Consider the following 72089-nt stretch of genomic DNA (forward strand, 5'->3'; position numbering starts at 1 on the left):
GCATCAGACCAGTATTTTTGCTGTGACTGACCTTATGATCTGGTAGAACATTTACACCGGCAAAGAGATGTACAACGGAGATTAGCCTTGCTACATTTGCACACTGTACAATCTCTTTTGCAGCCGCATTTGATAAATTCTCTGCAAGCACGAGAAGCTTCGGGAATTGTTGTCCAGACAGGTTCCCAAGATTCGGCGACTTCTTTCCAAGCATATCCAGCTGGACTTGGAAGTTTTTGTTGTGCTAACATGCTGGTAACCCAGATGCCAGCCTGGTACACTGCCCTCTTTGTGTGCTGCAGAAGTGCAGCACACAGTAGGTGGAATTTTGTCTACAGCTTGACTCTTCTGCGAGAAGAGCTCCATACGTGCACTGTTTACATTGGTCAAATTGCTTGTTTTGTCATACACTATGATAACGAGTCGCTCGATCTTCTTAAATGTTTCAGATTCCAAATCAACATGCTCAAATGGATGTGTGCCCAGGTGTACGAAAACATTTGTGATTGCATCATATACATGCCATGCTTGCCAGAATGATTTCTTTCCCTTCCCTCGAAATGCTGACGTGGTATCACATCCTGAGAAGGCGTGGAACATGGGTAGGGACCTTGATTTAGGTTCACCGAGGCATGCACAGATGGCATTGATACTGTAATGTGTGTAGTTCTTTCCCACACCGTAGGCTACCCATAGGTCTACATCTGAGTTAATAGGTGAAAGATCATGAAACATGCCAGTAAGAACAACAACAATGTCTGTGTCCACGGTGCGCACTTGGACAATTTTTGAACCATTCTCCAATGCATGCTTCACGTGAACCACGATCCTCGTGTCGGCCTCCTCCTGATTGCACATGGACATTTCGATCTCAGTTCCAATGCATATAACATTCTCTCCAGCTGTGATGTATACCGAACTGCCTGCGGGACAGTTGAACTCTGCTACCTTTGAGGAAAGAAATTCAAACAGTTCTTTCTTGTTGATAGGATCACGGAGGAAGTCATTCCAGTTTGTTGGCAGCTAGGTGTCACCAGATACCTTTCTGCGCGTTCCTTTCCCTCGTTTTTCCCTGGTTGACTCCTTCAAACTGTTTGGTATGTATGTATCCCACACAAGGTCCAGTCGTTTGGTGGTCTTTAGCTGTCGTTCCAGGTAGGGAATGAACACATTGTCTGCATATTCGTGGAATGTTCTGACATGTGTTACAGGCAAGCAGTGCACAATCACAGCACCGTCCAGGACTTTGCAGTCAAATGATGCAGGTGGCTCTGTCTGGTTCGGCTCCTCGATGCATTGCAACAATTGAGATTTTGTACCTGGCAGGTTCAGCTTGCCAAAGTCAGACAGGGAAGGAGGATATGACTGAACCTCATGTGCGAAGAAGTCATTGATATCACCATCCCTATTTTGCAAGGAGATGTATAACTGTCCGAAGAGTGCCATATTGTTCTCAAGCACTTTTACTTTCTTGCCGTCCTTGGATTTAGCTTTGACTTTTGTCGAGAATAAGGGTAGCGAATTCTTTGACATCGGATTGTGTATGGAGCGAGAGCGATCCACAAGGACTGTTGTCACATAGTCCTGATACTTTTTCGTACCAATGTCTTCCAGTGTACGGATTGTATTCACTACGGTCTTACTCGTGCAGTTACGACTGTCAAGAGTTACTAACTCGGGAAAATCATCCAGGAAAGGATTGCCCATCTTTTGTATGACTTTAGATAGGCTATCAACCTGTTGCTGGAACGCTTTCTGTGCGGCGAGTCCCTGTTCATGGTGCTCGAAATTCGTAGGGTTTTCCGGGTCATCATCAAGAATATATTCATTCTCGAACTGCTTCATGAGTCTGGCGAGTTCTGGTCCAGAGGTCATCCAACGTTTGAAGGCGACTGGATTTTCAGTTAGTCCTACTGCACCACCGGAACCCTTCACAACTTTGTTTTCCTGCTCGTGCGCTTCATCAACGGGTATAGCAGAATATCTGTGGGTTGACTTCGAGATTACCCAGTGATGGCGAGTCTCAAATTCATCTCTGATTGGTTTCGGCAGATATTTCATGTCTCTGATATGGACGGACAGCCACCTAGCATAGTTCACATGATCTAATGCAAAAAACAAAGGTACGAGCTCCTCCAGAACGCTAATGTACAGTGTGAAGTTCTTCTCCCGGTGGGCTCTTACAAATATGAGAATGAGGATCTCATATTGCGTAATCAAATCCCAGAACTTGAACGTGGGACAGTTTTTACACATTCTCTCATGCCAGTTATTAAAACTGTCGTTATCATTCGCACCGCTGGGATCCTTGTTGAATGCCTCAATGATAAGCTTCTTAAGGGTCAAAAGTGTAACTTGGTGAGCGTGTCTAGTTCTGGTCAGGTGAGCTGTTTTCAGGAATGAATCAGCAATTCCAGATGAGGCTACCTCAGCTTCAGTAAGGGCTGCTGTCCACCCGGAGCCTTGTAACAAATCTCAAACAGTGTTCCATAAAGCCATCTCAATGTGCAATCCTCCCATCATAACCACATGCACTTTCTCTCCATACGTATCTGGCCATTTCCATTGTACGTACTTGGCGAGCGTAAACAACGGTTGATCAAATGTTGTGACTGGGATTTGTCCTGGGTTAAGGTACTCTGTTGCTTGCCTTTGGACATCCATGCCATGTTTAATCATTGCAGGTGTGGCTGACTTTTCATAAAACAGAGGAAGTAGTGCACATACAGCTGACGGCTCTACTGTCACCTCTTGCTTAGAGGCATGATAGGCAGACCATGTAAGCGAATTATCCTTGCTCAGTTCCGTATCATTGACAAGTTGAAGACCATGTTCTATCCAGCCATATTCGTCACGTCTTGCATCTGGTAAAACAGATTTGAAGGGTTGAACATTATTCTGTGGAGCAGCAACATCGGTGGTCTTCAGCAAAACAGCAGGAACAGAGGCATAACTGTCTGGAAGCGAATGAGCCTGTGACCCAGAGGGTGGTATAGCAACAGGCTGTCTAGTCACACCAGGTTCCCTCTCACTTGGGAATTGGAAAAGACTTATTCCCGTGCCGTGGAAAGATGTCTTTGACGTGGTTGAGCTCGGATTATGGTCGAGATTGTCAAGAGCTCCTACAGTGAAGAGACCTTTCCGAAGAATAGTCAGAGCTACTGCACCATCATCTTCAAACCTCTCGCATACAGCTGTGGCGAGCCAGTCTTCAAGCTGCATCACCCTGTCGTAGGAAACACTGATACCCATTGTATGTAACTGTGGGATGATTTTCTTGCTCCTAGTCAGCGCATGTATATAGAGGCCAATATAAATTGTTAGCGGAGGTTCTCGGTCAAGAGTGTGCCGGACTTTCACAGGCGAATTAGGTTTCCTTTTCTTGGCGTTGTAGATGATGTTTTGCCCAATAGTTAGGCACACTTGTGACTCATTACTCTCTTGGTCTTTCAGATTAGGACCATTGAGAATCATGGAGACGAGAAATTTCAGACTAGAGGGTAATGAGTTCTCCTGACAACCTGGTGGAAACTGGCCAGTGAATTTGAATCCTTCATGATGGAAGATATCTTTTCTAACGATGTTTGCCGTGCGTGCCAGAATCAGGGCATCTTCTGAAAAGTCACGCTTTTTCATAGCATCTATTATCATGTCTTTCATTCCCTCTTTGAATATTAGAACGATGCCCTGCCCATCATGTTGCACTTGTGCATCAGAAAATCGTTCAAGTAACTGTTCCTTCAATCTGGTTTTGTTGATAGTCTTTTTGATGCCCAACGCCTCAAGCCGATTCACGTACAGTGAGTGTAACTCGGATAATTTGAAGATGAAAGTCCCGGCATTAACAGACATTTCAATGTAACTGGTGAGTTCAACAAATGCTCTAGACTCATTCATTACGTCATCAATGTTTACTGTTGCATGGTGTAACTGTCTCATGTGACTGCGATACCGATTTCTAAGGTTAGTCAAACATTTTAGATGATACTTCGCATCCATAGCTATGAGATCTCCACCAACAATCCTCGCAAGTAGTTGGGTATCTTGCAGTTCGTTGATCATAGCTCTTAGACTGGCATCCATATCATATGTTGAAAACAGATGGAGGTCACCTTCATCTGCGCCTTTCTCGCAAAACAAACATTGTCTAATCATGGTTATTGTCCGGCGCTTAATTTGTTGTCTACCATCGGGATTGGATTTCTTTTGCTTTCTTGCTCTTGCCAGTTTCTCATTGTTGAATTTTAAATGACACGATTTAAGCCACAATGCAGAATTGTTCACAAGTTCGTCAACACTTTGATCACTCCCAAACTTCAGTTCAGTTGGGAGCTGATCAATCTCACGGAAATGTTCGACATTACTCAAGAATGACTGGTAGGCAGATGTCTTATTATCAGCGTTTGGTCCTGGACTGAGAAGTGGACATTTTAACTGTTCATCTGTTTCTTGTTGGCAGATAATGCAGCGACTAAAGTCTACAGGTAGCTCCATGTTGATTTATCTGAAAAGACACAAATAGATAATTTCTGTTAATACTCTCATATCATCATTTTAACTAGCAATAGTACCCGTCTACGACGGATAGTACCCGTCATGCGTCATCAAAGCATGGTGTTTGTAAATAAACCATATGACCTGAGGGTGTGACGCGTATCCGGGTCACCGAACCCCCGCAAAGTAACGTTACTTTCCCCGTACCCCCCGAATTAGGATAGAAATCGAAAAAAACGGCCCACATTGACACGGTCAAAAACGATATCTATAGGTGTGCAAAGTGTCAAGTTAATCCATCCTTCGATGCCTGAGCCTTAGGCGAACAAACTTTTGAAGTCCTTGCATTATAGTATGATTTTCCTTGGCGGCCATATTGGATTTTGGACGCCAGCTTGAAAATAAGTGACATATGCAATGTACCTTTCCCTGAATCAGTTTCACTGACCTCAAAAACCCCTGATTTGATACCTCATTTGTCTATCTGTGACTTCTACAGCCAGAGATATATGATATTGTAGCGTGGTGCTACGCAAGCAACTTGTTTGCCAAAGAAGGTAAGCCACAACGCATAGGGTCAAAAGAGTCTTTATTGTAAAGCTCAAACTGTAGCACTGACTTGCTCGGGGCTGCGAGCCCCGTGTATATCCCGAGGCCACGCCTACCCCTCGGGCGTGGTTGACACCCTCTTGGTGCGTGGAATGATGTCACCGCGCCAGCGAGCCATCGTGTCCGCCACACGCGCTCCCCCAGAATTCCCGCGCACCTGAAGGGTCAGTTTGCGGGGCAAACGGATGACCCGGCCGAAGCGCCCTCTGGCGGCTGGCGGCATCTGGGATGCCGGGATGCCGTCTGGGATGCCGCTGGCGGCATCTGGGATGGGTGCAGGACAGGGTGGTGGCGTGCCGGCGGGGCTGGGTGGTGCCGGGGGTCCGCCCGCCGGGGGGCGGCCCCGACGCAGGGGCCGAGCCACTGGCGGGGGTGGTCCACGTCGAGGTGGGCCGGCTTGAGGCGGTCCACGGAAACGCGGTCAGGAGTACCGCCGATGTCCAGAGTGAAGTGTTTCGCCCCGGTCTCCAGCACGCGGAAGGACCCGTCGTACGGGGGCCGCAGCGGTGTCCAGTGGGCATCATGGCGGATGAACACGTACTCCGCCATGCGAAGCTCCGGGGTGACGTGCGTTGGCGGGCACCCGTGGTGCGCCGTCGGCACCGGGGCGAACCTCTAGGCGGTCTCCTGCAGTGCGGAGCGCTGCTGCGCCGCGGACCATTGGTGCCGTGGAGTCGGGGAGGAACTCGCCCGGCACCCGCAGCGGTTGTCCGAAGACCAACTCTGCCGCGGATGTGCGCAGGTCGTCCTGGGGCGCCGTCCTGAGGCCCAGCAGGACCCAGGGGAGCCTGTCGACCCAGCCGCCGTTGCGGAGGGTGGCCCGGAGCATGGCCTTTAAGGAGCGATGGAAGCGCTCGCACAGGCTGTTGGCCTGGGGGTGGTAGGCCGTGGTGCGGTGCAGCTCGACGCCGAGCCCCCGTGCGACCGCTCCCCAGAGCTCCGAGGTGTACTGGGGGCCACGGTCAGACGAGATGTCCGAGGGGGCGCCGAACCGGGCAACCCAGGTGGCGATGAACGCCTGCGCTACGTCCGCCGCCGTCCGATGCCGTCGTCGCCGCCAATGGCACGGCCTCCGGCCACCGGGTGGTGCGGTCCACCATGGTGAGGACGTGGGTGAAACCCAGCGAGGGGGGCAGAGGTCCCACCAAGTCTACGTGAACGTGGTCGAACCGACGTTCGGGCACAGTAAACGGGGCCAACGGGGCTTGGGTGTGGCGGTGCACCTTCGCGCGCTGGCACGCGAGGCACGTCCTGGTCCAATCGCGGACGGTCTTCCGGAGGCCATGCCAGACGAACTTGTTCGGCGCCCAGCCTCTGGGAGGCCTTCGTGCCCGGGTGGGACAGGCCGTGGATGGCGTCAAAAACCCGGCGCTGCCAGCCCGCGGGCACGATGGGGTGAGGCCGGCCGAGGGAGACGTCGCACAAGAGGGCCGTGCCCGCGCCGTCGAACGGCACCTCGGTGACGCGGAGGCCCGTGTTGGCGGTCCGCAAGGCCTGGACGTCGGGGTCGGCGGTCTGGTCCACCGCCATGCGGGCATAGTCGATCCCGAGGTGGACCGTGTGGGCGACGGACCGGGAAAGGCAATCCGCCACCGGGTTGTCCTTCCCCGCGACGTGCCGGATGTCCGTCGTGTACTCGGACACGGCCGAGAGGTGACGCTGCTGCCAGGCCGACCATGGCTCGGCGACCTTGGCCATCGCGAAGACCAGGGGCTTGTGGTCGACGAAGGCTGTGAACGAACGGCCATCGAGCAGATGGCGGAAATGCTGGACCGCCAGGTGAAGCCTGAGGAGCTCGCGGTCGAAGGTACTGTACCGCCGTTCGTGCGGGCGGAGCTGCCGGCTGAAAAACGCCAGCGGCTGCCAAGCTCCCTTCACCCATTGCTCGTGCACCGCGCCCACCGCGTAGTCCGACGCGTCGGTGGTGAGGGCGATCGGTGCATCGGGCGCCGGGTGCGCGAGCATGGTGGCGTTAGCCAAGGCGAGCTTCGCGCCCGCGAATGCCGCGTCCATCGGCTCGTTCCAAGCAACGTCACCTTTGTCCGGCTTCCCCCGGAGGGCCTCGTGCAGGGGGTGCAGGAGCTGGGCGATGCGGGGCAGGAACCGGTCATAAAAGTTCACCATGCCCAGGAACTCCTCGAGCCCCTTGATCGTGCAGGGGCACGGAAACCCCCTGACTGCCTCCACCTTGGCCGGTAAGGGAATGGCCCCGTGCCTGGTGACGCAGTGCCCCAAAAAGTCGATTTCGGCGACGCCGAACCGGCACTTGGCGGGGTTGATGATCAGGCCATGCTGGCCCAGGCGTTCGAAGAGCGTGCGGAGGTGGCGTAGGTGCTCTTCGCGGGACGCGCTGGCGACGAGGATATCGTCCAGGTAGACGTAGACAAAATCCAGGTCGCGCAGGACGCTGTCCATCAGTCGCTGGAACGCCTGAGCCGCATTCTTCAGACCGAAGGGCATCCGCAGGAACTCGAAGAGTCTGAATGGTGTGATGACCGCCGTCTTCAGGACGTCCTCTGGCCTGACGGGGACCTGATGGTAGCCGCGTATGAGGTCCACCTTCGAGAAGAAGGACATGCCCGCCAAACGGGCAGAAAAGTCCTGAATGTGGGGGACGGGGTAGCGGTCGGGAGTGGTGGCGTCATTGAGACGGCAATAGTCCCCGCACGGTCGCCATCCCCCGCCGGGCTTCGGCACGATGTGCAGCGGCAACGCCCAAGCACTCTCCGAGCGCCGAACGATGCCGAGTCGCTCCAGGGTAGCGAACGCCGCTTTTGCCACCGCCAGCTTCGTCGGCTCGAGGCGGCGTGCCCGGGCGTAGACCGGTGGCCCGACGGTGGGGATGTGATGGGTCACCCCGTGCTTGACGGCCCCCGCCGAGAAGGTGGGCCGCGTGAGGGCCGGGAAGCCGACGAGGAGGCGGGTGAATTCGTCCGCTGCCGGAAGCGTACAGATCAACGTGGCCGGAACCGAACCGTTCGGCAAGCCGCTTGGCAAGCCGCTCGGCGAGCTGCTCGTTGAGCTGCTCGACGAGCTGGGCAGCGCACAAGCGAGCGAGCTGAACGTCTCGGCCTGGACAAGACGTCTGCACTTTACGTCGACCAGGAGCCCATTAGCGCACAGGAAGTCCGTGCCAAGCAGTGCCATGGGCACGTCGGCGGTGACGAACGTCCATCGGAAAACCTGCCCTCCGAACCGCAGAGAGAGGCAGCGATTTCCGTACGTACGGATGGGCGTCCCGTTCGCGGCAAGCAGCGCGGTGCCCCGGCCCGCGGCAGGCTTGTCTGACGTACCGGCGGGAACGACACTCACCTGCGCTCCCGTGTCGCACAGGTAACGGCGCCCGGATAAGGTGTCCATTATGAACAGCAGGCTGCTCGAACGGCCGGCGCTCATCGCCACTATTGAGCGCCGGCCCGGTCGTTTCCCGACCTGTTGAAGGAGCATGGCGGATGACACTGCCGAGCCTCGTGGCCGAACTTGGCGTGGAACCAGCACCAGGTGGTGGAGCTGGAGGAGTGCGGCTGGCTCCGCCAGGCCGGTGGAGTTGGCGGTGTTCCCCGCGGTGGCGGTTTTCGCCGCGGCGGTGGGCGGGGCGTGGCGGCGGTCACGAGGTGCGTATCAGCATGCTGCGTATGCTGTGTAAGCTGATGCTGTGGATCAGCATCATCAGCAGAATCAGCCTCGAGGTCCGTGACGGCCGCACCGACTCTCGCCCGCATGTCCGCAGCCGCAAAGTACCTGTCCGCCTCGGCTGCCAATGCTCGGGGTTCCGTTAGCACGGTCCCGGCCAACGCTAGGCGAACCTGCGCTGGAAGTTGGCGACGGAAAAGCACCCGGAATAGAGAACCGGGGGCTTCGTCGCCCAACAGTGACAGCATTTGGTCCATTCGGACCGACGGGCGCGTGTCGCCGAGCTCGGGGAGATCCAGGAGGCGGTCGGCCCGTGCGTCGTCCGTGAGGCCGAACGTGGTTAGGAGCAGCCGCTTGAGTGCCTCGTACTTGTGGCCGTCCGGTGGGTGGCGAAGGACGGACACAACTCGAGCGGCCGTGCCGGGCCCGAGGGAGGCGACGACGTGGCAGTAGCGCGTGTCGTCGCCAGTGAGGCGCCGAAGCTGAAATTGGGCTTCGGCTTGGACAAACCAGACTTCGGCCTGGGCCTCCCAAAATTCGGGAAGTTTGATGAAGTTGGCCATGGCAATGGCGTCGTGTGTGGAAGGATCGCTCCGGCAGATCTAACGTCGAGGGTCACCAGTAAAGCGCGGCGTTACGCGCGCTGCTTGCGAGCAAGGAGGAAGCGGACAAGCGGTGACTTATAAGCGTCTTTATTTCAGGAGCTCACTGTAACACTAGCGCGCTCCGGGCTGCGCGCCCCGTGTATATCCTCAGGCCACGCCTACCCCTCGGGCGTGGCCGCCGCCCACTTGGTGCGCGGAATGATGTCACCACGCCAGTGGGCTTTCGTGTCCGCCACAATATGATATTTCAGTTTTGCTGGCGGCATTTTGAATGTTGGCCGCCATCTTGGAAAATCTTAAACGGTCACGATGGCTCCTAGGCTAAAATCAATTGATAGGTCCAAACGAAGCTCCATACCAAATTTGGGACTTTTGTCCGGCTTGTAACATTACGCCTAAAAATTGTTGCTCAGCCACCTGACTATAACAAACTCGACCATGACGCTGACAGAAGTTGTGCGATTAAACGATTGCGGAGCGCCCCCATTTGTTCCCTTCTCGCTTCTCGTAGTGCTTTGAGCCACGTCACGACAGACATACGTCATTGCAATGGCGGCCGTCTTCACCGGTTCGCATCTGATTGGTTAGCATCTGCTGCTTCCCGGTGGCGCGTCTGGTTGAGTCTCTTCTCATGTCTCTTCTGGTGTCCAATGCAAGCTCTGGCCCTGGGCATGTCAGTGGATGAACGCCTTCAACTGAGGTGTGAAATCTCGCTGTGTGTGTGTGTGGTGGTGGTGGTGGTGATTGTGTGTGTGTGTGTGTGTGTGGGGGGGAGGGGGGGGTTGTGTGTGTGTGTGGGGGGGAGGGGGGGGGTTGTGTGTGTGTGTGTGTGTGTGTGTGTGGGGGGGGGGGGGAGGGTTGTGTGTGTGGTGTGGTGGTTGTGTGTGTGGTGTGGTGGTTGTGTGTGTGTGTGGTGGTTGTGTGGTGGGGTGGTGGTTGTGTGGTGGGGTGGTGGTTGTGTGGTGGTTGTGTGTGGGTGTGTGGTGGGGGTGGTGGTTGTGTGTGTGTGGTGGGGTGGTGGTTGTGTGTGGGTGTGTGGTGGGGTGGTGGTTGTGTGTGTGTGTGTGTGTGTGGTGGGGTGGTGGTTGTGTGTGGATGTGTGGTGGTTGTGTGTGGGTGTGTGGTGGGGTGGTGGTTGTGTGTGGGTGTGTGGTGGTTGTGTGTGGGTGTGTGGTGTGGTGGTTGTGTGTGGTGGGGTGGTGCTTTGTGTGTGGTGGGGTGGTGGTTTGTGTTTGGTGGGGTGGTGGTTGTGTGGTGGGGTGGTGTGTGTGGGTGTGTGGTGTGGTGGGGTGGTGGTTGTGTGTGTGTGTTGGGGTGGTGGTTGTGTGTGTGTGTGTTGGGGTGGTGGTTGTGTGTGTGTGTGTGTGTGTGTGTGTGTGTGTGTGTGTGTGTGTGTGTGTGTGTGTGTGTCACTGTATATGCTTGGACACAGGTGTGCATGCGTCGGCACAGAGGGTCAAAACACCAAAACGTCGGCAGATTGTCCCAACTCCTCTGAAGAATGGACCCGAGCTGATGATCCAAGCTGTCAGAAAATTGGTCACTTGCTTATCCTTTTACAAAGTGCTTCGTTTTGCCATATAACTGTCTTAGCCGATTAAATTATCCCTAATGTTGTGAGAAGCGGCTTCATGGGAAAATAACAATGTGTGCGTGCGTGAGAATACTTCAGAGTGATTGCATTGGTGTGTGTGCAAGGATTTGTGTTCCTGCGCTGATTTGATTATTTGCCATGATATCATATTTGTTGCATGTTTACCAACATTACAGTACATGCATTCCAACATGCACCCTGCTTTTTGTGAAAAGGTGCACGTGTGGCTCATATGGCAAGTCCTCAGTTGTTTGTGCTATTTTGTAGACTTCAATCTGGACGCACACCGAGTACATTAGGAAAAGCAAATCCTTTATTAATATCCATGGGTGTGAATCACAAGCATTTCCCAAAAAAACCTTCATTAATATTCTGAGAATCACAAACTGTGTACTGACTGTGGATATTCTGAGAAACATATACTGTGTGCTGACTGGATATTCTGAGAATCACACACTGTGTGCTGACTGTGGATATTCTGAGAATCATATACTGTGTGCTGACTGTGGATATTATGAGAATCACATACTGTGTACTGACTGTGGATATTCTGAGAATCACACACTGTGTACTGACTGTGGATATTCTGAGAAACACACACTGTGTACTGACTGTGGATATCCTGAGAATCACACACTGTGTACTGACTGTGGATATTCTGAGAATCACACACTGTGTACTGACTGTGGATATCCTGAGAATCACACACTGTGTACTGACTGTGGATATTCTGAGAATCACATACTGTGTACTGACTGTGGATATTCTGAGAATCACATACTGTGTACTGACTGTGGATATCCTGAGAATCACACACTGTGTACTGACTGTGGATATTCTGAGAATCACATACTGTGTACTGACTGTGGATATTCTGAGAATCACATACTGTGTACTGACTGTGGATATCCTGAGAATCACACACTGTGTACTGACTGTGGATATTCTGAGAATCACATACTGTGTACTGACTGTGGATATTCTGAGAATCACACACTGTGTACTGACTGTGGATATTCTGAGAAACACATACTGTGTACTGACTGTGGATATCCTGAGAATCACACACTGTGTACTGACTGTGGATATTCTAAGAATCACATACTGTGTACTGACTGTGGATATTCTGAGAAACACATACTGTGTACTGACTGTGGATATCCTGAGAATCACACACTGTGTACTGACTGTGGATATTCTGAGAATCACACACTGTGTACTGACTGTGGATATCCTGAGAATCACACACTGTGTACTGACTGTGGATATTCTGAGAATCATATACTGTGTACTGACTGTGGATATTCAGAGAAACACATACTGTGTACTGACTGTGGATATCCTGAGAATCACACACTGTGTACTGACTGTGGATATCCTGAGAATCACACACTGTGTGCTGACTGTGGATATTCTGAGAATCACATACTGTGTACTGACTGTGGATATTCTGAGAATCACACACTGTGTACTGACTGTGGATATTCTGAGAAACACATACTGTGTACTGACTGTGGATATCCTGAGAATCACACACTGTGTACTGACTGTGGATATTCTGAGAATCACATACTGTGTACTGACTGTGGATATTCTGAGAAACACATACTGTGTACTGACTGTGGATATCCTGAGAATCACACACTGTGTACTGACTGTGGATATTCTGAGAATCACACACTGTGTACTGACTGTGGATATCCTGAGAATCACACACTGTGTACTGACTGTGGATATTCTGAGAATCATATACTGTGTACTGACTGTGGATATTCTGAGAAACACATACTGTGTACTGACTGTGGATATCCTGAGAATCACACACTGTGTACTGACTGTGGATATCCTGAGAATCGCACACTGTGTACTGACTGTGGATATTCTGAGAATCACATACTGTGTACTGACTGTGGATATTCTGAGAAACACATACTGTGTACTGACTGTGGATATTCTGAGAATCACATACTGTGTACTGACTGTGGATATTCTGAGAATCACACACTGTGTACTGACTGTGGATATTCTGAGAATCACACACTGTGTACTGACTGTGGATATTCTGAGAAACACATACTGTGTACTGACTGTGGATATCCTGAGAATCACACACTGTGTACTGACTGCGGATATTCTGAGAATCACATACTGTGTACTGACTGTGGATATCCTGAGAATCACACACTGTGTACTGACTGTGGATATTCTGAGAATAACGTATACTGTGTACTGACTGTGGATATCCTGAGAATCACATACTGTGTACTGACTGTGGATATTCTGAGAATCACACACTGTGTACTGACTGTGGATATTCTGAGAATCACATACTGTGTACTGACTGTGGATATTCTGAGAAACACATACTGTGTACTGACTGTGGATATCCTGAGAATCACACACTGTGTACTGACTGTGGATATTCTGAGAATCACATACTGTGTACTGACTGTGGATATTCTGAGAATCACATACTGTGTACTGACTGTGGATATCCTGAGTCACTTGGTGATGTTAAATTGGGGTTGATTTTGCTGGTGAGTCCATGTTCTGTACATGGTGAGTCCATGTTCTCATCATTATTGTGTAACGTTTGGGCAAAACGCATTCACAGTTGAATCCATGTGTGACGTGCTCGCTCTTCTCGGCTGGGAGGGTCAAATCTTCGTTGAAGCTCCAATGACTTGCTGCCCTGTGTTCTCGCAACCACTGAAATTGGTTTAAAATACCTTTAGTCAGTGTAGTATACTGTTTATTCCACCAGGTGAGCACCAGGGCTGTTGCCCCGATGTTGTTTATATTATAGCCTGTAGTTTTATAGAAATTGGTTGTCATATAGCTGGCGTGTGTGTGTGTGTGTGTGTGTGTGTGTGTGTGTGTGTGTGTGTGTGTGTGTGTGTGTGTGTGTGTGTGTGTTAGTTACTGAAACTGAACGTAACTGAACGAAACTGTCAGCTGAACTAGCAAAATAATGTCATTGTCTTCCACGAATGGTTTAGTAAATTGCAGAAGCATAGCGTGGTACTTGGTAAGCAGTTTATGAGTGTAAACACTTCCATGGGATCGGGTGTCACTCCACTGCATCAGAGTCCACTGTACCACCTTTAGAGGCCATTTTTTTTTCCCGCAAGCGGGGGTTGGCCTTTTTCGGGAACTGTGGTTGTTGTTGTTTTTCGGTCCCCTTTTTGAAGCAATGTTTTACGGCCGGATGCCCTTCCTGACGCCAACCCTTTTTGCCGCCTTTAACGACAAGCAGGGAATTACCAGTGAACTGGTACTCAATTTGCCAACCTCGGAAGGATGACAGGCTGAGTCAACCCCCCTGGCGTTAATTCAGCGATTGACCGGGATTCAGAACCCAGGATCCTAGGATCCTAAGCCGGCACCCTAGCCGCTAGCCCAACACCAGGGATCTATTTACCTGCGATCTATTTTAAAATTCGCTCTAGATCAGCGGTCGGGAACCTATGGCTCGCGAGCCATATATGGCTCTTCCGGTGACGGCATATGGCTCCCAGACAATTTTGAGTTGAAAAAAAAAAAAAAAATCAGTTTGGAACTGATTTTAAAATACTTGTGATATTTCTTAATAATACTGTGTCATTTTAAAGTAAACAGAAATTAGTTTTGAAGATAAATTTCACGGGTCACCGGTCACCCGTGGGTCGGGTCGGGAACCAATGGCTCGCGAGCATGTCCGCGTCATTGTAAAGGTGAAGAAATCAATTTTATCAGATAGCCAACTAGTTTATCCGCTTCAACCCTTGTAACGGAAAAGATGGCGAAAAGAAAAAAAAGACGATGATTACCGTGCATTCCAGGCTGCGTGGACAGAGGAATTTGCATTTGGTGAGAGAGCAGGATCTGCGGTATGTCTAATATGCAATGATAAAATTGCATCGATGAAACGGTCAAATATAAAGCGGCACTTCGATATGCACCATGCTTCATTTGCATCGAAATATCCAGCGGGGGACAGCAGGAAAAGGGCATGCGAGGAGCTACAGCGGAGAGTGCAGACGAGTCAGCAGCAACTACGTGTGTGGACCAAGCAAGGTGACGGGAATTCCGCTAGCTTTGCGGGTGCTTTGGCAATAGTAAGGAATGGAAAGCCATTCACAGATGGCGAGTATGCCAAAACATTCATGCTTGATGTGGCCAATGAACTGTTTGATGACTTCCCAAATAAAGACAAGATAATCAAACGAATAAAAGACATGCCCCTGTCAGCAAGAACTGTGCACGATCGTAGCATCATGATGGCAAATCAAGTCGAGGAAACACAAATTAAGGACATAAACGCCGGGACATACTTTTCTCTCGCGTTAGATGAGTCAACAGACGTTAGCCATCTATCTCAGTGCAGTATAATTGCCAGGTATGCTGCAGGTGACACACTGCGTGAGGAAAGCTTGGCTGTTTTGCCAATGAAAGGGACAACAAGAGGAGAGGATTTATTCACGTCTTTCATGGAGTTTGCTAAAGAAAAAAAACTACCGATGGATAAACTTATTTCTGTCTGTACTGATGGTGCACCCTGTATGTTGGGGAAGAACAAAGGATTTGTAGCGCTTCTCCGTGAACATGAAAAGAGAGCCATCCTAAGTTTTCATTGCATCCTGCACCAGGAGGCGCTTTGCGCTCAGACGTGTGGCCAGGAGCTTGGTGATGTGATGTCGCTGGTCATTCGAGTGGTCAACTTTATTGTTGCCCGAGCTTTAAATGATCGCCAGTTTAAAGCTCTGTTAGAAGAAGTTGGGAATCATTATCCCGGTCTGCTTTTACACAGCAACGTGCGTTGGTTGTCAAGGGGGAAGGTGCTCAGCCGTTTTGCAGCTTGCCTGAGTGAAATCCGGACTTTTCTTGAAATGAAAGGCGTCAAGCATCCTGAGCTAGACAACACTGACTGGCTCCTGCAGTTTCACTATCTCGTGGACATAACTGGCCATCTGAACCAGCTCAATGTGAAAATGCAAGGTATTGGAAATACAATCTCATCCCTTCAACAAGCAGTGTTTGCATTTGAAAGCAAGCTGGAAGTCTTTCTCAGGGACATTGAAACAGGTCGTCTTCTGCACTTTGAAAGACTGCAACAATTTAGAGATGCATGCTTAGCAAGTGACTCCACTCAACATCTGGATCTCCAGCAGCTAGCTGGCTTTACGTCCAATCTCCTGCAGTCATTCAAAGCACGTTTTGGAGAATTTCGTGCGCGCACTGGTCTTTTCAAGTTCATCACTCATCCACATGAGTGTGCAGTGGACAAAATCGACCTGACATGCATCCCCGGGGTCTCTATCGGAGACTTTGAGCTGGAAGTTGCTGACCTGAAGGCATCAGACATGTGGATGAGTAAGTTCAAGTCACTTAATGGAGAGTTGGAAAGTCTTGCGCGACAGCGAGCAGAGCTGGCGAGGGAACACAAGTGGACAGAAATGAAAAATCTTCAACCTGAAGACCAGCTGATTCTTAAAACTTGGAACGAGCTTCCTGTGACATACCACACAATGCAGCGTGTGAGTATTGCCGTATTGACCATGTTTGGCTCTACATATGCATGTGAGCAGTCATTCTCGCATATGAGGAACATTAAGACCAACCTACGCTCACGTTTAACTGATGGAAGCCTCAACGCCTGCATGAAGCTCAACCTCACCACGTATGAACCAGACTACAAGGCCATCAGCAAAACCATGCAGCACCAGAAGTCGCATTAAAAGTAAGACATATTTAATTTATTATACGTTAAAAATACTATATGGCTCTCAATGAAATATATTTAGAAATATTTGGCTTTTATGGCTCTCCCAGTCAAAAAGGTTCCTGACCCCTGCTCTAGATGATGGACCCAGATTGCATATATCATATTCCCGTCAGGAAGAGATTCATTGTCACCCGGCAACGCCGGTACTTTTGCCAGTTACGAAGAAATAATATCACAAATATTACAAATACATTTGCACAAAATAAATATTTATATTATGATTGGTGTAAATCATGACAACACAGCAACTCAAGTTCAGTCAGCTCATTATCCTTGGTGAAAACAAGGTGGGCCTTACGCGAGCCGATTCACGCTCGTACAACTTATGATACGAGCCGGGACCCAGGGAACATCCGCACAATATACAATGTGACGAAGTCTTTAACCCCTCAGGAAAAATTTGAGGATTGACTAAAGTATTTCCCCAACTTTCCTCTGAAGGACACCCTTAATTTGACGATAAAACAGCTGATCACCACCATCTCTTATCTTCCCCCATCCAAAACCTTGATCTTTTATACCACGTTAATACACCCCAAATCCACCTCCTTCAAATTCCGTTTTCTTTCCTGAAAGTCCTAGTATTGTCCATCTTGTTTATCCCGTGTACCCCGCCTCAGCCCTCTCCCTTCCACAGATCTCCCCATGTCTATGTTCTTTACTATTGTGGTGCTTCCCTCTCCCGCTCCCTTTATTATATGTTGTATGTGTGCGATCTTTCACGAGCCATGCTTTAGTATACCAAAAAAAAATGGAATGTTAAACACAGACAGACGGATTGACGGATAAACAAGCGTATTATAATATAGGTACAGTCACGTGAAAAAGTAAGTACACCCCATGTAAAGTTTTGACTTTTTCAACATATTTCAACATACAGCTATTTGATCTTCATTTCAACAATATTGATAGATGAAGGTGATATAATATAACAAATATCATGAAACATTTACATTTTGTAGTCCATTGTATAATTAAAACAAGTACAAAAAGTTTTAATTAAAACAAAAGCCACGTCGATGTTACACAACGCCTAGATGAAGCTGTGCCTATAACGTCGATGTTATAGGCACAGGACATTCCTATTGATTCGATTACTTGATGTTATTTTTGTGCAAAGTGAAAATATATCTCGGCAATTTCCCATGTGTGGCGACGAATTTTTAATATATCTCGGCATTTTCCCGTCTGTTATTTCAGGCGGTGTATGACTGACCATGCCGTGATTATAAAAAAATATATCTCGGCAATTTCTCGTGTGTAGCGACACGTGAACGAAGCTATGCTCCTCTCTCCATATTATTGTGACGACATATAAATTAAATATTTCATCGTGACGATTGTCATCAAATGGACGAATTTTTAATATATCTCGGCATTTTCCCGTCTGTTATTTCAGGCGGTGTATGACTGACCATGCCGTGATTGTAAAAAAATATATCTCGGCAATTTCTCGTGTGTAGCGACACGTGAACGAAGCTAGGCTCCTCTCTCCACATTATTGTGACGACGTATAAATTAAATATTTCATCGTGACGATTGTCATCAAATGGACGAATTTTTAATATATCTCGGCATTTTCCCGTCTGTTATTTCGGGCGGTGTATGACTGACCATGCCGCGATTTAAACAAAATATATATATCTCGGCATTTTCCCGTCTGTTATTTCGGGCGGTGTATGACTGAGCATGCCGCGATTTAAAAACAATATATCTCAATGGACCTGAAGTTACAGGCCTTTGAGAATTCATTTCGTTCTATAAAGGGCAACTTTCATCGGATTTTCTTCCCGTTTTTTTCAACCGAGTCTAAAACTATGTTAGCGACTGTGAAAAATGAAATGATATATCGAATTTGATTTGAAATAAAACTGTGTGAGAGAGGAAGACACCACGGGCCTACAAAACAGGCCTCAAAGCTATGCGAGTTAATAAAATGGTGGATATTTGTTTATATGAAGCCTCTCCCACAATGGGTGGAGCTATGGTTCCCAGAATGGGTGGAGCTTTGAGGTTTTGTCCTCTCTGCAAGAACAAGAATAACAAGAAGAAGAAGAACAAGAAGAACAACAACAACAGCAGAGGGCACTCTAAGAGCAGCGTCTGCGACGCGGCTAATAAACATAAATGCAAATTTCGCATGTGGAAAAAGTAAGTACACCCCTACATTTATCACTACTTCAAATACCTAAAATTAGAATCAGGTGCACCAGCTCAGGTGCAAATGATTAGAACATCGTCAGATAGGATCTTTGGAGGAACCTGTCTTATTTAAACCTCAGACACTTAGTTTGGTTTGCTCTTTGTTGTTGAAGTGTGCAGCGTCACCATGCCTAGATCAAAAGAGCTCTCTGAGGCCTTCAGAAAGAAGGTTATAGATGCCTACGAGTCTGGGAAGGGATTTAAAAAGATCTCCAAACAATTTGAAATCAGTCATTCGACTGTCCGGAAGATCATCTACAAGTGGAGAAGATTCCAAACAACTGCCAACTTGTTCAGGCCAGGCCGCCCCAGCAAGTTCAGCCAGAGAGCAGACCGCAAGATGCTGAAAGAAGTCTCTGAGAACCCCAGAATGTCATCACGGGACCTAGAGGTAGCTCTTGCCACTGTTGATGTCAAACTGCACGAGTCTACCATTAGAAAGAGGCTGCACAAATGTGATCTACATGGGAGGTGTGCCAGGAGGAAACCTTTGCTGTCCAGAAAGAACATCAGGGCAAGACTAAAACTTGCCAATGAACACCTAGGCAAAGAACAGCACTTCTGGAACAATGTGCCCTGGACAGATGAGTCAAAGGTAGAGCTATTTGGCCACAGTACCAGAAGACATGTTTGGTGAAAACCAAAGACAGCATTTGACCACAACAACCTGATATCAACTCTAAAGCATGGTGGTGGAAATATTATGGTTTGGGGCAGCTTTGCTGCATCAGGGCCTGGGCAGCTCACCATCATATAATCGACTACAAATTCTTCATTGTACCAGAGTGTGCTTGAGGATAATGTGAGGCCATCTGTCGGAAAGTTGAAGCTCAACCGAAGGTGGACCTTGCAACATGACAATGACCCTAAATATACCAGTAAATCCACCAAGGAATGGCTGAAAAGAAAGAAATGGAGGGTTCTGGAATGGCCAAGTCAAAGCCCAGATCTAAATCCCATCGAGATGTTGTGGGGGGATTTGAAACAAGCTGTGCATGCAAGAAACCCCTCAACCATCGCACAGCTGAAAGAATTCTGCATGGAGGAGTGGGCAAAAATTTCTCCCAGTCGATGTCAGAGACTGGTAGACAGTTATAAGAAACGTCTACTTGAGGTTGTTTCTGCCAAAGGGGGCAATACCTCCTATTAGAGCCAAGGGTGTACTTACTTTTTCACGTGACTGTATATGTGACAATGAGCTGCCTCGACAACCAATCCTGGTCATTGCTAATGTGGTTACAAACGCATATGCTTCCATAAATTAAGATATAACTGGTGAAGAATTAACCTCCAAGTCTTCTTTTTGTAATAATATATACAATTATACATACAATGTCGATTTGAGGGTAAGAGGTAGGGGGTTGGGGGGGAGCAGGGTGGGGGCAGTGGGGTCAGTTATCCAACTGCCTCGATTGCTGCCACAGTTCCCCCCAAACATTAAGGAACAACCCAGTTTTGAAAATAAAAAACATGCCCACTGCCTGTGTGCATATATATTACATCATGGTTATATAGCTCAGATAGATTCCAATTACACTGGACCGTAGGCTGACACCGAAGGCCTGAAGCCTAAGGACTGAAGCCTGAGGCATATACGAGCTATGGCTTTCACAAGGTCCACGAGGCCAATCGGCTCCAACCTTTCGATATTTGATGATCCTTTTTACAGTCGCACTCACTTTAGTTGTTTTACACTCAACGGAAATCTTATCTGTAGGCCTAGCGATTGGGAATATTGGAGCTCCAAAGTCAGTCTTTGGCTTCATAAGCACCAAAATAGTGGCTGTATGATTTTTCAGGTTGCAATTGTGAGTTGAGTCAGGCCAGCTATTCCAACCAATGGATGGAAAGAAGCGTTACCCATGGAAGGACAGATGAACAAGTGTATTATTATAGTGGTTAGCAGGGACCTGTGGAAATTCCACGTAATGTAAAATTTGACGTCAAAACCTTGACTTCCCCCTACCCCATCCTCTCTCTCTCCTTCCCCACAATCCCTCCTCCTCATCCCCCTCCCTCCTCTTCCACCTCTCCCTCCTCGTTTCCTCTCTCTGTCCTCCTCTTCCTTCTCCCTCCTCCTCTTCCCTCTCACTCCTCCTTTCCCTCCCCCACCCCCCACTGCCAGGAATAGGTTTTAAATGGACCTATATAGTGTTTCAAAAGCTTTCAAAGTAGTCATGGCATAACTCTCCTCCATCTCATCTCCCTTTCTCTCTCCTTCCACATCCCTGAATGACCCCTCTCCTTTCTGTCCTCTTCTACCCCCTCATTTCCCCGCACCCAGGAAGAGCTTTCGAAGGGGTCTTATATAGTATGCACTATGCATGCATCACATTGTTAGAGGTCCCTCAAGGTTTTTAGAGGTCCCTTGAGGTGTTCCACATGAAATCAAAAGAAATCCAGGGGAAAATAGACAACGAAAACCCAAGGGGACAGGTCTGGACCCCTCTCCCTATGCCCGGGAAAAGCTTCCAAAAGGGTCCTCTAAAACAGTTTGCCTGCATCGCCCAAAACAGCAGCAGGACCCTCTTAATTTTTTCCGAGATTAAAGAAAATGTTAATTTCCCCCCAGATTTCTCCCAATTTCATTCCGAACAGTTTGAGGGATCTCTAAAAATGCAAACATGCCGAATAAACCTTATGGATAAGCAATCACCCAAGGGGACAGGTCCAAAAGCCACTCATCTATTTAGTTATTTAAAACGGATTTTTTTTCTAAAACGTCGAATTTTGTCCGATTTTCTTGGGATTTCTTTTAGTCGAGTCTTAAATAAACGATGTCAGCGACTGTGAAAAATGATAGCACAAAAAATGATGATATAAGAATAAATTGTAGCGTGGGATAACCCCAAAGGGTTTAGCTTTGTGAGGCCTTAAAACACGTGAAATTTTTAAACATTGATAAAATCAAAACCCGAGACCCTACAAACACACCCTCGATCTTATTCTTCTCAGGAAACACTGGTCTCTCCCACATGTCCAAACGTACACTCACTCATGTAACCACAGCACTGATGCAGGCAACTTACAGTGGTTCATGCCTACCAGAGGCCTGTGAGACCTGAGAACGAGCACAGAGAAAAACAAAAAATGGCAGCGATTTGATTTTGATTCCTCACCCAGACGGACAGACAGAGGGACAGACTGGCAGGAATATACAAGTAGATATAGATTGTTATTATTATTACACAGGAATTGATTGAAATGCCTGAAATTTTTTAGCCGCGTCGCAGACGCTGCTCATCGAGTGCCCTCTGCTGTTGTTGTTGTTGTTGTTGTTCTTCTTCTTCTTGTTCTTGCAGAGAAGACAAAACCTCAAAGCTCCACCCATTCTGTCAACCATAGTTCCACCCATTCTGGGAGAGCCTTCTATAAACAAATATCCACCATTTTATTAACTTGCATAGCTTTGAGGCCTGTTTTGTAGGCCTGTGGTGTCTTCCTCTCTCACACAGTTTTATTTCAAATCAAATTCGATATATCATTTCATTTTTCAGAGTCGCTAACATAGTTTTAGACTCGGTTGAAAAAAAACGGGAAGAAAATCCGATGAAAGTTGCCCTTTATAGAACGAAATGAATTCTCAAAGGCCTGTAACTTCAAGTCCATTGAGATATTTTTTTTAAAAATCACGGCATGCTCAGTCATACACCGTCCGAAATAACAGACGGGAAAATGCCGAGATATATATAGTTTGTTTAAATCGTGGCATGCTCAGTCATACACCGCCCGAAATAACAGACGGGAAAATGCCGAGATATATATATTTTGTTTAAATCGCGGCATGGTCAGTCATACACCGCCTGAAATAACAGACGGGAAAATGCCGAGATATATTAAGAATTCGTCGCCACACACGGGAAATTGCCGAGATATATTTTCACTTTGCACAAAAATAACATCAAGTAATCGAATCAATAGGAATGTCCTGTGCCTATAACATCGACGTTATAGGCACAGCTGCATCTAGGCATTGTGTAACATCGACGCGGCTTTTGTTTTAATTAAAACTTTTTGTACTTGTTTAACCAAAATATGGATATATATGGTTTTCTTTGAGATGATGTTCACAAAAAATGATTTCCTCGTCTTGATGTATTTATTTACCCCATTACATTTGCTGATTAATTTATACACCACCTTTCAGTCTTAAAATTTCAGTCCTTCCAACCTGGTGTTGGCTTAGCGGTTTGGGTTCCGGCTTGGGATCCTAGGATCCTGCGTTCGAATCCCGGTCGATCGCTGAATTAACGCTAGGGGGGTTGACTCAGCCTGTCATCCTTCCGAGGTCGGCAAATTGAGTACCAGCTCACTGGTAATTCCCTGTGTGTCGCAAGAGTCGACTAACAGGGTTGGTGGCAGGAAGGGCATCCGGCCATAAAACATTGCTTCAAAAAGGGGACCACGGTGCCCGAAAAAGGCCAACCCCTGCTCTGCAGGGAAAAATGGCCTCCAAAGGTGGTTCTTTCAGTCTTAAAATTTCAGTCCTTCCAGCCTGGTGTTGGCTTAGTGGTTTGGGTGCCGGCTTAGGATCCTAGGATCCTGGGTTCGAATCCCGGTCGATCGCTGAATTAACGCCAGGGGGGTTGACTCAGCCTGTCATCCTTCCGAGGTCGGCAAATTGAGTACCAGTTCACTGGTAATTCCCTGTGTGTCGCAAGAATCGACGAACAGGGTTGGTGGCAGGAAGGGCATCCGGCCGTAAAACATCGCTTCAAAAAGGGGACCATGGGATCCGAAAAAGGCCAACCCCTGCGCTGCAGGGAAAAATGGCCTCCAAAGGTGGTTCTTTCAGTCTTAAAATTTCCCCAGGCATTGATTGTTTGGGGCTGTAATGTTTGCTGAAAATGTTTGCAGCATTGTGAGCACCTTTTAATCAACACCTTTAATTAGACTCGCAGTCGAAGATTGTTTTAAATGCATTGATGACCATACGGGTGTCGAAGGGGTGTAAGTTTGAAGGTGGGAGTGTGAGTGGGGAAGAAAGTCTACGCCTGAAATTCGAACTCATTTTCAGCAGCATCCATTTGTATTTGTCTATTGTGTTATCGCACTTCTTTTTCCCTGTGCATCAGACACATGCATTCCCAGCTGATGAACCGATGCCATGAAGCTGCCGAGGACGTGAGCGAGGAAAAGAACCCAGTCGTGGAGATATTGGTGATGCCTTGGGCAGGTGAGTTGTGTATTGAAGTGTTTTTGAGACATATTTAAAAAATTTTTTGTTCTATTTCATAGATTTATTTTTCAGAAAACAACTGAGATGATGAAATTAAAACATGAATATTGATCTTGTTAGGCTTGGAGGATGGTCTCGAGGTATATACACTTGTCTGTGAGCCGTATAGCCTGGGTTCGAATCTCGACCCAGCTACAAACTGTTATACCCGTGTCTCAATACAAACTGTTATACCCGTGTCTCAATAAAAACTGTTATACCCGTGTCTCAATACAAACTGTTATACCCGTGTCTCAATACAAACTGTTATACCCGTGTCTCAATACAAACTGTTATACCCGTGTCTCAATACAAACTGTTATACCCGTGTCTCAATACAAACTGTTATACCCGTGTCTCAATACAAACTGTTATACCCGTGTCTCAATACAAACTGTTATACCCGTGTCTCAATACAAACTGTTATACCCGTGTCTCAATACAAACTGTTATACCTGTGTCTCAATACAAACTCTTATACCCGTGTCTCAATACAAACTGTTATACCCGTGTCTCAATACAAACTGTAATACCTGTGTCTCAATACAAACTGTTATACCCGTGTCTCAATACAAACTGTTATACCCGTCTCAATACAAAGTGTTATACCCGTGTCTCAATACAAACTGTTATACCCGTGTATCAATACAAACTGTTATACCCGTGTATCAATACAAACTGTTATACCCGTGTCTCAATACAAACTGTTATACCCGTGTCTCAATACAAACTGTTATATCCGTGTCTCAATACAAACTGTTATACCCGTGTCTCAATACAAACTGTTATACCCATGTCTCAATACAAGCTGTTATACCCGTGTCTCAATACAAACTGTTGTACCCGTGTGTCAATACAAACTGTTGTACCCGTGTCTCAATACAAACTGTTGTACCCGTGTCTCAATACAAACTGTTGTACCCGTGTCTCAATACAAACTGTTATACCCGTGTCTCAATACAAACTGTTATACCCGTGTCTCAATACAAACTGTTATACCCGTGTCTCAATACAAACTGTTATACCCGTGTCTCAATACAAACTGTTATACCCGTGTCTCAATACAAACTGTTTTACCCGTCTCAATACAAACTGTTATACCCGTGTCTCCATACAAACTGTTATACCCGTGTCTCAATACAAACTGTTATACCCGTGTCTCAATACAAACTGTTATACCCGTGTCTCAATACAAACTGTTATACCCGTGTCTCAATACAAACTGTTATACCCGTGTATCAATACAAACTGTTATACCCGTGTCTCAATACAAACTGTTATACCCGTGTCTCAATACAAACTGTTATAACCGTGTCTCAATACAAACTGTTGTACCCGTGTGTCAATACAAACTGTTGTACCCGTGTCTCAATACAAACTGTTGTACCCGTGTCTCAGTACAAACTGTTATACCCGTGTCTCAATACAAACTGTTATACCCGGGTCTCAATACAAACTGTTATACCCGTGTCTCAATACAAACTGTTATACCCGTGTCTCAATACAAACTGTTATACCCGTGTCTCAATACAAACTGTTATACCCGTGTCTCAATACAAACTGTTATACTGTAGCGGTTGCCGCTGAACATACACAATCGCCTTACACCTGCCGAGGACGCAACCACGGAGCGATCGCTGTGCCGGGCTCGCCCAGACCGCCCGGAGATGCTCAGTCTCGCCTTTCCCGGGCATGCCCGGACTCGCCTTTCCCGGGCTCGCCCGGCTCGTCCGGCGACACCCAGTCTCGCCGTTCCCTGGCATGTCCAGGCACGCCCGGCCCGTCCGGCGTCACCCAGTCTTGCCGTTCCCGGGCATGTCCAGACTCGCCCAGGTCTCCCGGACACGACCAGTCACGCCTTTTAAGGGCAAACGCTCCGGCATGAGATATTCGAGTGCTTGTATATAATGCTGCCCGATAAACGGGCTTTTCAGTTTACCCGAGTTGATTTGATGGAATAAAGAAACTCGGACGAATTCCAGCTTTTTGTCGCATCCATTCTTTCGATTCGAGTTGGAGCACAGCTCCTTCATTGGTGACCTACCGACATGGACACGGCAGTTGCCCTCAAACTGCCTACCTTCTGGGAGGCTCACGTGGCGGTTTGGTTCGCCCAGGCGGACTCCCAGTTCGCCCTGCGAGGCATCACCGCCGACGACACCCGCTTCCATCATGTGGTAGCAGCACTCGGCTCAGCCACCATGGCCCGCGCCCTCAGCCTCCTCCAGCACCCGCCAGCCGCTGACAAGTACGGCGCGATCAAGAAGCTCCTCCTCGACGCTTTCGCCCTCTCATCGGCGGAACGCGCACGGCGCCTGCTCGACCTGCCCGAGCTCGGCGACGCGCCCGTCCGAGCGAATGGATTACATGCTCTCGTTGCTCGGGGAGCATGCCCCGGATTTTCTTTTTCAAGAGCTGTTCCTCTGTCAGCTGCCTAGCCAGGTACGCCTCGCCCTGGCAAGCACGCAGATCACAGATCCTCGCGCCCTCGCCAGGGAAGCCGACAAGATCTCCTCGGCAGGCCAACGCATCGGGGCAGCGACCTGGAGCCCGCTGTCGTCCGAAGCAACGCCCATGGCGCCCGAGCACCCGGCATGGTCGGCGGCCGAACTGCCGGCGCAATTGGCGGCCACTACGCCGCGCCGACCTCCTCCAACACGACGACCGGGGCCTCCACCTGACCAGGCGTGGTGTTACTACCATGCCAGGTTCGGACAAAAGGCCCGGACATGCTGACCCCCATGCACTTTCGGCAAGTCGGGAAACGGCCGGGCCGGCGTTCATTACCAGCCATGAGCGCCGGCCACACGGGCAACTTACTTTTTATCAGGGACAAAGCGTCCGGACGGCGCTTCCTGTGTGACACCGGCGCCCAACTGAGCGTCATACCCGCCTCCGATCAGGACAGGCAGTCCGCGGTTTGCGGCCCCTCCTTGGTGGCGGCCAATGGATCGGCCATCTGCACCTTTGGCCCCCGCAACGTCACCCTCTGCTTCGGCAGCCAGCGCTTTCATTGGACTATTGTGACCGCAAGCGTGCCCATGGCTCTGCTGGGCGCCGACTTCCTCTGCGCACACGGGCTGCTGGTTGATGTCAAACGGCGTCGCCTCGTCAACGCCGAGACCTTCAGCTCCCTGGCATGCACGTTGAGCAGCTCTGTGCCGACCGAGGTAGCATGCGCCCTCCCGGCGGCGAACGAGTTTGCTCGCCTGCTCGCGGAGTTCCCGGCCCTCACGCGGCCGACGTTTTCGGCCTTCGTGGTACGACATGGTATCGAGCACCACATACCAACCACGGGCCCGCCGGTCTACGCCAGAGCCCGCCGCCTCGACCCAGCTAAGCTCGCCGTGGCCAAAGCCGAGTTCGATGCTTTGGAACACCTCAGCATCGTGCGGCGCTCCATTAGCGCGTGGGCTTCGCCACTACACATCGTACCGAAGCCGGGGGGCGGCTGGCGCCCATGTGGCGACTACCGCCGCCTTAACGACGTTACCACCCCCGACAGGTATCCGATCCCGCACATTCAAGACTTCTCCGCCCGTTTGGCAGGACGGGTCATTTTTTCGAAGATGGATTTGATACGGGGATACCACCAGGTACCTGTCAGGCCGGCCGACGTCCCAAAAACGGCCATCATCACGCCGTTTGGCTTATTCGAATTCCTTCGAATGCCATTCGGCCTCAAGAACGCGGCTCAGGCGTTCCAGTGCTTGATGGACGGCGTGCTGCGCGACCTGCCGTTCCTCTTCGTCTAACTGGACGACATCCTCATCGCCAGCGCGTCCCGGGCCGAGCACCTCCTCCACCTCCGAACACTGTTCGGGCGCCACAGCGAGCACGGCCTAATCGTCAACCCGGCCAAATGCCACTTCGGCACGACGGCCGTTGATTTTTTGGGCCACCACATCACCAAGAATGGGGCCGTGCCGCTGCCTACCAAGGTCGAGGCCATCACCGTGTTTCCGCGTCCCCGCTCCATCAAGGCCCTGCAGGAGTTCCTCGGAATGGTGAATTTCTATCACCACTTCGTGCCCCGCGCTGCTCAGCTCATGCGGCCCCTCTACGAAGCCCTGCGGGGCAAGCCGGCCAAACACGACGTCGTCTGGTCCGCAGCCATGGACGCGGCATTTATAAGCTCAAAGCGGGCCCTCGCCGACGCAACACTGCTCGCTCACCCGGTGCTCAACGCTCCCATCGCCCTCACCACGGATGCCTCCGACTATGCGGTGGGCGCCGTACATGAGCAATGGGTGAACGGGGTTTGGCAGCCACTCGCTTTTTTCAGCCGGCAACTCCGGCCGAACGAGCTCAAATATAGCATGTTTGACCGGGAGCTCCTCGGTCTACACCTGGCCGTTCGCCATTTGCGCCACCTACTGGAGGGCCGACCCTTCACGGCTTTCGTCGACCACAAGCCGTTGGTTTCCGCAATGGCCAAAGTCACGGAGCCGTGGTCGGCCCGCCAGCAGCGCCACCTCTCCGCCGTGTCAGAGTTTACCACGGACATCCGGCACGTCGCCGGCAAAGACAATGCCGTGGCCGACTGTCTTTCTCGGGCCAGCGCGAACGCGGTCCACCTCGGCATGGACTTCGTGCTTATGGCGGCTGACCAGACCACCGACACCACGGTGCAAGCCCTCCGGGCGGCGGACACGGGCCTCCGCCTGGCCGACGTCCCCTTCGCGGACACTGTCCTGCTCTGCGACGTCTCCCAAGGCCAGCCTCACCCCATCGTGCCCGTTACCTGGCAACACCGCATCTTCGCCTCCCTCCACGGCCTTTCCCACCCGGGCTGGAAAACTTCCCAGAAGCTGGTGTCAGCGCGATTCGTCTGGCACGGCCTTCGACGGGATGTCCGCGATTGGACCAGCACCTGCACGGCCTGCCAACAGGCCAAGGTCCACCGACACACCGAGGCCCCGCTGGCACCTTTCACCGTGCCCGAACGGCGTTTCGACCACGTCAACGTGGACCTGGTGGGCCCCCTCACCCCATCACGGGGTTTCACACACCTGCTCACCATGGTGGCCAGGACCACCAGGTGGCCGGAGGCCATTCCCCTCATCTCCACCACCACCGCCGACATGGCGCAGGCTTTCATCGCCACCTGGGTCGCCCATTTCGGTGCACCGGCGGACATCTCTTCGGACCGCGGGCCGCAGTTCACCTCCGAGCTGTGGGGCGCGGTCGCCCGCAACCTGGGGGTCAGGCTCCACCGTACCACGGCCTACCACCCCCAAGCCAACGGGTTGTGCGAGCGGTTCCACCGTTCCATGAAGGGCGCGCTCATGGCCAGCCTTCAGGACGGTGGCTGGACTGACCGGCTACCGTGGGTCCTTTTGGGCCTCCGCACGGCCCCCAAGGAGGACCTCCGGGCATCCACCGCCGAGCTGGTCTACGGCCAGCCACTATGCGTCCCGGGCGAATTCGTGCCCGACGCTACCAGTCCCTGGTCCGCAGCTCGCCAGCACTCGGACCTCCAGGAGACCGCCCGACAGTTTGCCCCCGTGCCAACGTCCCACCACGGTGACCCCCAGTCCTACGTCCCCCAGCGCTTTGCACAGCGGGGTACGTTTTTGTGTTTCATGACGCACACCGGGGGCCACTCAGGCCACCATACGACGGACCCTTCTGGGTCCTGCGACGGGACGACAAGTCCTTCGTCATCGATGTTGGCGGCAGGTCGGACCGGATTTCGGTGGACCGCCTCAAGCCGGCACACGTGGACATTGACCAACCACCTCGGTTGGCCCTTCTTCCTTGGCGAGGCCGCCCCCCGTCCACGATGCCTCCCGCTCGACCACCCACCCCCACACCGGACCCCCCCCACGACCCTCCAGGGGTCGCTTCGGCCGGGTCATCAGGACCCCCCTTAAATTGACCCTGCCGGTGCAAGTCGATTCTGGGGGGGCGTGTGTAGCGGTTGCCGCTGAACATACACAATCGCCTTACACCTGCCGAGGACGCAACTACGGAGCGATCGCTGTGCCGGGCTCGCCCAGACCGCACGGAGACGCTCAGTCTCGCCTTTCCCGGGCATGCCCGGACTCGCCTTTCCCGGGCTCGCCCGGCCCATCCGGCGACACCCAGTCTCGCCATTCCCGGGCATGTCCAGGCACGCCCGGCCCGTCCGGCGACACCCAGTCTCGCCGTTCCCGGGCATGTCCAGACTCGCCCAGGCCTCCCGGACACGCCCAGTCGCGCCTTTTAAGGGCAAACGCTCCGGCATGAGATATTCGAGTGCTTGTATATAATGCTGCCCGATAAACGGGCTTTTCAGTTTACCCGAGTTGATTTGATGGAATAAAGAAACTCGGACGAATTCCAGCTTTTTGTCGCGTCCATTCTTTCGATTTGAGTTGGAGCACAGCTCCTTCAATACCCATGTCTCAATACAAACTGTTATACCCGTGTCTCAATACAAACTGTTATACCCGTGTCTCAATACAAACTGTTATACCCGTGTCTCAATACAAACTGTTATACCCGTGTCTCAATACAAACTGTTATACCCGTGTCTCAATACAAACTGTTATACCCGTGTCTCAATACAAACTGTTATACCCGTGTCTCAATACAAACTGTTGAACCCGTGTCTCAATACAAACTGTTATACCCGTGTCTCAATAACTGTTATACCCGTGTCTCAATACAAACTGTTATACCCATGTCTCAATACAAACTGTTGTACCCGTGTCTCAATACAAACTGTTATACCCGTGTCTCAATACAAACTGTTATACCCGTGTCTCAATACAAACTGTTATACCCGTGTCTCAATACAAACTGTTATACCCGTGTCTCAATACAAACTGTTATACCCGTGTCTCAATACAAACTGTTATACCCGTGTCTCAATACAAACTGTTATACCCATGTCTCAATACAAACTGTTATACCCATGTCTCAATACAAACTGTTGTACCCGTGTCTCAATACAAACTGTTATACCCGTGTCTCAATACAAACTGTTATACCCGTGTCTCAATACAAACTGTTATACCCATGTCTCAATACAAACTGTTATACCCGTGTCTCAATACAAACTGTTATACCCGTGTCTCAAAACAAACTGTTATACCCATGTCTCAATACAAACTGTTATACCCGTGTCTCAATACAAACTGTTATACCCGTCTCAATACAAACTGTTATACCCGTGTCTCAATACAAACTGTTATACCCGTGTCTCAATACAAACTGTTGTACCCGTGTCTCAATACAAACTGTTATACCCGTGTCTCAATACAAACTGTTATACCCGTGTCTCAATACAAACTGTTGTACCCGTGTCTCAATACAAACTGTTATACCCGTGTCTCAATACAAACTGTTATACTCGTGTCTCAATACAAACTGTTATACCCGTGTCTCAATACAAACTGTTATACCCGTGTCTCAATACAAACTGTTATACCCGTGTCTCAATACAAACTGTTATACCCGTGTCTCAATACAAACTGTTATACCCGTGTCTCAATACAAACTGTTATACCCGTGTCTCAATACAAACTGTTATACCCGTTGTTACGAATTCATGTGCATTACTATTCAGGTCTTTGCTTATCAATGTGTAGTCGATTAAAGGTTGTTGTGATTAAAGTGTCAGGAGCCCTTCTGGGAAAAAGGAGACCGGAAACGGAAGGAAAAAGACACGAGGTCCTGGAGAAGCGCCGATCTTCTTCCTTTTCCTCGCCGAGCTCCGGGGCGAGGGTATCGATATTGAGCAGCGTCTGACGCTGCGTTGGAAAGCCCGTCTGGCGAAAGGAGTTACCTGCGCGGGGTAATTACCCCTTGACACATCAAGTTGCCGTGGGTTCGTGCACGGAACCAAGCGTCCGGCACAGTTCGCCTCACCGTCTACAAGGACGCGTACGGGTCGCACCTTGGGGCCTCGCGCGCTGGACAAGCCGCGCGTTGCTTTGCCCGCTTTGCTTGGCAAGGAGGTGTGCGCTGCAACCGTTGTTCCCGGTACGTGACGTGCACGTTTGGGAGCACGTCAGCCAGGGGTTCGTTCAACCGCCCGTGTGCGGAGAAGCCGACCTTCATCTTGGTCAGGAGGGGCCCAGAGACATTGTGAGGGACAGAGACAAAAGGGGTCGTGAGTACCCAAGGGGTCGGGAGTGGGGAAAGGGGACACACATATATAAGGTGGTCATCTTAATAATATTGGTGATTGATTGTTGATGGTTGATGGATGTTGATGGTTGTTGATTGTTGATTGCTCGGGGAAAATATTATTGGTTATTCCGGATCCTTGGTGTGGGGTTTCTTATTGACTGGAATTCATATTGATTGCGTTACGAAAGCGTATAAATCATTGATCTTTCTGGCGGAGTTCCTCTCACGGTCTGGGGGTCACCGAGACCAGGTAGTTACCGGGAGGACCACGTAACACCGTGTCTCAATACAAACTGTTATACCCGTGTCTCAATACAAACTGTTATACCCGTGTCTCAATACGAACTGTTGTACCCATGTCTCAATATGAACTGTTATACCCGTGTCTCAATACAAACTGTTGTACCCGTGTCTCAATACAAACTGTTATACCCGTGTCTCAATACCAACTGTTATACCCGTGTCTCAATACAAACTGTTATACCCGTGTCTCAATACAAACTGTTGTACCCATGTCTCAATACAAACTGTTGTACCCGTGTCTCAATACAAACTGTTGTACCCGTGTCTCAATACAAACTGTTGTACCCGTGTCTCAATACAAACTGTTATACCCGTGTCTCAATACAAACTGTTATACCCGTGTCTCAATACAAGCTGTTATACCCGTGTCTCAATACAAACTGTTATACCCGTGTCTCAATACAAGCTGTTATACCCGTGTCTCAATACAAACTGTTATACCCGTGTCTCAATACAAACTGTTATACCCGTGTCAATACAAGCTGTTATACCCGTGTGTCAATACAAACTGTTGTACCCGTGTCTCAATACAAACTGTTATACCCGTGTCTCAATACAAGCTGTTACACCCGTGTCTCAATACAAACTGTTATACCCGTGTCTCAATACAAGCTGTTATACCCGTGTGTCAATACAAACTGTTGTACCCGTGTCTCAATACAAACTGTTATACCCGTGTCTCAATACAAACTGTTATACCCGTGTCTCAATACAAACTGTTATACCCGTGTCTCAATACAAACTGTTATACCCGTGTCTCAATACAAACTGTTATACCCGTGTCTCAATACAAACTGTTATACCCGTGTCTCAATACAAACTGTTATACCCGTGTCTCAATACAAACTGTTGTACCCGTGTCTCAATACAAACTGTTATACCCGTGTCTCAATACAAACTGTTATACCCGTGTCTCAATACAAACTGTTGTACCTGTGTCTCAATACAAACTGTTATACCTGTGTCTCAATACAAACTGTTATACCCGTGTCTCAATACAAACTGTTATACCCGTGTCTCAATACAAACTGTTATACCCGTGTCTCAATACAAGCTGTTATACCCGTGTCTCAATACAAACTGTTATACCCGTGTCTCAATACAAACTGTTATACCCGTGTCTCAATACAAACTGTTATACCCGTTGTTACGAATTCATGTGAATTACTATTCAGGTCTTTGCTTATCAATGTGTAGTCGATTAAAGGTTGTTGTGATTAAAGGGTCAGGAGCCCTTCTGGGATAAAGGAGACCGGAAACGGAAGGAAAAAGACACGAGGTCCTGGAGAAGCGCCGATCTGCCTCCTTTTCCTCGCCGAGCTCCGGGGCGAGGGTATCGATATTGAGCAGCGTCTGACGCTGCGTTGGAAAGCCCGTCTGGCGAAAGGAGTTACCTGCGCGGGGTAATTACCCCTTGACACATCAAGTTGCCGTGGGTTCGTGCACGGAACCAAGCGTCCGGCACAGTTCGCCTCACCGTCTACAAGGACGCGTACGGGTCGCACCTTGGGGCCTCGCGCGCTGGACAAGCCGCGTGTTGCTTTGCCCGCTTTGCTTGGCAAGGAGGTGTGCGCTGCAACCGTTGTTCCCGGTACGTGACGTACACGTTTGGGAGCACGTCAGCCAGGGGTTCGTTCAACCGCCCGTGTGCGGAGAAGCCGACCTTCATCTTGGTCAGGAGGGGCCCAGAGACATTGTGAGGGACAGAGACAAAAGGGGTCGTGAGTACCCAAGGGGTCGGGAGTGGGGAAAGGGGACACACATATATAAGGTGGCCATCTTAATAATATTGGTGATTGATTGTTGATGGTTGATGGTTGTTGATGGTTGTTGATTGTTGATTGCTCGGGGAAAATATTATTGCTTATTCCGGATCCTTGGTGTGGGGTTTCTTATTGACTGGAATTTATATTGATTGCGTTACGAAAGCGTATAAATCATTGATCTTTCTGGCGGAGTTCCTCTCACGGTCCGGGGGTCACCGAGACCAGGTAGTTACCGGGAGGACCACGTAACACCGTGTCTCAATACAAACTGTTGTACCCATGTCTCAATACGAACTGTTATACCCGTGTCTCAATACGAACTGTTGTACCCATGTCTCAATACGAACTGTTATACCCGTGTCTCAATACAAACTGTTGTACCCGTGTCTCAATACAAACTGTTATACCCGTGTCTCAATACCAACTGTTATACCCGTGTCTCAATACAAACTGTTATACCCGTGTCTCAATACAAACTGTTATACCCGTGTCTCAATACAAACTGTTGTACCCGTGTCTCAATACAAACTGTTGTACCCGTGTCTCAATATAAACTGTTATACCCGTGTCTCAATACAAACTGTTATACCCGTGTCTCAATACAAACTGTTATACCCGTGTCTCAATACAAACTGTTATACCCGTGTGTCAATACAAACTGTTGTACCCGTGTCTCAATACAAACTGTTATACCCGTGTCTCAATACAAACTGTTATACCCGTGTCTCAATACAAACTGTTATACCCGTGTCTCAATACAAACTGTTATACCCGTGTCTCAATACAAACTGTTATACCCGTGTCTCAATACAAACTGTTGTACCCGTGTCTCAATACAAACTGTTATACCCGTGTCTCAATACAAGCTGTTATACCCGTGTGTCAATACAAACTGTTGTACCCGTGTCTCAATACAAACTGTTATACCCGTGTCTCAATACAAGCTGTTATACCCTTGTCTCAATACAAACTGTTATACCTGTGTCAATACAAACTGTTATACCCGTGTCTCAATACAAACTGTTATACCCGTGTCTCAATACAAACTGTTATACCCGTGTCTCAATACAAACTGTTATACCTGTGTCTCAATACAAACTGTTATACCCGTGTCTCAATACAAACTGTTATACCCGTGTCTCAATACAAACTGTTATACCCGTGTCTCAATACAAACTGTTATACCCGTGTCTCAATACAAACTGTAATACCCGTGTCTCAATACAAACTGTTATACCCGTGTCTCACAAGCAGGATGAGTCATCAATGTGTGTCCAGTCCCTCAGATTGACAGAAAAGTGGGCATCTCATGTGCCAGCATTAGTTAGTGGATGTTCAGGATCCCATATTGTCCTTCGTGGGATGTATTTGAGCTCTCGCCGGCCCCCTTACCTGGCCCCCTTACCTGGCCTAATCCCAAACTCCGGCCCTAACCTGGAGGGGGTGTTGCATCAGCAGCATAGCCAAGCCCACCCTCAGCCAATGATGCTGCTCACACCTGTGTGCTTGCACACAAAACAAGACTATTGTTATTGATAAACGTTTGATTGAGATTTTATCAATGCAATCACTCCCAATTGTGCCGACAGGCTCGCTTTTCGCTTTTTTGATTCGTGATTTATACAATTTGTGTAGGAACCTCTTCCTGCTTTAAAGAACAATTGTGGTTTAATGCTGTTTTCAGCACAATGGTTCCTGGTTCCACCATACATTGTAGGGGATGCAACGGCAATGTCATTGTTTTGTTTCAGTTTGCTGATATCGCTATCAAGGCTCTCCTCAGTGAAAGACACATGAAAGCCCACTTGGAGTTTGCAAAAAAGCACCTGAAGGACTCTCAGACTGTGAGAAACAAGATCCTGTGGTCTGATGAAACAAAGATTGAACTGTTTGGTTTCCGTCTGGCCACTCTGCTGTGAAGCCCAGATCGGTGTAGTGTTGCAGTGATGGTTGTCCTTCTGGAAGTTTCTCCCATCTCCACACAGGATCTCTGGAGCTCAGCCAGAGTGACCATCGGGTTCTTGGTCACCTCTCTTCCCAAGACCCTTCTCCCCCGATTGCTCAGTTTGGCCGGGCGGCCAGCTCCAGGAAGAGTCCTGGTTGTTCCAAACTTCTTCCATTTAAGAATTATGGAGGCCAATGTGCTCTTGGGAACCTTCAATGCAGCAGAAATTTTTTTGTAGGCTTCCCCAGATCTGTGCCTCGACACAATCCTGTCTCTGAGCTCTGCAGGCAGTTCCTTCGTCCTCATGGCTTGGTTTTTGCTCTGATATGCATTGTCAGCTGTGAGACCTTATATAGACAGGTGTGTGCCTTTCCAAATCATGTCCAATCAATTGAATTTACCACAGGTAGACTCCAATCAAGGTGTAGAAACATCTCAAAGATGATCAAGAGAAATGGGAGGCACCTGAGCTAAATTTCAAGTGTCATATCAAAGGGTCTGAATACTTATGTCAATGTGATATTTCAGTTTTTTCTTTTTAATAAATTTGCAAAACTTTCTAAAATCCTGTTTTCTCTTTGTCATTATGGGGTATTGAGTGTAGATTGATGAGGGAAAAAATGAATTTAAACGATTTCAGCATAAGGCTGCAACATAGCAAAATATGAAAAAAGTGAAGGGGTCTGAATACTTTCTGAATGCACTGTACGTACCCTGTTTACCCATTAAACCAAGGATTTAGGCTGTCTAATTACAAATACTGATGAGATAACTGTGTCGGGACCCTACGTGCTTGGATGTACGTTCCTCTGGGGGCAGGGGGAGGAAGGTGGTATTGGGAGACTGGGGGTGGGGTGTGGGGGGTGGGGGGGGGGGTGGAGGAGGGGGGGATGTGATTTGCAGAACCGTGAGAGTATTTTGGTCCAAACTGTATATCTATCTATAATTCCAGTAATCTCTGTTTGTACGTTTGTACGTTTGTACGTTTGTCTGTGACCGCTGTTTCTCGACAACTACCGGTCCGATATACTTGAAACTTGCCAGGTATATTGCTGGGGACCCGAGGATGTGCCTTTTCAAGGTTTGAAATTAATCGGACAAGTACTTACCGAGCTATGGCGATTTAGCCGTTCGCCGTTCGCTTTGGCGTTGCGAATGGACCAAACCATTGCATGTAAATAGAGGGGGGGGGTTCTGTGGTCGTTGCGAATGGACCAAACCATTCATGTAAATAGAGGGGGGGGGGGGTTCTGTGGTCGTTACTGCCACGTGGTTTCAAAGTTTTTTTTTGTTGTTGTTGTTTGCACGCATGTTTTTTTGCACCCACGTACGGGCACGCCCTAGGATGTTTACACACACACACCCCTACACAAATTTTTTTTTTTTTTTTTTTTTTGGCAAGGAACGGGCACCCACGTACGGGCACGTCCTAGCTTATATATAGTACGGGCATGCCCTAGTCTATCTATAATTCCAGTAATCTCTGTGTGTTTGTTTGTACGTTTGTACGTTTGTTTGTCTGTGACCGCTGTTTCTCGACAACCACGGGTCCGATATACTTTAAACTTGCCAGGTATATTGCTGGGGACCCGAGGATGTGCCTTTTCAAGGTTTCATATTAATCGGACAATTACTTACCGAGCTATGTCCAAAAAACGATTCAACCAATCAGAGAGCAGCGAGCTATCGCGTGTGCCGAACGTGGCGGACACACTCTGCCTCGGATGGCACATTTGAGAGCGTATTCATTTATTTCACGTTTGCAAACTATGTTGCCGCTATGTTGGCGTTAAACTATGTTTTAAAACTAATAAAAACCATTTCATCTAAATAGAGGGGGGGGGGGGGGGGGGATTGTCACTGTACTCGCAAGCCGTTCGCCGTTCGCTTTGGCGTTGCGAATGGACCAACACATTTCATGGACCAAACCATTTCATGTAAAGCGTTCGCCGTTCGCTTTGGCGTTGCGAATGGACCAAAACATTTCATGGACCAAACCATTTCATGTAAATAGAGGGGGGGATATAATTTTAGATATAGATATAGTACGGGCATGCCCTAGTATATGTAATTTGTGCAGTTATGATGGTGTGTGTGTGTGTGTGTGTGTGTGTGTGTGTGTGTGTGTGTGTGTTTTCTTTTTGTTTTTGTTTTTCACACATGGTTTTCTTTTTCAGATTGTCTCTTACCCTAGTGGACACCTTGGACACTCTTGTGGTATGTTTTTTTTCATGTAGTTTTGTTAATTTTTGTAAGATAAACTCATAGGTTTAATTAATATTATCAGGTTGAAGGAGCTGTGCTCCAACTCGAATCGAAAGAATGGGCGCGAAAAAAAGCTGGAATTCGTCCGAGTTTCTTTATTGCATCAAATCAACTCGGGTACTCTGAAAAGCCCGTTTATCGGGCAGCATTATATACAAGCACTCGAATATCTCATGCCGGAGCGTTTGCCCTTAAAAGGCGCGACTGGGCGTGTCCGGGAGACCTGGGCGAGTCTGGACATGTCCGGGAAAGGCGAGACTGAGCGTCTCCGGGCGAGCCCGGCACAGCGATCGCTCCGTGGTTGCGTCCTCGGCAGGTGTAAGGCGATTGTGTATGTTCAGCGGCAACCGCTACAAGGTCACTTTATGATTGGTCTCATGATAAATATGATTGCAAACCGTTATCTAAAACCCACACAGGAATTTGGTTGTTGTATGAGCTTGCATCATTGTCCCGTGTTAGCGTTTCCCTACTGTCCGTGTGTCCACATAAAGAACACCTACGTTTTCTCCACCCAGGTGCTCAACAAGCTTGATGAGTTTGAAGATGCTGTGAAACGTGTTGTTCAGTACGTCAGGTTCGATCACGACGTTGTCGTCTCGGTATTTGAAACAAACATCCGCGTGCTCGGGTGAGTCATTAATTTGTTTTTTAGTGCAATACTGATGTTTTTCAAATTGCTCGGTCTGAGGAGAGTTCTGAAACATTTTTATTATTTGACATTTATTAGCGCTGAGGAAGCGCCTCTAGCGAATGACTTCCAGCCAGTGTAACGCGAATTCCTGTCACAGGAATTCTGAGATCATATAAGTGTGACGTGGCAGTTCCTGATTGGTTCGTGTTGGGGAACCCCTTCTCGCTGCCGACGTGACGTAAATTCGCGCACGCGCACTGGTGAAGCGCGAGATTCGGCCCAAGGTTCTTATTATTATTATTACTAGGGCATGCCCGTACTATATCTATATCTAAAATTATATCCCCCCCTCTATTTACATGAAATGGTTTGGTCCATGAAATGTTTTGGTCCATTCGCAACGCCAAAGCGAACGGCGAACGCTTTACATGAAATGGTTTGGTGCATGAAATGTTTTGGTCCATTCGCAACGCCAAAGCGAACGGCGAACGGCTTGCGAGTACAGTGACAATCCCCCCGGGGTTTTAATTAGTTTTAAAACATCGTTTAACGCCAACATAGCGCCAACATAGTTTGCAAACGTGAAATAAATGAATACGCTCTCAAATGTGCCATCCGAGGCAGAGTGTGTCCGCCACGTTCGGCACACGCGATAGCTCGCTGCTCTCTGATTGGTTGAATCGTTTTTTGGACATAGCTCGGTAAGTAATTGTCCGATTAATATGAAACCTTGAAAAGGCACATCCTCGGGTCCCCAGCAATATACCTGGCAAGTTTAAAGTATATCGGACCCGTGGTTGTCGAGAAACAGCGGTCACAGACAAACAAACGTACAAACGTACAAACGTACAAACGTACAAAAAAACACACAGAGATTACTGGAATTATAGATAGATTATTTTTGTATACAAGATCGAGGCTCGAACCATGATCGAGGCTCGAAATTCCATGCCCGAACCTCAGCGCAATCCAAGAGGATTCACTTGTTAACGCTATGTATAATATTGTCACATGAACGGCAACCTCACAATAACCGCATTCGAAGCGGTTGCCGACAACAATGGAGGCTAGATAGACTGGACGGATGTATGGAAAAAGGCCATGTATAAGCTTATCGGTGCATTTTTGGGTAAAATTTGGGAACCTCACTTTTTAACATAATTAGGGTATGCTGAATTCGATTAACCCGGTCCCCAAGCCGAATTTTGAGTTTTTGACCTTCTAATTTGCATAAAGAAAATGGCCGCCAAATTGCCGTTTTTTTGACACATTCTTGGGACAAACATTTATATATCATGTATATACAGCACCATCTATATACAGCACCATCTATTAAGAACAAGATAAGTTATTAACACACACGAGGACACAGAATGGACTCCTGAGAATGAAGCCAGTTATTAATCATGAAAATCAACTACACAGCAAAAACGAACCCCCACCCCCCACCCCCACATGGGCCCATACACACACTAATCACATACACAAACTGGGCAAGAAAGGTGGAGGTGCACGCAAATGGTGCCAGTCCCCGGCAGTGGCAGGGCCTGAAGATGCAGTGTCAGCCCCAATATAATGCAGGCAGAAGCTGTCCCAAGTGCTGTAGGACAGAGCACGGAACACAATCATGGTATATTCACATGGTATATACTCATATGGTCCCGGTGTGTACCCTGTTTAGAATAGGTACACCGTATCCCTGCGTGTCGTAAGAGGCGACTAAGAGGGTTGGCGTCAGGAAGGGCATCTGGCCGTAAAAACATTGCCTCAAAAAGAGAACCATGACAATTACAACTACATATGGGCAGGGTACAGCCCGAAGTGGAGATCGGTTTCTGAGGTTTGGGACATGGAATGTAGGGACAATGACAAGGAGATCAGGAGAAGTGGTGGAAGTATTGGTCAGAAGAAGAGTGGACATATGTTGTGTGCAAGAGATGAGATGGAAGGGAAGTGGTGTGGGAATGGTGAAGGGTAGGCAGGGACAGAAATACAAGTTTGTGTGGCAAGGGTGCCCGGAGGGCGTGAATGGTGTTGGTGTCCTGTTTTCTGAGGAGTTTGTAGACAGTGTGGTGAGTGTGACTAGACTGAGTGATAGGTTGATGATGGTGAAAATGATGATTGGAAAGCTCTTGGTGAACGTCATCTCGGGATATGCTCCTCAGGTTGGTCGGAGCGATGAAGAGAAGGACAAGTTCTGGTGTGCGATAGAGAAGCTGATGGAAAACGTGAAAGATGAGGAAGTTGTTGTGGTAGGAGGAGACCTAAATGGACATGTGGGAAGGAGTATGGATGGTTTTGAGGGAGTTCATGGGGGTTACGGATATGGTATGAGAAATGGAGATGGTGAAAGGATTTTGGAGTTTGCTGATGGAGCTGATTTGTTGATTTGTAACACTCAGTTACAGAAAGGGGATAATAAGCTTGTTACATACACGTCAGGTGGGTCGACGACAACCGTTGACTACCTGATGGTGCGTAGGCGAGATAGGGGGCACCTCCGGGACACAAAGGTGATTCCGGGGAAGGAGGCTGTTTCACAGCACCACTTGGTTGTCTGCGACATAAGGGTGAAAGGTGCAAGGAGAGCTCGGCAGGTGAAGTACCAACTGAGAATGAAGGTGTGGAGGTTGAAAGAGGTGACAGTAAGGGAGGCATTAAAAGAGAGGCTGAGTAGGGTAGAGGATGATGTGGTTGAGCCTGAACGTGGTTGGATGTCAATGAAAGATAGTCTGTTGGGAGCCGTTGGGGAGGTATGTGGATGGACAAAAGAACCACCGAGGCAGCCAAACATGGTGGTGGGATGATGAAGTTGGAAAGAGGATTGACGAGAAGAGGAAGAAATTCAAGGAGTGGCAGAAGGCGAAGGGTACGGGGGCAGAAAAAGCAGAGCATGAAAGTTATAAGGCAGCCAATAAGGCTGCAAAGAAAGAGGTAGCAAAGGTGCAGGAGGCATGTAGGAAAATGTTCGGAGAACACTTGGATTCGGAAGCGGGTCAGAGAGCGGTATTCAGGTTTGCAAAGCAGATAGCGAAAGAGAGGTGTGATGTGATGGGGGTGAGTTGCTTGAAGGATGAAGTGGGACAAATCGTTGTGGACCCAGATGGAATTAAAGGAAGATGGAAGAGATATATGGAAATGCTGTTGAATGCAGAGAATGAATGGGATGGCAACATAGAGAGTAACCCAGTTTTCGGACCGGCAGAGAAGATAACTGAGAAGGAAGTTGAGGAAGTGATAAAAGCAATGAAGAGTAGAAAAGCGGGAGGGCCGACGGGAGTTGTGGGAGATATGTTGAAGGCAGCAGGAAGTTCGGGTGTGAAGAGAATGACAGAGATCTGTAATCTGGTGGTGAAAGAAGGCCGCATTCCAGTGGATTGGGAACTGAGTACCCTCGTCCCTCTATATAAGGGGGAAGGTGACCTTCTGGAGTGTGGCTCGTACCGAGCGATAAAGTTATTGGAGCATGGAATGAAGGTATTGGAAAGGGTGTTGGAGAGGAGGATAAGGAAGAAAGTGAAGAATGACGAAATGCAGTTTGGATTTATGCCAGGAAGAGGAACGACAGACGTGCTTTTTATTGTGAGGCATTTGCAGGAGAAGTACATGGAGAAGAGGAAGAAGTTGTTTCTTGGGTTTGTTGATCTGGAGAAAGCATTCGATAGGGTTCCACGCAAAGTATTGACATGGGCATTGAGGAAGTTAGGAGTGGAGGAATGGTTGATCTGAGTAGTGATGGCAATGTACAAGAGAGCGCGCACAGCTGGGGGAAGATAAGAGATGGTGGTGAACAGCTGTTTTAAAAACCTGGCGGGAGGAGTGGGATTGAAGAGAGTGGGGGAGTTTGTTCCAGAGGCGGGAGAAAAGAGGAATGAAGGAGTGAAGGTGAATAGAGAGCCGAGATTTTGGCAGTTTAACCATAAGAGGGTTGCAGGCAGATCTTGTGCGACCTGCAGGAATATTTGGGGGACAGAGCCCAGAGAGAGCTGGGGGAGCAAGGCTGGAGAGGAGTCGGTAGAAGACAGAAAGACCACCAACCTGCCTGCGGTGAGTGAGTGAAATGCCTAATTTTGACTTCATCCACCTGTTGGAGGAGGACTCCATCCTACAGTGGAGTGAAATTGTCGATGCAATTTAAGAGTGGGTACTCTCGTCTATCCATGGGCTGGCAGAATAGAGTAGAGGTATGCACACTCGCTTCTCAGCTGTCTAGCCTGGGTTCGTAATCCTAACCTGGCTATAAACCATCACCCTAGTGTTTCGCAGGCAAGGTGATTCATCAACGTCATTAAACATTACCTCTCCCACTCCCTCTCCCCCCCCCCCCCCCCCCGCCTTCCCATGCCTCCTCCCCCCAAGCCCCATCCCTCCCACAGATCTCCTGATGTCCCTGTTCTCTGCTGTTGTGTTTGTGTGCTTCCCTCTCTCTCCATCTTGTCTCCCGCTCCCTTTGTTGTATGTTTTGTGTGTCCGATTTTTTTGTGATTAATGTCAGCTCTGACACGAGCCTCGATCTTGCATACCAAAAGAAAAAAACCATAATCCATTATTATCTGTCTTCTTAAGGGTCAGGCATATTGTCCTGTGATCTTTGTCAATTGAATCTCCATCAAACCATTGGACTTCAGCTCCTCTAGTTTGCCACATTGTAATTCTTGATTGTTTCCCGCGGTTTATGTGACCCTTCTGTCATCGAGAATCTTCTTTCTGATGCAAAGGCTTCTTTTATCCTATTTGAAGGCCTAGACACAATCTTTCCACAGCTCGTGGCATGGTGATCAATTTTTGCTCCATCTCCCTCGTTGGAGGAACATTGGAAACAACTTTGAAAACCTCATTTCATTTTTGAAACCATTTTTTCATTTTCAATTTTTCTCATATTTTTCATTTTCATTTTTTGAATTTTTTTAAAAATTTGGAATTTTTAGATTTTTTCATTTTTTTTATTTCATTTCATTTTCATTTTGAAACCTCATTGGAAAGGTAGAGGGTGTGCATCATTGCTCGTGTTACAAATTGATTGTTCACACACAAAGCCAGTTTGCTTTTGACTTCTTCAACATCAAAATTAGGTCCATCCTGCTGCGGTCCATCTCTTCGGTCTTCTTTTGGGATCCATATCCATTTGGACGAGTTCTCCTATCGGTCGTTTCTCCAATTCCGCAACGATCAATTCCAATTTATTGCATAGTCGGTGAACATGATTTTTGTCCACCATATTCTTTTTTTTGTCTGATCTTTTCTCTGATGTCTGAGCTCTTTCATTATGACATTTTTCAGCAATGTTTTAAATGAAAACTGCCATCTTGTGAATCAAAGGTGGTTCGATCTTTCCCCAGCACGTTATTCCTCCATAATGCTGCTTTATAATATAATGCCATATAATGCCTCTATAATGCAGCAGGGTACAATTTCGGTGAGATTGTAGTTGTTTGTCTCGCACCTCTTCCGATATCGATCTCGTTACGACTTCTGCGCAATTTTAAGGTCGTTGTTTCGCCGTTGAAGAGTTTGCTCAATTTGTCAATTTGGAGCATAATAACTGTCAGTATTCGTTTCCCACTGTTGAAGTGGTTTCATCTATCTATAATGCCAGTAATCTCTGTGTGTGTGTATGTGTGTGTGTATGTGTGTGTGTATGTCTGTGTGTCTGTGACCGCTGTTTCTCGACAACCACGGGTCCGATATACTTGACACTTGCCAGGTATATTGCTGGGGACCTGAGGATGTGCCTTTTCAAGGTTTCATATTAATCGGAGAAGTAGTTACCGAGCTATGTCCAAAAAACGATTCAGCCAATCAGAGAGCAGCGAGCTATCACGTGTGCCGAACGTGGCGAACAGACTCTGCCTCGGACGGCACATTTGAGAGCGTATTCATTTATTTCACGTTGGCAAACTATGTTGGCGTTAAACTATGTTTTAAAACTAATTAAAACTAATTTGCGATTCATCGTAACTGCGATATGCGACCTTCCGGACAGTCAAATGAGGACGTCACTTCCGGACTTACGGATAGTCATAGTGACGCTGAACGTGGCGAGCAGACGCTGCCTCGGACGGCACATTTGAGAGCGTATTCATTTATTTGACGTTGCAATCTGTGTTGATTGTTGTAAGGTACGATCGATTGTAGTACATACATATTTATATTTTATACATATTCATTACAGGCACGTCACGGGTACGGGTACGGTACGGGTACGGTACGGGTACGGTTCCGGGTACGGTTCCGGGTACGGTACGGTTACGGGTACGCCACGGACGGGCACGTCCTAGTAATCAATAAATTCTAATAGCCCAAGAGCAATTTTGTTTGAAGGTGATCCATTGTTAGGTGAGCAGATAATCATAACAATTGTGCAAATTATGACTAAAGCATGAAATTTTTTACCAGTGTTAGTACATACCATAAGCTTCATTTTAAGATCGGGAGGTAAGTCAGATTTGACCTCTGAGGATAGTCAGAGGTCAATGACCTCAATTACATTGAAATTGTCATTTTTTCACGATTCTGGTGCAGTTTGTCTGTTTTGGGAATCATTAAAAAGGTATGTTGCCATGTGTTGGTCCCTTTATCTTCTGGAGAGCCTTTATACATAATCACAGGATGCAACCATGACAGAACAAGTGCTTTAAATGAGGTCAGTGACCTCAGAAAACAAATTTATTGAAATACACATTTAGGTTATTGTGGTGTCCAGAACAGCTTGCATGAAATCGTGTTGTAAGATATAGACGCATAAATATAAAGGTGTCTGATTACACCTAACAGTCTCCCGAACATGCACATAATGCAGTGCACTTGAGTGCAGCCTTGGTGCACTTGCAGCGGCCGGTACATCCCTTCTTGCAGCCGCAGTGGATCAGTTCGTGGCAAGATTTTGATGCCTCTGGCAGTGTCGTCCAAAGAGGCTGCCACCCAGAGGCCTCCTTTGTCCAGCCCCAGTCAGATGGGATTGGTAACTCTGGATTCAGGACCAGAGTTTGGTTCCAGCAGTTGCCCTGGAGAGATGCACGCTTGATGTGCTGCTGGAGTGCTGCCTGCGTTGGGGGAATGTTTTCTAGAGCCCTAGACTTGTGTGCGAAGAGCTGTTTCCTAGCATCGTTCACTTCCATGGTGTCACTGGTGCGGTCATACATCAGCACAACGAAGCGCTCCAGCAGTGACATTGACTCCTCACTGACATCACTTGGCATGCGTAAGAGTTCTTCAAAGGCATCAGTCACCTGTGGGAACACTTTCCAAATCTCCCAGGCAGTCTTCTTCCCTCTGCCAGCGAAATAAGACACAGTGTCGCACCCTGTGAGGGCATGGAAGATGGGGAGAGTAGCACATTGTCTTGGGTTCATGGCGGCAGCCAGTTGGTGAACAGCTATGTACCATGGAATGTCTTATCATTGCCACCGAGTGTGCGCTGTCTAGGAACAGAGGCAACAGTGCATTGATCGTGGCAGGTGGGATCACTGCTTGCTGGACATCGGCATGGTAGGCAGACCATGACACCCATTCATCTATGGATTGCTTCTCGAGAGCTGTCTTCACTGTCCTCAGCCACCCATACTCTTCTTCCACGGCAGCTTTAGCAGCCAGGAGGTCGGGAGGCCTTGCAGGACGTTGTACAGCCGGTGCAGTGAAGTGCTTCGTCTTCATGGCAGCAGGTGGCACACTTGTGTACACTGATGGCAGAGGTGCTACCGACTTGGCGGAAGAGATGTCTTGCCCAATCACCACTACACCACGGTCGAGTCCGCCATTCGTGTGTGATGGATGTTGCATTAGGGAGATACCTGTGTCATGAAAAGAATCCTTGGCTGTCGCAGAGCTGGGGTTATGGTCAAGATTATCGACAGCCCCAGTAGTGAACAGTCCCTGGTGCAGCTTGGGTGGGCAAACAACTTCTTCCATGTTGAAGCGCTGGCAGACACCATTGGCAATGTCTGCTGTGAGCTGTAGGAATCTATCATATGACACACACATCCCTAGGCTGAACAGTTTGTCAATCAGACCTCTGCTCCTGGTCACAGCGTGAATCTTGAGGGACAAGTAGAGTGGGAGTGGGGTTTCTCTCTCGCGGCTGTGGCGCACTGAGGTTGACTCCACACTGCGTGCATGCTTTACACTGTTGAACACCAGTAGCTGCGATACTGTAAGAGCAGCAGTTGTGGTGATTGTGTTGGCCAACTGAGTCTGGTGCTTGATGTTCGCCCCATCGAGGATCATGTTCACCAGAGCAAGGAGGGATGGTGTCACAGAATCTTTCTGGCAGTCAGCTTGGAACGCACCGTCAAAGGTGAACCTGGTCTCAAACATTTCTCTACGTACTACATGTGCTGCTCTTACTAGGCGCATGGCATCACTGTCATGATCACAGGCCTTCTTCAGGGCGGGACCTATATCTTTCTCAAACAAGAGAAGTGTGTCTCGGCCCTGAGAGTGGGCTCTCAGATCAGGAAGCACAGAAAGAAGTCTGTCCTTCAGTCTGGTTGTGTGTATTCTGTTGGTTACCGTGGCACCCAGCTGCTCCAGTCTCGTCTTGTAGAGGTTAGCCACGTCTGAGAGTTTAAATACAGGCGCATTGTCTTCATCTGCATGCATGTCCTCCATGAATACCACCAGCTTAGCAAAGGCTATGCCATGCAGACGATCCGCATCCTCGTCCTTGAGTGCGGCTGGTCTGATTTTGTTGTATAATGCACGGAGACAGTTGCGATGGTATTTTGCCTCGATGGCAATCATGTCTCCTGCAGACAGCTTGGCCAGCAGTTCAGTGTCCCCCAATTCAGTGGCACATCTCCGAACGTTCTTGTCAATTTCCTTTGTAGCTGCTCCGTGCAAGTCTGCAGTGCCAGCTGGCTTATTGCAGAAGAAACAGATAGACTCGGTTGACTGTGGAAGCCTGTGGGCAGCTGCTGATCGTGTGTGCACGGTTGGAGTACCGGTACTAGATTGCTGTCCTGAAGCTGATTCTGCTCTGCTCTGCTGGTTAAACATTTTTTTGTTAAACTTTAAATGACATTTCTTGTGCCACTGAGCACTGTGTGTCCTCAAGGTAGCTTCTACGCCATCGCCATCATCCAGTCTGTTCACGTTGAGTTCCATTGGCATGTGCCGAAGTCCCTTGAACTGGAGGAGGTCTTCTGTCAATGATGCATAGCCACTACCACTTGGTTTCATGGTTGAGCTTAGTGGGCACTGCAAAGGTTCATCTGTCTCTGCTTGGCAGAGAATACAAAGCTCCCAGTTAGCTCTTGGGGGTGGTCTTGATTGCTTGGACGTAGAGGGCTGGGCTGGGTCTATGAGGATATGACGCTTTGCCATAGTGACGATCAGGTCTGGGATGCTTGTATCTTGGCTTCGATCATCAGGCAGGGAATCCTGCAACACACAAGTACAACAATTGTGTTAGTACCAGCCACCACAGTTTACATTCATTGGCATCAATATTTGATGTGTTGAGGTAATTGACCTCTCCCTGTCCTCAGAGGTCAATGCTAGACATCTGTAAATAACTACCAACACTGTGTGGAATATGTAGACACTTTTATTGGAACACAAATGCATGGTTTGTACATCATAAACATGTTTACCATTAACGAATGAAGCCAAACATCAATATTTTGCTATTTTGAGGTCATTGACCTCTCACGGTCCTCAGAGGTCAAATCTGCCTTACCTCCCGATCTGAAAATGAAGCTTATGGCATGTACTAACACTGGTAGAAATTTCATGCTTTAGTCATAATTTGCACAATTCTTATGATATGAGAGATTATCAGCTGTACTATGTTGAGTATCTGCTTTGAAACACTTTCCTGCTCCCCTGATTGGTTGTTATCCAGTTCATTCATGAGTTTGTTGTGATATCCATTAGGAACTCTTTATAAAAAGTGGAGAGTAATTCTCCAGGTCCATCTAATCCTTTCTTTGTGGATTAATACCAGCTCTGAGTTTTCCAAAGCACTTTGTAATTAATAGTTTTGCCAATTCACCAATATCTTTGATTGAATGTCCAACACTTTACACTTCATGCGCCTTTCTTGTAGAACATTGATTCTTATTGGTATTCACTGGAAGTTAATTGGCCTTTCTTTCTGTATTGTTCATAGAACGCTTCAATTTTCTTCCTGAAATTGCAGAAATCTGAGCACTCCCCATCATAGAACTGCCATTGTTAGCCTTCAAGCTTATTTTTACAGGAGCAAGGTAGAATTTACAGTGGGGCACACCTTAGGAGAGCATGACAAATTGGGGAGAGACAGAGAGAGGGGAGGAAGTGGAGACACGGTGGGGAGGGAGAGAGAGGAGACAAATGTGGAGGGGGAGGGGGGGTTGAGGAAACAAGGTGGGGAGGGAAAGAGAGAGAAGACAAATGGGGGGAGGGGTGGGAGAGAGAGAAGACAAGGTGGGGAGAGAGAGAGAGGAGACAAATGGGGGGTGGGGGAGGGAGAGAGAGTAGACAAGGTGGGGAGAGAGAGAGAGGAGACAAATGGGGGGTGGGGGAGGGAGAGAAAGTAGACAAGGTGGGGAGAGAGAGAGAGAGGAGACAAATGGGGGTTGGGGGAGGGAGAGGAGACAAATGGGGGGTGGGGGAGGGAGAGGAGACGAATGGGGGTGGGGGGTGGGAGAGAGAAGAGACAAGGTGGGGAGGGAAAGAGAGAAGACAAATGGAGGGGGGGGGGGGAAGAGTAGAGAGAAGGAGGTAGAGAGAGAGAGAGAGAGCCTAGGGTGTAGAGAGAAGGTGGAGAGGGAGAGATGGAGGGGAAGAGGTGGTGAGCGAGAGATGGACGGGTAATGGTGGAGGGGGAGAGGTGGAGGGAACAAACCAGAAGTGCCACGTTTAGGTTAGGAAAGGTTAATTGGGGAGGAGGGGGGGGGGGTACAGATCATGTATGAGAACAAGGAACTAAAAACATTTGTAATCAGACAGGTCCCACCCATAAAGTATACTTGGCCTTAGAAATGTTCACGTAGCTGGGAAAACCACACAGTTCCACTGATCTTATTTCTAGTTAAAACAATAATGTTACACCATTATTGAAAAACGTGAAAATAACAAATGGGCAGTAGTTAATAAGTATGATTGTTTCAACAAGTCAATAACTTAATTTTCTACTTTTACTACTATTACTGCCACTACTACTACCACCACTACTACTTATCACAAAATAAATTTCCATTAAAAAAAAAAGACAATTATTGAAAAAAAAACTACAGCAACATTGCTCAGAGTTGGTAAAACAACTTGATACGAGGCCATGTTAAAAAACAAGGTTCAGGCTGATGACAGGTCATGTCTACTGTCCCGTATGTAGAAACACTTGAGTAGTTTCTGACGCCATTACCAAAACTGCCATTCGTTTGAGTGGGTGGAAAGTGATGCTCACAACCTGGTATTACCGCTTCCCGCAGCTGGCTTACACCAGCCTCAAGCATCCCAATTGCATTTAAACTTTGTTCAAATGTCAGGCGTAGCATCTGAATTTTCTTGTTGTTTTCCCTGTCAGAAGCCTCCAGACAGTCTAGACAGTCTAGACCTCTAGACAGTCTGTTAGAGTGACTATAGACAGCAGTAAATTAATGTCTAACCACGAAAACTGAAGGATTTCATTATGAGGGTCATTAAAAATGTAAAAATTTTGTAATCAGATTTAAAAAATGTAATTTTTTAAAATTAATTTAAAAATTAATAAAAACTTCAGGTCAAAAAAATTTGCCACTCTGACTCCATCCTAAACCGTAGTACAAGATGTGGAAATGCTCATGTGCAAGCTCTTGAAGAAGCTGCTAAAATCCATCTTCATGATTCTGTTCTTGTCGAAAGCAAATTTTTTGTTTGAGCTTGTTTTGGCAGATTTGCTCCGCTTAATCATTAGGCCTTGTGAAGGAACTCTTCTAATCTAGTTTCCATTCTATAGATATATCAATTTATGAAAATGCATGATGCTTATTGATAGGCCATTCATGTGTAGTAAGGGAGGGGTGTTTTGGCAAGGTGCAGATACAGTACCTTTCCATCCTCTCATTTTCGACTTTACACACATATGTAGACAATGCTTGATGAGTAAGAATTGACCTCAATTTAACACAGGTAAATAAAACCCAACGATTCTGTCCACCGCAGGGGTTAGTTGTGATGTCAGGAGAGCTGGAGGCCATGGTCAGAAGTTTCCTCAAGGGCAAAATTCCAGCAATGTGGATGAAGAAATCGTTCCCCAGCCTGAAACTTCTCGGCAGCTACATCAACGACTTTCTTGCACGACTCAACTTCTTGCAGGTGCTTGCAACAAATTGCAGGTTGGACTTTACCATGATGTTGTTCGGACTTTGGTGAAGTTTTAAGGTCGCTGTTCCAACATTGAAGAGTTTGCTCAATATGTCAATTTAGAGCACAATAACTGTCAGTATTCATTTCCAACTGTTGAAGCCGCTTCATAATCAATAAATGCTAACAGCCCAAGACCAATTTTGTTTGAAGGTGATCCATTGTTGAGTATCTGCTTCGAAACACTTTCCTGCGCCCCTGATTGGTTGTTATCCAGTAAGTTATTTGATAACTATGAGCAACACTTTATTTGGCAGCACCTGGTTTAAAACTTGGCAGTAGCACATTTAATTAATGACATTAGCACATGACCTCAACTACTGGTCTGAAAAAGACCTCTTCTGATTTTACTTTAACCCCCTGCGTCCCGATTCGTCCCCATATTCCTTAATTCTCCAAGTCTCCCTCTATTTTGTCCCTCAACCCTGCTGTTGGTGCATACCACCCTTCTTCCTCCTGGTACGTCCTGATCTGTTATGTGTTCTAGCCTTGACACGATTGGAAAAATAAATTTCTCGACAAAAGTTGATTCACTTATAATCCTTTTATTAACTTATAATTAATAACTTATATAACTATATAACTTATAATTCTTATTCTTTTAACTTATAATTCTCTCCCCCCCCACCCTTTCCCATGCCTCCTCCCCCCAAGCCCTCTCCCTCCTACAGATCTCCCGATGTCCCTGCTCTCCATCTTGTTCTCCCGCTCCCTTTATCATATGTTTTTGTCAATTTGTGTGTCAGTTTGCCTTTTTTGTGATCAATGCTAGCTCTTACACGAGCCTCGATCTTGTATACAAGAAAAAAAGAAAAAAAAAGAGCTCATTTTCTCCAATTAACTAGAACAGTACTCGGCAAGATCAAGTACCTCTGCCAGACTGAACAGATTTTGTTTTGTATCCCACCAACAGGCCGGACCTGAATTTACTCAAGTCATCCACTAAGTGTTGTCATAATCCGTCCACAACTTTTTGAGATTATCGTGCGATATATCATTTTTGTTCCCATCAAACCCACAGAACTGGTATGACCATGATGCACCATCAGTCTTCTGGCTCTCAGGATTCTTCTTCATGCAAGCCTTCCTGACAGGTGCTCAGCAAAACTACGCTCGCAAGTATACGATACCAATAGATCTCCTGGGTCTTGATTACGAGGTCTTGGAGGACAGAGAGGACGTGGAACCACCAGAGGATGGTATGTCGGACTCATTCTCGCATGCATAGGCAGTGAATTTTTAAAGAAAACCCACTGTATACAAGTAATCAAAACATTTGAAACCATTATGCACCAGTGATGCCATGTGCCAGTCTGAGGAGGATGGAAGTCATCTGGTAAAAACGATACTCCTTACTATACAGCTACCTAGGTTAGGCCTCACAAAGATTTGGTGTGCCACGAACATCAAAATGTAGAAGCACATTTGGAACAAGAGAATTTTAGCCTGTGAAGTGTGATTATTCGGGATACAATCCTTCAAAGATAGATTCCCTATTGTTTTTCTTTTATTTCCCTTGCAAGAGGAGAACGTATTGCATTTGAGTCAGTTTGTTTGTCTGTTTGTTTGTCCACACAGAATAAATATGATTTTCTCTGCAACCGTTGGTCCAATTGACAGGAAGTTTTCACCATAGGAGCACCTCCTCCAGTAGAATTTTTAAAATGATAAGTATGACGTCATAGGACACGTGGTATGGGTGCCATCTTGGAAAAACCGAAAAACCTTGCACCTCTATATCTCTAAAAGTGATGCATAGGAAAAAATGACAAAAATGGTTTGATTGACACAACTTTCACTATAGTATGCATGTAATCATGTAAAAATTTTAAATGATAATTCTGACGTCATAGGTCATGTGGTATTGGTGCCAACTTGGAAAACCGAAAAACTTCGGACATCTCTGGAACCAGTGCACGAAAAAAATGAAACTTGGCACACATCAGGAACGCACTATGGAGAACATTTGATAACGATGACTTCATCGGTGCCTTCATTATGACATCATAATTGGATGCGTCAAATGCTTTATCTGATCAGTACGGGACTTTACCCCCAGAGACCACCTAAGACCACGATTTTTTAAATGCCAGGAATAAACCTTGGTACAACACGGGTAATTAAGGTTGTGGTCAAGTTTCATCAGAATTGCATGTGTAGTTTCTGAGAAGAAAACAAACACATATTTTTGGGGGCAACCCCTCCCCCCACCCGCCCCCTCCCCGTAGACCCCGAAAGGAGCAGATTTTTTTTAATGCCGTGAACAAACTATGGTATTGTTGTTGAAGGTTGGTATGGTATGGGTGTTGAAGGTTGTGGTGAAGTTTCATCGAAATTGTGTGTGTTTAGTTTCTGAGAGGGAAGCAAATATCTATTTTGGGGGGTCAAACCTGGACCCACTTTGACCCCCCATTTAACCCCCAAAGGGGCAGATTTTTTTAATGCCATGAACAATCTTCGGTAAATCACAGGTGATGAAGGTTGTGGTAAAGTTTCATCGAAATAGTGTGTGTAATTTGAGGAAAAAGCAAATTACTATTTTGGGGGGTCAAACCTGGATCCACGTTGACCCCCAGTACACCCCCTTAAAGCCCGATTTTTTTTAAAGCCGTGAACAAACTTTAGTCACAACACAACAAGTATCTTTTGTGCCAAATTTGGTCGCAATCCCATCAGCGTTTTTGGGGAAAGAAGTTTCAAGTGTTTACGGACGGACTGACAGACGACGCGCCATTGCATAAGCTCCCCTGAACTTCGTTCCAGGTGAGCTAAAAATTATATGCACAGTTATCTCACCATTATGAAGACGGAGATATACACAGGCTCATGCAGACACGTCGACAACATAGGCCGTAGAGGTGTTACAGGCCGTAGAGGCCTGTAACAGTGCATTTTGTTCAAACTGGAAATTACTATAGAAATGTGACGACAGTAAAGCAATCCAAAATCAACTTCAAAACAAGCATAATTGTATCATTTGCAGTTTTGTGCAGGCGCCAAAGTCTTGCCTTATGAACACTGCTCAGTAACACTCATGGCAATGAAAAGTGCACACCACACATCACCACAGTAAAAACATTCAGGAAAGATGACATGTGAACTCTAAAAAATTCCACACCTGAAGCCTAAAATTCCCTTGCACCCAAATTCTGGCGATTTCTTGTCTTGGGAGTTGAAAAACCAAATTCTCGCCAAAAATCTGGAGTGTCCCGTCTACAACAAGCCAGGATGTTACAACTTCGTTGTTTTCTCAAGGTGGGGTTTTTCCCATTATAAACACCATCAGACTCAGAGGCGTTACAGTTTGAGCACCCACTCTGAGTTAAGGGGGTCGGAGGTTAGCCTGAGTCATACTAAAGACTATAGGGTACGTGCTTGCTTGACACCCATCCATTAAAGGATGGAGCGCGGACAAACATAGTAGATTGGCATCACAGTGGAGGTGAAGAAGGGGGTGATTTCTTCATCTTCATTGGCCCGCTGATTGGGGAGAAGAGACGTTACAACATGCATGGCGTCGCAGGTACCTCGAGTTGAAAATAACTAGAGCACCACTCGAAGACGTTGCGACGTCGACCGATATGCCTCTGCCCACATTATTATATCAATATACATAATTGTACAAAATTTGACTCAAATCCGTTCAGTTGTTCTCAAGTATCACATTTTTACGTGACATGACCTCTGACCTTTGACCCCAAAATTAATTCAGTTAATCTTTGCATCATAATACAAACTTCTACCATCTTTTGTCAAAATCCCATCACTGGTTCACACGTTATTGTGGGAGCATGATTTTTTACCGAACATGACCTCTGACCTTTCACACCATAACCCCAAAATCGAATCAGTTCATCTTTACCTCATTATACATACCTGTACCAAATTTGACCTGGATCCCTTCAGCCGTTCTCAAGGTATCACGGTAACGAAAACCTATCACGGACGAATGCATTGACGGACACACAGCCGGGTGAACAACCTGAAAACATTATGCCTCCAGTGATTCGTTGGCAGAGGCATAAAGACCACTTGCATCACCAATAGGCATTCCATTTTCAATTATTAACAACTGAACTAAAAACTACTTGTAATCATATTTTGAAGACTCATTAAAACCACGTCCATGTTTAGATTCAGTCTTACAGTAAAGCTGCAAATACGGATATATTTTTGTTTGCTTCATAAAAAATTATGGATTCTTCCATGAACAGAAGTTTTTCTCACCATATGATTATACTATCGATCAAGAGTAAAACCATCTCTAGTTCAAATATTCACTTATGCCTAAATACATGTTTCCCTACACCCACAGGGGTGTATATCCATGGCCTGTTCTTGGACCGAGCACGCTGGGACTCGGAAAGTAAACAGCTGGCAGAGTCTCTTCCCAAAGTCCTCAATGAGCCGATGCCCATGGTAAGCTGCAATCCACTTTTCGGGATACTCAATGCCATCATTACAGTGACTGCTCTTTTACAAATAAATACTGAGAATTGCTCTATTATCATAAGCAAAACATTTGCTTGTAATCTTGTTTGAATAAGATGCATCATTAAGCAGCAGCTTTAGTAAAGATTTCCATAAAGGCAGGTATTTTCTGCCACGTGGCATAAATTGTGTACAACGTAATTGGTTCGGACTATTGCGTTTGTGGGGGGTAGGCAATACCTTAGTCCAGGTAGAATTGCATAGGAAGTATGCTCCGCATGTCGTGTAGCCATCTTGATGTACATAAGTCAGGCCATATGTCGGGGAAGAGTTTATCTTCGTTCCCATCACAAGGGGTGGGGTTATGTTAATTAGTTAGGGATTAATGGTAAATCCCCTGTATGTAATGGCCTGTTATTTTTTCCTCTGTTCCTTATGACACATGCAGCACACACACCGAGCCAGGAAATCACGCATTTACCACCCTAAATAAAAACCAACCAGACGCAGGACATTGAGCACTAGAGCTGATGACACCGACCTGGTGAGCACAGGCAGGGCCGTGGGGTCACTCCCCGAAGAGCAGTGATTTGTCCGGCATTGAATGGCGCAAGGACGGCAAAGATGGGACTGTGGGATTGGTGGAGCAGGCACATATGACGTCAGAGCCTTGAGAGATAAAGGAACGCTCTGCCCAACATTTTCTCTCTCTCTTCTCTTCTTTGTCTTCTCGTGGCTGGCTCTGACCTTCTGGCTTTGGTGGTGAACAGTCACGATTTGATATCTCGCTCTGCTTCGGCCACTGGTCAGAGTTTGTGGTACTCTTGCGCTGGGAGACGTGGGTGTTGGTGTTGGTGAACAAGATTGTGAGGACAATGGCGGCTGGAACGACCGAACGGAACGTGGCCTGTTCGTTTCGCGCACAGAGACAGGAATGAGCGGACCGCGTGGCGAGGCCTCGTTCGTGCCCACGGGGAGTGCAGCCTGCAGTTTTGCGCACAAGGCCGTAGAGTTGGTTATGACTTGGTTATGACTAACTTCCCTGAAAATGTCTGCTGCTCTTCTTCTGCTCCGATTGGATCATCTGATCATGTCCTTGTTAAAGTGGACATCTCTCTGACCATCCTCAGGGAGCCTGCTCAGCGTCGACGAGTCTGGCATTTCACTCAGGCCAACTGGCACGGTCTTCAAGCAGCCATCAATCATCTGGACTGGTCTCCCATCTCTACCACCTCTGACATCAACTCATCCTGGGAATTCTTCCAAAGTAAATTGCTCTCTCTCATGCACAGATTTATCCCATCTCGTCTTCAGTTGTCATACCCTTCCTCCCGTCCATGGTACACGGAATCTTGTGGTGAGGCTGTTGCCCAGAAACAACTTGCCTTCGTCTCCTGGAAAGCAAATCCAACGGAAGGAAATCTCATTTCCTTTCACAAAGCCCGAAACAAGTGTGTGTCCACCCTCAGGAGAGCCAGGAAACAATATCTCTCCATTCTCAAGACCGAACTCTCTTATCTGTCTCCCTCTTCCAAATCCTGGTGGCGTCTGGTCAAATCCGTTTCTGGTGTTTGTTCCCCCTCCATCCCCTCCCTTACCTCAAACGGCTACACAGCTGACTCCGCACGTGAAAAAGCTGAATGCCTCAACTCTGTGTTTGCCTCTAAATCTTGTGTCCCAAACCCATCCCTCTCTGTACCCACCATACCCAGTCGTACCCTGCTGCTCCTGGACTCCGTGTCCTTTCCTCCTGACAAGGTGGAAAAGTTTCTGTCAACCCTCGACTCTGATTCTGCAACTGGACCCGACGGCATCAGCCCACGGGTCCTAAAATCCTGCTCTGCTGCTCTATCTCACCCTCTCTCTGTTCTCTTCACCCTCTCTTTTGCTCAAGGTCAACTGCCATCTGCTTGGAAATCAGCCAACATCACCGCTTTGCACAAAAAAGGTGCAAAAACAGATCCTAGCAACTACAGACCAATCAGCCTTCTCCCAATTATCAGCAAAGTCATGGAATCCATCATTGCTTCGGATATGAAATCTTTCCTCTTCTCCAATGGCTTGATCTCTGATCATCAATTTGGTTTCAGACCAGGTCACTCTACTCTGGACATGCTGCTTCTGCTGTCTCAACAATGGATGGAGGTCCTCAATGCCAAACAGGAAATTAGAGCTGTCTCCCTCGACATATCACGTGCCTTCGACACGGTCTGGCACCCCGCTCTGCTCACCAAACTCTCCTCCTTTGGTATCCATGGAAATCTCCACGCATGGCTGGCGGACTTCCTCTCTAGTCGTCGTCAACGTGTGGCCCTGAATGGGTTTCTCTCATCTCCTCTTCCTGTTCAGGCTGGAGTTCCCCAAGGCAGTGTTCTGGGCCCCGTGCTTTTTCTGGTCTTCATCAATGATCTCTCTGACTCTCTCGAAAATCCTCTCTATCTCTTTGCTGATGACTCCACTCTCTGCCGCTCCATTCCTCTTCCCTCAGATCGGCAGTCTGCTGCCTCCTCACTCTCTGAAGACCTGGACAAAATCACAGACTGGTCAAACAAGTGGAACATGTCTTTCAATCCTGACAAATCTCACACTCTTACTATGTCTCTCCGAAAAGATCGACTGGACAACCCTCCCATCTACTTTCTCAACAATCCTCTCCAAGAAGTTCTGTCGCTCAAGATTTTGGGTCTCACTATCTGCCATGATCTTTCTTGGGAAAACCACATTTCCAAGCTGGCCTCCAAAGCCAGTCGCCGACTGGGCATCCTCCGTCGTGCGAAGTCCTTCCTCGGCACACCTGAGCTCCTCACCACATACAAGGCTTTCATCCGCAGCTCAATGGAATACTGTTCTCCCCTATGGGCCGGTGCTCCTGCCTCACACCTAGCTCGGCTTCACGCTGTTGAAACCAAAGCTTTCAGAATTATTGGAATCTCCCGCGATGAAGCTATCTCTGAGGGCCTTTCACTCACTCACCGCAGGCAGGTAGGTGGTCTTTCTGTCTTCTACCGACTCCTCTCCGGCCTTGCACCCCCAGCTCTCTCTGTGCTCTGTCCCCCAAATATTCCTACAGGTCGCACAAGATCTGCCAGCAACCCTCTGATGGTTAAACTGCCGAAATCTCGGCTCTCTGCTCACCTTCACTCTTTCATTCCTCTTTTCTCCCGCCTCTGGAACAAACTCCCTCACTCCCTTCAATCCCACTCCTCCCTCCAGGTCTTTAAAACAGCTGTTCACCACCATCTCTTATCTTCCCCCATCCAAAACCTTGATCTTTTCTACCCCCGCTAATTCACCCCAGATCCACCTTGTTTGAAATTCCAACTTCTTTCCTGGAAGTCCTGGCAGTGTCCATATGTTTTATACCTCTCCCACCGCCCCCTTCCCATGCCCCCCCCCCAAAGCCCTCGCCCTCTCTCAGATCTCTCGATGTCTCCATGTCTCTCGGTCCCTGCTCTCAAATGTTGTGTTTGTGTCCTTCCCCCTCTCTCCCCATCTTGTCTACCGCTCCCGATGTTATATGTTTTATGTGTCGGTTTGTCTTTCTGTGTGATTAATGTTCGCTCTTTCACGAGCCTCGATCTTGTATACAAAAAAAAAAAAAAAAAAAAAAAGAGGCCTGTGATGATCTTTGACGATTCCTGATGAGATTCAAGAGCAGCTCGGAGCTAAGTGCCCACAAATTAATGCATTTGTTTTCACAGTTATTTTCCCCAAAGTTTGTATTTGAGTCTGTATGGAGGTGCGCCAATTAGGACTTTCTTTTTTTCATACATTATTTTGTTACCAGCATTTCGTTAATAAAGACAGTATTTTGGTGCAGTAAATTATTTGTCATTTGAGTTGATTAATTATCCAGGTGTGAAGAAGTCGGGTAGAAGCCGTCCAGGTAAGTTTGTCATCCTGCTTTCCCTCGCGTGTAAAGAATACCGTCCTTTTTGGATTGAACGCCTTGGAGTAAAGCTCGTTTGGTTATCTGTGTCTCCCTGCGGTGTTCACTACAGGGTAGTCACACGACAGTACTTTCAAATTCATTTCCCATTCGTCAGGTTCAAAATTACTTTGGAGTACAGTAAACGTGTTCTGCGGAAATTAGGCCAGAGTACTGCAAACCAACGAACTCATCTTTGCATAATTCAAGTTATGTACCATGGTCTTCAAGAACGAATGACGCAAAGTTCACATGGACGCTCTCCAGAAGAACTTTCGAGATGAAACCACATGTCTTACTGTCATAAATGTTATGACAATAAATTACCATTTCAAATACACTCGTGCATATTTGAAACGTCTTCAGTCAAAATGGATTGAATATAAACGGCCAAATGCGTTACACATACATTTGCTACACTTTGCAGTCAATCTTCTTCTTCTTTTAACCACCCTTTTGTAAGGAGTGAGGTCCAATGGCATCAAGCTTCTGCCTCGATCACGATACTCCTCCACTCCCCTCTGTCCTCAGCCAACTCTCTCCACTCTCCAACCACCCCCACCTTTCTGGTATCCCTCTTCACACGATCCTTCCATCTCTACCACGGTCTACCTCTTTTCCTCGTACCTTGTTCCCTCAACCTATCCCCTCTCTTTGCCATTCTCTCTTCCCCTATCCGCACCAAGTGTCCAGCTTTCAAAGACCTTCTTCCAGTCCTTCAATCATCAACCCATAAATGAACATGGCTGCCTGTAAAGAAAATGCACAGTGTGGAGTTTTTGTTTTTGAAAAGCACCATGTGATCTCTACATTCTTCCCCAAATAATTAGTGAAGTGCAAGGTGGAGGGGAAGATTGTAAGTAGTGGGGCACCTTGAAGATCAGTACTTACTCAGACCCATTAGTAGCCTCAGCCATTCACAAAGTGATGAGAGATGGTTGTGTGTGTGTGTGTGTGTGTGTGTGTGTGTGTGTGTGTTTGTTTGTGTGTGGTCAAAGGTGTAAAGGTCCGAAGGGTCTATAAGGGTTATAAAGGGCACATCCAAATAGTAGTTAGGCTCTAAAGGGGTTTAAAAGGTCTTCAGATCGAAGGTGTCTAAAGGGTCGCAGGAGTCTTCAGGTGTCTAAGGATCGACAACTCTCTCTCTCAACAAGACAAATCCTTTGTTGGATCGACAACTCTCTCTCTCTCTCAATAAGACAAATCCTTTGTTGGATCGACAACTCTCTCTCTCAATAAGACAAATCCTTTGTTGGATCAACAACTCTCTCTCTCAATAAGACAAATCCTTTGTTGGATCCACAACTCTCTCTCTCAATGAGACAAATCCTTTGTTGGATCAACAACTCACTCTCTCTCAATAAGACAAATCCTTTGTTGGATCGACAACTCTCTCTCAATAAGACAAATCCTTTGTTGGATCCACAACTCTCTCTCAATAAGACAAATCCTTTGTTGGATCCACAACTCTCTCAACAAGACAAATCCTTTGTTGGATCCACAACTCTCTCAATAAGACAAATCCTTTGTTGGATCGACAACTCTCTCTCTCAACAAGACAAATCCTTTGTTGGATCGACAACTCTCTCTCTCTCAATAAGACAAATCCTTTGTTGGATCCACAACTCTCTCACTCTCAATAAGACAAATCCTTTATTGGATCCACAACTCTCTCTCTCTCTCAATAAGACAAATCCTTTGTTGGATCGACAACTCTCTCTCTCTCAATAAGACAAATCCTTTGTTGGATCGACAACTCTCTCTCTCTCAATAAGACAAATCCTTTGTTCGATCCACAACTCTCTCTCTCAATAAGACAAATCTTTTGTTCGATCCACAACTCTCTCAATAAGACAAATCCTTCGTTGGATCCACGACTCTCTCTCTCTCTCTCAATAAGACAAATCCTTTGTTCGATCCACAACTCTCTCTCTCAATAAGACAAATACTTTGTTCGATCCACAACTCTCGCTCTCTCTCTCAATAAGACAAATCCTTTGTTGGATCCACAACTCTCTCTCAATAAGACAAATCCTTTGTTGGATCCACAACTCTCTCTCTCTCTCTCTCTCACTCTCTCTGTCGCCACCTGCTGGCCGTTTGTATGCTGATTGTACTGTCATGGCGTCTGCTTGTGGAGGCCTGTGAGTGCTCTGTGTTGTTGCTCCATTCCCCCCCCCCCCCCCCCGTTTTCCCCCCTCTGTGTCCTTGTGCCTGTTCGTGGAGTCTTCCTGGTGATTCCCATATACGTTGAGACGGGAGAGAGAGCCGGAGAGCACAGGGTGATCGCTGGTAAGGGTTCGCCGTTTTTGGGCGTCGCCCGTCGGTGTTTGCTCCTTCATCTTAAACCTCTATTTCCTTTTTTTCCTTTCGTTTATCTTTCCTTCAGTTTGTTTTGTTGCCTCCCTTTTCCGAAGTTAGGGAAATCGGAGAGGTCTGATTGCTTCCCATTCCCGGAGTTCGGGTAGGGAAGATTGTATTATATATTCACCCTCCCCGAGTTGGGGAGGGGTTGTAAGTGCAGCTGTTCCAGCATGGCAGCTGCACTATCTCGATTTACGGCCTTTCAGAGCCTGACCCGTAAGCACGGGTTCTTTTGTGTACCTCCGGAACGTGAGGTTAGTGTCGAGGACGTTGTCCTCGCAACCGGTCGTGTTGTCGGGATCGACAAGGTTGTTGCCGCTTCGCGGATGAACAAGCGGATCGTTATTTTTTTGTCCGACGTGGATTGTGTCCCACAAATTGTCGAACAGGGTTTGACAATCGATCCAGATTTATTTGTAATGATTTCCCCACTAGATAGCCCAGCGATAAAAGTCGTGATATCAAATTGCCCCCCATTTGTATCCGACGATGTACTAATTAAAGAATTGTCCCGATACGGTACCATCATGTCTCGTATCTCCATGATTCCCTTCGGGTCACGAAACAACGATTTAAGGCACGTGGTTTCATTCCGGCGGCAAGTGTTTATGATTTAAAAAAATTCCCAGAAGGATTTAAACCTTATAATAAAATTAAAACATCAACAGAACGAATATACAGTGTACGTGTCCACCAACGTTCTAAAATGTTTTGGCTGCGGACAATTTGGGCATGTTAAGCATGACTGCCCCCGAAAAGAGAATTCTCCACAAGTGCAACCTCCCCTCCGAACCGGGAATAAGCAACCCCCCCACCTTCCCACCACCGATCCAAACCCTTCCACCACCGACCCAAGCCTTCCCACCACCGACCCAAGCCTTCCCACCACCGAACCAAACCTTCCCACCACCGAACCAAGCCTTCCCGCCGCCGAACCAAGCCCTCCCACCACCGACCCGAACCTTCCCACCATCGACCCAAGCCTTACCACCACTGATCCCAATCTGTCCACCACCGACCCAAGCCCTCTTACCACCAATCCAAACCCCCCCGCCGTACCCCCTTCCCCTCCCCTTGAAACAGGGCCCCTCCCTCTACTGAAGGATCTAATTGCAGCCATCTCCTGTTAACGATAGATCTCACCCCCCAGGCGACATCGTCCAATCACAGCTTGTTGCCTGCTATAACTGATCCTACCTCTCTCGCCGTGGTAGCCGATGGGAATCCCCTCCCGATGATCACGTCCTCCCTCCTCCCCCCTCCCCCCAAACCCTTGCAATCTCTTCCCACTAACCAGGACGAGTTTCAGTTAGTCTGCCCAAAAGGAAAAAGACATCTGCAAACAACAGATGAAAACGGTCATCTCTTTAAAAAACCTACAACTGAAAACCGACAGCCCCTCCTCTCTGGCCTAGATTTGTCCCTCGTCACAGAAAATCGTTTCTCGGTATTGGAGGACATAGATGTGGATGAATCCTCGCCCTTGTCTACTGACCTAGAAACTGATATGGTTGAACCGCAAAAATTAGTACCCTCCCCTCCCCCCCCCCTTCCCTGAAGATGGCTCATTTCTCTCCCTCCCCGTCCCCTCCCTCTATGGACTATGCCCCATCCGATAACGTGGAGGGATGTGATGACGGTGAGGAGATAAATGATGAAAACCAGTGTGACACACCATCTGAGCCATCTGATATAGATGACTCTGTTAGTGAATGTGGTAGCCTTAAGGAAGAAGAAATCCCTCCAATCCCTCCCTCCGAGATAAAAAGGTTTCTTAAGGACACATTCCGAAAAAGGAATGTTGTTATAGAAACCTTTTTTCCGGAGCTACCTGATTTTATACATTCCGCTAGACTGATGGTAAAACGCCCCCACGTTTTTAATTTCAATTCCTCCCAACGTCACCGTTTAAAGAAGTGGTTGCAAAAAGCTAAGAATGAACTGCTATCAAAAAATTGAGTGGTGGTCACTCCTCCTTATAGCTGTAATGAGTTTTTCCATTTGTAGCTTGAATATTAACGGAGGATGTAGCTCTGTCCGTAAAGTTCAAGTAAGGGATTTTTTATTACAGAAGAAAGTTGACATTGCCCTCTTACAAGAGACCCATGCCAACGACTGCTGTGTCGCAGAGTGGTGTAGGCTCTTCCCCGGCCTGTCCTTCTTTAGTAACGGTGACTCCCGCAAAGGCGGTGTTGCAATAATTCTTAGCCCCTCCTTTTTGCCTTCATCGCTTAAATTCGACGAAATACACAAGGGATCCCTAGCATCCCTAGAATTCCACTACTGTGGAAAATTCTATACTATTTTTAATATCTATGTCCCAAGTACGCATGTAGCTCGGCGAGTTTTTTTTAATGACCTTGGGACACACCTAACGTCCCTTGACAGCCAAAACGCCCTAAAAAACCAAGACAATCATGTTTGTATTGGTGGAGATTTTAACTGCACCCTCCAACCCCAACTAGACAGGAACAGTGCAGAGCCCCATCCTGCCTCCACAATCCCTCTCACCAAATTTTTAAAACAAATGAATTTGACAGATATATGGCGGGTACAGCACCCATCAATCAGGCAATACACATGGTGTCGATGCATTCAGGGTAATATTGTACTTGATCGCTTGGACAAGTTTTATATTAATCCTCCACTTGAACGCCTCGTTCTGTCATCCAAAATTTGCCCATCAGGATTCTCGGACCACAGCGCAACATTTCTCAAAATTTCTGCCCCCTGCCCGAAACACAAGAGTGCTTTTTGGAAATTTAATAACAACTTACTTGATGATAGTACCTTTAAGGACATTTTTCCGGAAATTTGGAATATTCTGGTTGCCTCCCAAGGGAATTTCTCAAACCTCAGACAATGGTGGGATAATGCCAAAACGCACATCAGACTGTTCTGCCAACAATATCGTGCGTATGGTGTTCAAGAGGAAAGAAAAACCACAACCTTACTTGAAGATGAAATCCTGGAATTACAGGAACAGCTTCAGGGAACTGCAAGTGTGAGCTACCAGGGAATGAGGCAACAAATCCATGGAAAAACGGCCTTACTGAATTCCATATCAGAAAGGCGAGCACAAAATGCTTTATTGCGCCTGAAGATGAGGTACACGACCGATGAGGTACACGATGAGGTACACGATGAGGTACACGACCGATGAGGTACACGATGAGGTACACGATACACGACCTTGATGCTCCAACCAAATTCTTCTTCAGCCTTAAAAGGGGGGCCTCTTCGTCAATGATTACACGCTTGCTCCATGATGGGGAACTCCTTTATGAAGATGGCAGAATCAGGGAATGTGCCCGGAAACATTTTAAACAACGGTTTATGCGGCACGACATTAACCAGGATGCAATATCGGAACTTGTTTCTAACCTTCCAACATTGGTGGAGGATCAGAAGCAGCAGTTGGAGGATCCTCTTAGGTTACCTGAGCTCACCGCTGCCTTGAAGGCCTTGGAACCTGATAAAGCCCCTGGACTGCATGGGCTGACTAGTGAATTTTTCCAGTTTTTTTGGGACGCCATTGGACCTCACCTACTGCGGGTATTGAATGAATGTTTAGAGGATGGACAACTGCCGTGGAGTTGCCGGAGAGCAGTCACCACCTTAATTCCTAAGAAAGCGGACACTCAACTTATAGAGAACTGGCGTCCTATTTCTGTTTTATGTACGGATTATAAAATTTTAGCCAAAGCCTTGTCTAATCGAATGAAACCTTTTATGAATGTACTAATAGGAGAACATCAATCCTTTTGTAATCCTGGACGTACTATTTTTAATAATATATTTCTTATCCGTGATACCATTCGGTTTTGTAACAATTTTAATATGAATGTTGGTCTGTTTTTTATTGACCAAGGAAAAGCCTTTGACTGTATTGACCACATGTACCTTTTTAGAGTTTTAGAGAATTTTGGGTTTGGACCTATTTTTATCTCGTACGTAAAACTTTTGTATTGTAATATATCCAGTGTTCTTAAAATTAATCAAGTATTGTGTAGCCCCATTGCTGTACAACGGGGAGTACGGCAAGGTTGCCCGCTATCTGGACTTTTATACTCTCTTGCCATCGAACCTCTTCTGCTCCAATTACGTACGCACATTTCTGGCTTCACTGGATCAATTCTTACCACACCGCTAAAAGTCTCTGCCTATGCAGATGATGTCTGTATTTATATAAAAAATAGTGCTGACGTCACTGCGGTGGCTCAGGCACTAAAAACATATTGTCAGGCTTGTTCAGGCCAGGTAAACTGGAAGAAGAGTGAAGCCCTTTGGATAGGACCTGGAGATTGCCCGCCAATTGTCCTACCAGGAGGAGTGAACTGGCAGAAAAGTGGCATTAAATACCTTGGTATTTTCCTCGGAGACAACACCTTTGAGCAGCAGAACTGGGTGGGATTACCGGACAAGGTAATGGCAAAACTGGCCCGCTGGAAAGGACTTCTTTTTCAACTTTCGTACCGCGGAAGAACTCTCGTCATTAACAATCTTGTCGCCTCTATGCTATGGCATAAGATGATATGCCTACAACCGCCCGGGAGCCTTCTTATTACACTGCAAAAGAGCATTGTCGACTTTTTCTGGAGCGGGAAACACTGGCTCCAACCCCCCGTGGCATACTTACCACTCACTGAAGGTGGCCAAGGTCTTATTGATATCCGCAGCCGGATTATGGTCTTCCGGCTTCATATCGTGCGCCAACTTGTATATGGAGATGAAGCCCTACTCTGGAGGCCTCTGGCTAACTGCATATTGCAGCTTACATGCAAGCTGGGTTACGACCGAGAACTTTTCTTGATGAACCCTCATCAAATCGATTCATCCTTGCTGCCCACCTTTTACCAAGGGGTGATGAACGCCTGGCAAGCCCTGTCCTTTTCCCGTGAAATGGCAACATACAACATGGAAATGTTGTTGAATGAGCCCCTATGCTACAACCCCTTCCTGGAAAACAGCTTGAATAATAGGGGACTCGTTCAACGTTTTGTTGATGCCAAGCTGCTGCGAGTGAAAGACCTCATGACAGAGTCTGGGAGCTGCCGGCTGAGTGCTGCCGCTGTGGCACAAAAAACCGGAATAAAATCTGTCAGGATCATCTCTCGGTTCCTTCAAGGGATATCCACAACGTATCGTAATACCTGCGAGGAACTTGGCCCTTCCCCCGAGGAAACAGCGGGTGACTTCCCCAAACTCCTAGTCTTCAGCCCGCCACTTAATCTGTCCCCTGGCCTGAACAGCCCTGATGATACTGCATTATCCCTTCCCGCCTTTCCAAAGAAAACTTTGTACAACGCGTACGTTAAAATTTTATACGCAAAAACATTTTCTGAGCACCCGAGGCTTCGATGGCGGGATGTTTTACCCCCAATACCACCCAATTGCCCCAATTGGCGAAGTTTTTATCTCTTGCCTACTCCAAAGTATGTTGGAGATATTCAATGGAAACTTGTACACTGGATTTTACCTTATAATGTTTTACTGAACCGGTTTTCTACTGCTAACTCTAATCTATGCCCTTTCTGTGCATCCATTGAAACCCTACCGCATATATACCTTGAGTGTGAACGATTGCAACCTCTTTTTACATTCCTTCAGGAACGCTTTGTGAAGCTTGGTTCCCTCTTCAATCACAATGTTTTTATTTATGGTGTTTTAGGACCGTCTTCCCTTAGAAATGTGGTTTTAATGAATTTTTAAATTGGCCAGGCCAAGTTTGCAATTTATAAATCCAGGAAGAAAAAAATGGGAAACGCTTCTGACTCGTCATATGATGTACTGCTCACCCTTAAGGCTCTTGTAAATGCAAGACTAAAGCTAGAATACCGGTTTTTTAAAACGAACAAGAATTTAACATGTTTTAAAGAAAAGTGGGTTTTTAATGATGTCATATGCACACTTGATGATGATGATTTGATAATAACTTTTCCTTGAGACCATTTTTACTGTGTTTTGTTTCTTTATGACTGAACATAACTGATTTTCTGTACTCTTGTAATAAAAGGAAGAAACAGTCAGTCTCTCTCAATAAGACAAATCCTTTGTTCGATCCACAACTCTCTCAATAAGACAAATCCTTTGTTGGATCCACAACTTTCTCTCTCTCAATAAGACAAATCCTTTGTTGGATCCACAACTTTCTCTCTCTCTCAATAAGACAAATCCTTTGTTGGATCCACAACTCTCTCTCAATAAGACAAATCCTTTGTTGGATCCACAACTCTCTCAATAAGACAAATCCTTTGTTCGATCCACAACTCTCAATAAGACAAATCCTTTGTTGGATCCACAACTTTCTCTCTCTCAATAAGACAAATCCTTTGTTGGATCCACAACTCTCGCTCTCTCAATAAGACAAATCCTTTGTTGGATCCACAACTCTCTCTCTCTCAATAAGACAAATCTTTTGTTGGATCCACAACTCTCTCTCTCTCAATAAGACAAATCCTTTGTTGGATCCACAACTCTCTCTCTCTCAATAAGACGAATCCTTTGTTGGATCCACAACTCTCTCTCTCTCAATTAGACAAATCCTTTGTTGGATCCACAACTCTCTCTCTCTCTCTCTCTCTCTCTCTCTCTCTCTCTCTCTCTCTCTCTCTCTCTCTCTCTCTCAATAAGACAAATCCTTTGTTGGATCCACAACTCTCTCTCTCAATAAGACAAATCCTTTGTTGGATCCACAACTCTCTCTCTCAATAAGACAAATCCTTTGTTGGATCCACAACTCTTTCTCTCTCTCAATAAGACAAATCCTTTGTTGGATCCACAACTCTCTCAATAAGACAAATCCTTTGTTGGATCCACAACTCTCTCTCTCTCAATAAGACAAATCGTTTGTTGGATCCACAACTCTCTCTCTCAACAAGACAAATCCTTTGTTCGATCCACAACTCTCTCAATAAGACAAATCCTTTGTTGGATCCACAACTCTCTCTCTCTCAATAAGACAAATCCTTTGTTGGATCCACAACTCTCTCTCTCTCTCTCTCTCTCTCTCTCTCTCTCCCTCTCTCTCTCGCGCCCCCTGCTGGCCTTTCGTGTGTTGGGCGTGGCAAGATGGCGTGCACTGGTGTTCGTGTGCTGTAGCTCCGTGCTTGTGTTGTGTTGTCCCCCCCCCCCCATTCCTTCCTTTCCCATCGCGCCTTTGTCGTGTCCCTCTTTACCACCTGTGCCCCTTTCCCTCCCTTGAGACAGAGAGAGTGAGAGAAGAGCCCAAAGGTGAGAGCAGACCCGTTCGGTTCAGTCTACCTGCTCCGTCAGTGCTGTTTACCTTACTCGCGTCGTGTGAACTTTATTATTCATTATTTCATTTCGACTTTATTTATTTTGTGTCCTTTCTGCCTGGTCAAGGTGGAAAGGTGAGACATTGCCGTTATGGCGAGTGTTCGTGCACGGCAGGAAGGGTTTGAAGCCCTAACAAGGAAGCATGCTTTCGTGTGTGTCCCTCCCGAAGGTGTTCCTACCGAGGACATTATCCTAGCTGTAGGGAATGTTATCGGCGATGAAAATGTCCGCGCCGCGTCGCGGATGAACCAAAAGTTTGTTGTTTTCGTGTCGGACGAGAAGTTCGTGCATGATGTTGTTAGTACCGGTCTGTCATTGAAAGGTGGGCAGTTCGTCATGGTTTCCCCGATGGACACACCGGCGATAAAAGTTATTATTTCAAATGTCGCTCCGTTTATCACAGATGATAAATTAATGGCTGTTCTGACCCGGTATGGAACTGTTGTTTCCCGAATCTCGATGATTCCCCTGGGATGTCGGGATGAACGAATGAAACATGTTATGAGTTTCTGGAGACAAGTATTCATGGTGCTTCCTGATCGCGGCGACGATACAGGACTAAACATCTCGTTTAAAATTTCGGTAAATGATCGTCAATATCAAATGTACGCTTCGTCAGGCACCTTAACGTGCTTCCTTTGTGGAGCCTTCGGACACGTTAAAAGGTTTTGTCCCAAAGCATCTTGTACGAAGTGCGGCAAATTGGGACACACCAATGTGGGCTGTAAAAAAGAAAACGCCCCGACCGTGCTTCCTCATGCCTCGACCGTGCTTCCTCACGCCTCGACCGTGCTTCCCCACGCCTCGACCGTGCTTCCTCACGCCTCGACCGTGCTCCCCGACGCTCAAACCGTGCTCCCCGACGCTCAAACCGTGCTTCCTGGCGCTCAAACCGTGCTACCTGAAGCCCCGACCGTGCTTCCCGACGCCCCGACTGTGCTTCCTGATGTCCCAACTGTGCTTCCCGAGGTCCCGACTACGCTTCCCGAAGCCCCAACCGTGCTACCCGAAGCCCCAACCGTGCTTCCCGAAGCCCCGACTGTGCTTCCCGACGCCACGACTGTGCTTCCCGACGCCCCGACCGTGCTTCCCGACGCCCCGGTGCTACCCAAACCCAGTGAGATGGCACTTGGTGATGCTAGTACTGCTGACGAACCCATGAATGAAGAACTTGTCATACTGACCAAAAAACGGAAAGCACCACTAACAAATAGCCCCGATGGTGCGATAAAGAAGGCTGTCTTGGGCAGAGACACTGTCTCTGCAAAAGAGGGCAAAACGTTTACAGCAAACGAAAATATCGAACGCCAAAGTGGTAAAGAAGATGTTACTGATTTCCCAAGCTCTGAGAATAAAGCCGACATTGATCCGAACAATGCGGCCATTTTTGAGCCTGAACGCGAAGCCCCACCGGTCCCCCCTCCAGTAGCTGAGCGGACTGGTGACCAAACAAATTGCTCTGTCTCACAAACAGAAATCGTAACCCCGGCTACGCAGAGATCTGCAGCCATTTGCCAAAGCACACATAAAGAAAGTAAGCACCAGTCTGCTCGTGAGTGTGCACCAGAGTACCCAACGAAATCTCAGGATATGCCTCCAGAGGAGCTCGTGAGAGCTGCAGGTAAGGCCCAAGATCCAGGTGGGACATTATCAGACCTGTCAGAGTCTGAGGACGAGGTGGAAGTGACTGAGCTGTCACAGTCATCAGCATCTCAGTCACAGATACCCCCCCAACACATCGTGTCGTTTCTAGCCGAAACGTACAGACAGCGTAACATAGTCATTAAAGACCATTTTGACGATTTGGCTGCATTCATCCACACTGCAAAATCCATAATTAAAACGCCTGAACAATTCGACCTGAATAAGTCACAATACCACAGGTTAAGAAAATTCATCACACGTGCAGGTGTAGAGTGTTCCCAGCCACAGGCTGATTTCATCAATACAGGATGAAAACTATAAAACTCGCAACCTTAAATATTAACGGTGGTGGTGCTAGACACCTCCGCCAGGTCCAAGTAAAAAACATATTTCAACGGAAAAAGGTGGATGTGATCTTACTTCAAGAAACTCACATCACACCAAATGTGGAACATAACTGGCATCAACTTTTTAAGAGCCAATGCTATTTCAGCAATTTATCAGCTTCATCTGCTGGAATCGGCTTCTTGCTGAAGCCAGGCCTCGTGTGTGAGTCATGCCATTTTCAGGAGGTAATAAATGGTCGGCTTAGCTCTCTCAAACTAGTAAGCCATAACTTCCATTACACTATTTTTAATGTGTATGCGCCAAGTGATAGCGTAGAGCGTAAGTCCTTCTTCACCGCAATGATAAATCACTTAAGATCAGTTGATTTTGATCATTGTGTGTGTGTCGGAGGTGATTTCAATTGCACCTTCGACCCATCGGTTGACAGAAATTCTGCCGAACCCCATCCTGAGTCCCATGTACACTTATCCAATTTTTTTAGCACAATGGGCCTCGTTGATGTTTGGCGGTTGCACCACCCAAGCACATCCCAGTACACCTGGTGTCGATGCGCCAATAGTCGAGTATCCTTGGCAAGGCTTGACAGATGGTACATCAA

General features: G+C 47.4%; 1 protein-coding gene across 1 annotated transcript; it reads left to right on the plus strand.

Moving 5' to 3' along the window:
• Nucleotides 1–9923: 9923 nt before the first annotated feature.
• On the plus strand, nt 9924–55896 carry LOC144888903 (dynein axonemal heavy chain 12-like; the record flags this gene model as incomplete). The annotated part of the gene is made up of 6 exons (XM_078768598.1): nt 9924–10041; nt 38432–38471; nt 39038–39150; nt 51277–51429; nt 52499–52676; nt 55793–55896. Coding segments are annotated over exons 4-6 (423 nt in total), but the record flags the coding sequence as incomplete, so codon positions are not given.
• Nucleotides 55897–72089: the final 16193 nt, after the last annotated feature.

The sequence above is a fragment of the Myxine glutinosa genome, assembly GCF_964187855.1.
Source record: "Myxine glutinosa chromosome 3 unlocalized genomic scaffold, kmMyxGlut1.1 SUPER_3_unloc_1, whole genome shotgun sequence".
Taxonomy (NCBI): domain Eukaryota; kingdom Metazoa; phylum Chordata; class Myxini; order Myxiniformes; family Myxinidae; genus Myxine; species Myxine glutinosa.